At 41.9% G+C, this 72,089-nt stretch overlaps 1 protein-coding gene across 1 annotated transcript; it reads right to left on the bottom strand.

Moving 5' to 3' along the window:
* Positions 1-46,948: 46,948 nt before the first annotated feature.
* dbpa (D site albumin promoter binding protein a) lies at positions 46,949-71,718 on the bottom strand. Its single transcript, XM_026348020.1, has 5 exons — positions 70,837-71,718; positions 65,179-65,447; positions 64,628-64,847; positions 50,920-51,173; positions 46,949-48,951 (listed from the first exon to the last, which is right to left on the bottom strand). Exons 1-5 carry the CDS (start codon positions 71,030-71,032, stop codon positions 48,736-48,738), a joined length of 1,155 nt encoding a protein of 384 aa, XP_026203805.1. The 5' UTR covers positions 71,033-71,718; the 3' UTR covers positions 46,949-48,735.
* Between the last annotated feature and the right edge of the window lie 371 nt (positions 71,719-72,089).

The raw sequence follows: 72,089 nt of genomic DNA, 5'->3' as shown, positions 1-72,089 counted from the left end.
ATTTTCCAAACCTCCCAATTGCAGATCTGCTATCAGCCGGTGATAAGCTGGAAAGACGTTTTCTAGGATCCCCATTCAGGAGTAGAAGTTCTGGCTCCTGATTAATCGCTTTCTGCTTCCTCTCTCTCTCCCTCTCTCTCTCTCAGATGGCCTGTGATAAAAAAGCAAACAAATTAAATTCTTGGCCATGGAAAAACCCTGGAGTTTATGAATTAAATATGAACAAAACCTGCCATATAAACAGGCGGGTGGGCTGAGAAGAGGCCGACAAGCTGGAAATACAAGTAAAAATGGGAAACAGGCAGAGAGAGAGACACACAGCAGAGACAGGGGACATTAATGGGGTGAAAGGAAAACCAGCAGAGCGACACTCAGACGATGGAGCCACGAGGCAGACCGTTTGACAGACTCAAAGAGACGGACAGACAGACAGCTGCAAGGTCGACAGGTTCGCATACAGTGAGACTGTTACCCCGGCAACAGAGGGGCGATCGCTCATTTACTGCAGAGTAGAGTTCAGTCAATCTTTGTTGTCCCCAGGGGATAATTAGGAAGGGCAAACAGGCAGACAGAGGACATCAGGACAGACAGACATGCAAAGGTAGAGTGGCTCGATGCAACGCTGGAAACTCAGCCCACTCCTCCTGCTGCAGCACATACAGCACACCGAGCTGGTGTTGTCATAACAACTGAAATTCAAATCTGACTTCGTTATCACTTTGAGCGGCCGAAGAGAAACGTTAAGGTTAGAGAGGGGATCAGTGTCTGATTTGATCCGAGTTTAAACTGGAGTAGTTTTGAAAGGAAGGAGGCAAAAAGACAGCAGCAAGCGGTCCAGCAGACTCCTGCACCGGTCCAACGGGTCCAAGCTTGGTGCCGAACCCAAACCGCTGCCCACACTCATCTCTGTAAATGATCGAAGCGTTCACTAACTTCAGTTGAACACACACACACAGATCAGCCGCAGCAGTAACACGACTCAGGTCAGCACGGGCTGTGAGGAAGTTCAATAAAAACTGTGCCTAAATGCTACCGGCTCACATTCAGTGACCTGAATGACCCTTCACATTCACCATCGATTACCGGGGTACCCGACCCAGTGCAGCACTCTGCAGTATTTTTATGCTACAAACATCATAACCTTGATTGTTTTCAGGGATCATTTGTGTACATATTATATTTAACACTCAGTATTTTTGTGAATCCACATTTTATCCAGTTCTGTCTGCAGCTTCCTACATGTTGGTGCAGAAGTGTGAGGATGAAGTAAGATGAACTTCACTTGTTGAGGTTCAACGTGTTGCTGCAGTTTTTGCCTCAGTGTTCAATTGTTGTGCTGAGCTTTGGCATTTATCACCTTGAAAAGAGAGAATACGTGTATACGTGTACATCTAGGCCTGTGCAGTTTATTCAGCTTCACACTGTCATTCTTTTTGATTTTTATACTTGAAGTTACCAGAGAACAACTAAAGACAACATTTTTCTCCAGAACTTTGTGCTCCTGATGAAGAAGGAGCACAGGCTTCAATGGTTTTTTAGCCCTGACACTTCTATCAGTCCTGATTTTTGCAGTGAAGTTATCGGTTGTCTCTGAGCTTCTGGTGATAAAACTGTCTCTGAGCTGAGAGGTTGAGGTTCTGTTTTTGGAAAACAGATGTGTCAGTGGCCTGTGCAGCTTGTCAGAACTACTACCAAGACCCTTTCTCATATATTTACTGTACTCTGTAACAGAAGTCATTCTGACTGTGTTAATCCAGTCACTCCAAGTCACTCCATAGCTGCACTATGTAATCTTCACACTTTGTCAGCCGGAAATGGCAGCCAGAGGTAATTGGTAGAATCTAAAACGCCATGAATTCTGTAGAAATGACCTGCACACGCTCTTATTTACCAGCTCGGCTTCCTGTGGTGCTTCTACACATGAGACACCAAAGAGAAAAGAGGAAATATGTGTAAGTTAGTTCATTTTTGCAGCTCACTGCTGTTCAGCTTTGTATTTTGCTCTTAAATTTCAATCCATTACTTTCTGTGAGGGCCGAGCAGCTTTCCAGCCTGTGTCCATGACGTTCACCGGAGATGAATTTGAGCAACTTGGGCATTAATCCTCTCGTCTTATTTCAAGGGGATGTGACTCTCCTCTGGTGCAGTGTGAGGCTTGTTAAATGGGTCCTTTTTTTTTCTCCCACAAAGTCTCAAAAAGATTCAGATTCAATAAATGGATTCAATGCCCTGTGATTGCAAACACTCAAAAGAATTAGCAGCTCCTACGCTGTTTGAGAGAAGACAGATATTTTAAAAGGGGCTCATTGGTGATGCATTGCTGTTCCTCACTAAGTCTATATGTTTCATAATTGTCTGAGTTAAGGCAGAAAAAGGTGAACACACAGTGTTAGCAGATTATTGTCCAATGTAGTGTATTGTAAATGTAGGTCTGAAAAGTGGGAAAACAGAAGCAGAATGACATTCAAGATATGACGGTCAGAGGTAGGAAGAGTTGTTTTTATGTCAGGTCCTGGTTCAAAAATCTCCGTTTATAACCGATGAAGCAAAGATCAGCTGGAGACGATGTTCAGATGCAGCCATTTAGCCAAACACGAACACCAACTGCAGACAGACAGGTCTCATTCTGTCAGCTATAGGTCAGGGAATTAGTCAGTTAGTGAAAGTTAAAAGTTCACCAATGTAATTTTAATTGGAGGAGACTGAAGGAGGAAGGAGATGCTGGTGCTGGCTGTGGTAACATGAAAGCTGTGTCCAATAAAGCGAGACTGTGTTCTATATTCAGCCCAGTGAATAGACTGTTCTTCAGTTCAGCTCGTGACATCTCTACTACAGACACATCCAGGAGACTCAGACTAACGTTGGCACTCATTTCAACTTGTGTCTCTAAAGAACTGACAAATGCATTAAAGCTCTTTAGTCTCCAGCAACATCTGAAGAAAATACTGCATCAGGCGGTTTAGCTGCTGAATGCTTCACGTTGGATGTTTGTTTTATTTTTCTGCACTGTTTATTGATTAAGTCAAACAGCGGGGTAATGTGGAGTCTGTCAGATAAGACAGATGAAGTCGATGAAGGTTGTCGATCAACAGACCAACAGTAAAGCATTGGCTGACCTGTGAACTCGCCTGTCCTCGTGCAGCGTGGAAATGTAATCTAATCCCTCTCATTAGCATGCTGGCACACAAAGCTGAATATAAGTAGAAATGTGAAGTGTGACGCACAGTCACACATTGGAATATATGCACCTTCACAGTTGGAGGAAAAGCTCCCAGGTGGCTCAGTGAAAGACATAAGCACACGCTTACCTGCATGCTCACACACATACAAAAAGACACACTCTCCCAGTTGATTAGCATGAGCACCTGTCTCATTCGCCTACAGCACAACACGCTCCAGCATCCGTGTTTACTGCTGAAATACGGACAATACACGGAGCTATTATAGCAGCTCGCTGACAAGCAACAAGGTAATTTCCTCCTCCCTCGGGCCTCCTATGAAGAGAAGGATAAACAATGCATGGACACCTCTGGGAGTGTGATCTGCACAACAGAGCAGAAATATTGCCTCATTCCATTAGCAGTTTGTTTTTAACATGCAGTTGTTGAAGAGTTTGCAGAGTTTGTCTTCTCAAAACATCATCACTCTCTACTTCTTCTTTCTTTTCAATCAAGTGAATATCGGTTTCATGATCATTCAGAGACTCTGCTTTGTATCATTGCTGAGGATGAACGATGTTATCACTCTGTTTATTGATGCTCACTCTTCCTTAATATGCAGCAAAGTGGATATGTGCAGGTTTTACCAATGCAAACTGTGCATGCTTGTGTACGCAGCCACATTAAACAATATATGACACACAGCAACACCCTGCATCAGTGTCTCGTATTTTTTATGTCCACATGTTAGAATACTTGTAACTTTTAGTTTATATATTTTTATACACATATTTTAAATGAGGGTTTGCAACCAGAAGTCTCCCAAATGCTGTAATCTTTATAGTTTTAATGGTTCGATGCACTGAGAGCACATATTGTAAACGTAGCAGGAGTTAAACACTAAAGTATCTATGTACATTTGGTCACGTGTTGTAAATCAGTATAAATCTGACTCTCTGCACTTGTAGTATTTCAACTTCTTTGCGTACTGAAGTCTATGTACTATTGAGGCACATTCTTCTTATATTTTTTACTCTTCACAGTAGAATCAGTCGTACGTTATCCCATTCTTCATCTCATCCCATAACCTGAAGGCCACCTTATTGTGACCTCAGTTGGAAAACAGGTTCACAGTATATACGATTGTTGACATGCAGAGAGACGTCAACATGTCCATCCTTGGCAGGCTAAACTCCCCTTCCGTGCTGCTCTGTGTGGACTTTGTGCTGAGGCTGGGGTTTGCCACGCCTGCTCAGCTCGCACTTAGTCAGGCTCCGCTGCTTCCTGGCTGTTCTCACTCGTTAATCATGATTAACATTCTGCTGGAAGTCATTCATTACCAGTTACCTCCCTAACACCTGCGGTTCTGGACCCCCAACATATTTCCATCAATCCCCTCGGGCTAACAGAGAGGATGAAAGGGGTGAAAGGAGCAGAGAGCGAGTAGGAAAAGACGAGAGGTGGAGAAGTAATCACACATCTATTTAAGTGGACGTGAAGCCAAGATGAAAAAATATCTGGAAACAAAACAAAACACATTAGTGTTGTGCACGCTGTGATCTGCTGCTGTACTTTCTGTGGACCACGTAGGAAAACCAATACAACGGTGGAGGATGAATGCCATCAGGAGTGTTGTGCAGTGTTAAGCTTTTGCTGTTAGCCTCATCTTGAATGACTGATAATATGTTGAAATTGTTGAAGGGCCCTGAAGAAGGGGCAGAGGATTGGCTGAGGGTCGGGTAAACAGGACAATTATTTGGCAAAAATACACACGGGCAGTTTATCAAAGGACTCGACTGATATTTGCAGGAGTGGTTTGGCGGTGAGCAGTAATAAACTTCTTCAGACAGTTTTTGGTTCTTCCTGACTCCGAGCTCTTTGTCACTGCAGGAGCAAACAGCTCCACAGACACAGTGGACGTTACATCTGCCTAAAAGCTCAAAGAAAGAAAATTGAACTATTTTAGAAATGTTGAAGGTCGGAATCGTCTGAAACAGCAGCCTTGAAGAAGACTTGAAAACGTTTTATATTAATATTTTACAGAGTATTTATGCATTTTAATCTATTTGATCTCTTCGTTGATTTAAATCAATTTACTATTTATCTAAATATACATTTAGTTTCTTTCAGTAATGACTCAGGATGTTTAATTAGTGTGATTTGTAGAATTTAACTCATCAGATCATTAAATCCCTCACATCACAAACAGAGGCCTGGAGACACGTGGAGACGTGTTCAGACGAGATGCAGCTTTAGACGTGCAGGTAGCAGCATTTTAGTCCATCCCAGAGCTCCCAGCTTCCCCAGATGTGGTTAAGGAGACGAGGCTTGTAATTAATCAGACACCACAATCATCATCAGCCACTGTGACTCTGTTTGTGGTGGTTATAATTTGGTGGCATCATCATCATCATCATCATCATCATCATCATCATCATCAGGTGCAGCTAATTGGACTGATAAAGAAGACGGTGATTAGTGATCAGCTCCTGTGTGGGTGAATGTGAGATGAGGAAGAAATGATACAGACCGAGATAATATACATATATCTATAAATTTAAAAGGAAAGGAAACAGAGGAGAGACAGTGCAGCTCAGATCCAGTAATGAACTAAGGAATAACTCAGTAACACACACTCTCACACTTGGATCATTTAGTTCTCGTTATGTTTCTCTTCACTAATATCTTATCTTATCCACTCCCTCCTGACCTGCCCTGCATGTTTACTGGTCCTGCCTGAGCAGACACCTGGCGCCTCCCCTCCCTCCTGGTGCACCTGCTGCTCCTCGCTCCTGATTTAGCCGACTGTATTTTGTTCCTAGTGGTTTTTGACTTGGTTCCCTTTTTGGTTTGTTGTTTCTCTGTTAAGCCTGTTTGTACTTCAGTGCACTAAGCTGTTTCTGAACCCTGCCTGTTTCGTGGTCACGATTTTTCCTTTTTAGTGGAACAACGTCAAATAAAGGTGAATAGTTTTTTCTGCCTTCATTATCTTGGTAACTAATTAATCTCTCATCTTATTTGTTATATTAGAGATGAGAAGTATTTCTGGGGGACAGAAATGAGACTTGACATTAATGTCTCAGCTTGTCCCAGCTGGTGTATTAAGTTCCCGGGTATTTTATCCTGAAACGTCTGGTTATATTAAGAGGCTGTTGATGCTAATGGTTGCCTCCATCATCTTCCCCATTCGTTTGTGTGTCTCTGTAGAGCAGGCAGGAGACTGGTCCGACCACCTTTCACTCCACTCCACTTTGCCGTCTTACATACTGTATAAGCACAACAACACTTTACTCTCAGGACTTCTAGCATCGCTTCCTAGTACACTTGTACTTGTACACTTGAACTTGTACGGTGCTAAATATTCTTTATATGAAACAGAACCGGGTGCAGAGAGTGAGGTTACAACACACAGATGATTATTGGAAAAAAGAGAGATGACGAGTCTCGCTTGAGAAATACGGAATAGAGTGAGTCTTCTATTCTCTGTAACTAAAGGGGCCAGTCTCTCATGGGGAAGGCATTTTATTACAGTACACACACATGAAAGCTTCCATCCATCCATGCGTCTTTAATCCATTTTTAATGCTTCTTGTTTAGGCCACAGTCACAGTGACAGCAGCACAAGGAGAGCAGCAGGCGTCCCCTGCAGCCTCCACCCAATACATTATAGAGCACGTACTGTACAACAAACACAGGAACAGCATCCACAAACCGACAGCACCAGATATTTTGACTCCAGCAGGTTTGTGCAGATGCTTGCACTTCTCAGATGAAGAAAGAAACAAGAACTCTCCAACACGTTTCCAAAAGAAAAGCGCCACTCTTTTGTTCCTTTTCTTCTTTAAACCAGTTCAACACTCGCCTCGTGCGTTTCACAGGAGGATAAAAATCTCTCATTTGTGTTGCATCCAGAAGCCCATTATATGAGCTCTTCTGGGCAGAGGTAAACCAAATGAGACACATCTTGTACATATCCTCTGCTTCATCTGGAGAAAGAAACTAAAAGAAAGCGCTGATGCGGAGAACTAAGAGAATCCTACACATAACAGCTCTCCAGCCTCTGAATGGTGACTCGCTCTGTGCCAGGAATAATAAGTTCTCTGTACGACGTTTTCAAGGAAAAGAGCGACTGTGGAGAGTGCTGCCTGTTAACCTTTAGTTATAATTCATTAATGTGGTTGTTTTTAATGTCTAAAATCTTCAGAGTGTCATTAAAGCTCTGCTCGGACGTTTAAAGTAAAAAACAAACTTGTTGACTGTGCATCAGTGTCCATCACTGAAGCTTTTCTCTTTTACCAAGAAGTCATTTAAACAGAAATACAGAGAAATACGAAGAATGGTTTGTTTAGAACAGTTAGAAATAGACTCGGACAATTATTTTATACGTACGTACAATGACACAGTCATTAACCTCACAGAACAACCAGCATCTGTTTTAAAACAAGACGAGGATTTGAAGTACTTGTACTTTTGTTCTTTAAAAACATTTTAGAGTATGTAATTAGTTCTTCAACTTGAGTAAAGAAACCGGAAATAATTCATCTACTTTCTTGCAACTTGTGTTTTTCACAGTTTGAGATACGACTGCTGTTTTTTTTAATGACATAATAAGTCACGTGCTGATGTGTATTTCCTGTTACCTTCGCTTGCTGCCAAGCCTCCTGCTCCACTCCTAACACCCTCCTAATGTTAAACTGTAGTGAATGGAAACATGCATTTTCTGTTTTACTGAGACTTTGATTCACAACACTGAAAAACAACCTCCGCCCGTCCATTATTATACTGATTTTACACCACACACCAGAGTAATATAACTGCTTTGTCGACGTTTTTTCCACCTGAGTTGAACTTTCTTTAGCCTCAACAGCAGAAATCTCTTGGAGAATGTATATAATATATAAAGCACCTTGCAAAAAGAGAAGCATTCATCAATTAAAGTAAATGACAACTTACAAAAATCAGACAGTGAATCCAGATTAGTGCAGTAGTTAATATCTTTAAATTGAATGAAAAGAAAAAATAAACACTAGCTGAAGGGTTGGAGATCCCATCACAGTGTTTTTAGGTAGGGGACAGTTTAAATCTCATTTGTGGCAGGAAAAACTTTGTGGAGAAGTACATCTCTGTGTGGACTTTGTGCTGATCCTTTATCTGACCACCTGTACTCCTGACCCTGTTCTCTCGTTGACCCTCTGCCTCTGCTTGCCCCAGCTGGTCCATTAAGTTGTTTTCCGAGTTATTTTGTCCTGAGGATTGTGAAATTCAACTGTGTTTTAAACTGTAGATGCTAATGGATGCTTCCATTATCTTCCCTCTACTGTATGTGCGTATGTCTCTGTAGAAGAACAGGCAGGAGGCTGGTTCGACCATCTTATCCCTCCTCTCCACACACCGACCACTGATTCACCTCTATGGCCTCCTCAAGACAGAGAAAGTGAAAAAGCTAAAGTTCTTATACAACTGAACTGCAACTGGAATCACATGTTTGTAAGGAGTTCTCCATACAACGATTTCAAGGAAAAGAGCGACTGTGGAGAGTGCTGCCTGTTAACTTTAAGTTATAACTCATTAATGTGGTTGTTTTTAATGTCTAAAATCTTCAGAGTGTCATAAAAGTAAAAAACAAACTTGTTGACTGTATCAGTGTCCATCACTGAAGCTTCTCTCTTCTAACAAGAAGTCATTTAAACTCAGATTTTGTCTCATCGAGTAGAAATACAGAGAAATACAAAGAATGGTTTGTTCAGAACAGTTAGAAATAGACTCGGTCATTTATTTTATACGTACGTACAATGACACAGTCATTAACCTCACAGAACAACCAGCATCTGTTTTAAAACAAGACGAGGATTTGAAGTATTTGTACTTTTGTTCTTTAAATACATTTTAGAGTATGTAATTAGTTCTTCAACTTGAGTAAAGAAACCGGAAATAATTCATCTACTTTCTTGCAACTTGTGTTTTTCACAGTTTGAGATACGACTGCTGTTTTTAATGACATAATAAGTCACGTGCTGATGTGTATTTCCCGTTACCTTCGCTTGCTGCCGAGCCTCCTGCTCTACTCTCCTAAAGTTAAACTGTAGTAAATGGAAACGTGTCTGTCTGCATTCTATGTTTTACTGAACTGAGACTTTCATTCACAACAATGAAAAACAACTCCGCCCGTCCATAATTATACTGATTTTACTCCAGTCCACACACACTCCCTGAATACACACCCAAGGTGAAAAGAGAGCTTGCACAGAAGAAGTCTGTGAAATTGTGGTCTGATGAGGCCAGTGAGAGACTGAGAGACTGGGAAACACTCTGCAGCTGTCATGGAGAAGACAACAATGGCCATGACCCACTGCATCACAGACTACATCAGCTTCTGTGTGGAGAACACTGTGCGGTCTCTCTCTGCTTTGAGATGACTCAGGTTTTTCACTGACAATGAATGGCAGCCATCTCTGGGCTGCCTTCTTTTATACATACAGCATTTACTCATTTAGGCTCATTTCTATGTACATTTGTGAACCTGAATCTTTGTTTATGACTCTTTTCTTTCTATTTCTGTTCTGCACCACATTATTAAGACAAATCCCTCATGTGTGAAAACCCTCTTGACAATAAACCTATTTCTGATTCTGATAAAGTACAACCACAGACCCTTCACCACCTCCAGCTAGGAGCCAACTTTTAATTGATATAATCAATAAAGTCACATTTTCAATAGTACAGCTGTGAATTAGAACATCTAGTGAAGAGGTGATCTATCATTACACCACACACCAGAGTAATATAACTGCTTTGTCGACGTTTTTTCCACCTGAGTTGAACTTTCTTTAGCCTCAACAGCAGAAATCTCTTGGAGAATGTATATAATATATAAAGCACCTTGCAAAAAGAGAAGCATTCATCAATTAAAGTAAATGACAACTTACAAAAATCAGACAATGAATCCAGATTAGTGCAGTAGTTAATATCTTTAAATTGAATGAAAAGAAAACATAAACACTAGCTGAAGGGTTGGAGATCCCATCACAGTGTTTTTAGGTAGGGGACAGTTTAAATCTCATTTGTGGCAGGAAAAACTTTGTGGAGAAGTACATCTCTGTGTGGACTTTGTGCTGATCCTTTATCTGACCACCTGTACTCCTGACCCTGTTCTCTCGTTGACCCTCTGCCTCTGCTTGCCCCAGCTGGTCCATTAAGTTGTTTTCCGAGTTATTTTGTCCTGAGGATTGTGAAATTCAACTGTGTTTTAAACTGTAGATGCTAATGGATGCTTCCATTATCTTCCCTCTACTGTATGTGCGTGTGTCTCTGTAGAAGAACAGGCAGGAGGCTGGTTCGACCATCTTATCCCTCCTCTCCACACACCGACCACTGATTCACCTCTATGGCCTCCTCAAGACAGAGAAAGTGAAAAAGCCAAAGTTCTTATACAACTGAACTGCAACTGGAATCACATGTTTGTAAGGAGTTCTCCATACAACGATTTCAAGGAAAGAGCGACTGTGGAGAGTGCTGCCTGTTAGCTTTAAGTTATAACTCATTAATGTGGTTGTTTTTAATGTCTAAAATCTTCAGTGTCATAAAAGTAAAAAACAAACTTGTTGACTGTGCATCAGTGTCCATCACTGAAGCTTCTCTCTTCTAACAAAAAGTCATTTAAGCTCTGATTTTGTCTCATCGAGTAGAAATACAGAGAAATACAAAGAATGGTTTGTTCAGAACAGTTAGAAATAGACTCGGTCATTTATTTTATACGTACGTACAATGACACAGTCATTAACCTCACAGAACAACCAGCATCTGTTTTAAAACAAGACGAGGATTTGAAGTATTTGTACTTTTGTTCTTTAAATACATTTTAGAGTATGTAATTAGTTCTTCAACTTGAGTAAAGAAACCGGAAATAATTCATCTACTTTCTTGCAACTTGTGTTTTTCACAGTTTGAGATACGACTGCTGTTTTTAATGATATAATAAGTCACGTGCTGATGTGCAGTTCCTGTTACCTTCGCTTGCTGCCGAGCCTCCTGCTCTACTCTCCTAAAGTTAAACTGTAGTAAATGGAAACGTGTCTGTCTGCATTCTATGTTTTACTGAACTTAGACTTTCATTCACAACAATGAAAAACAACTCCGCCCGTCCATAATTATACTGATTTTACTCCAGTCCACACACACTCCCTGAATACACACCCAAGGTGAAAAGAGAGCTTGCACAGAAGAAGTCTGTGAAATTGTGGTCTGATGAGGCCAGTGAGAGACTAAGAGACTGGGAAACACTCTGCAGCTCTCATGGAGAAGACAACAATGGCCATGACCCACTGCATCACAGCCTACATCAGCTTCTGTGTGGAGAACACTGTGCGGTCTCTCTCTGCTTTGAGATGACTCAGGTTTTTCACTGACAATGAATGGCAGCCATCTCTGGGCTGCCTTCTTTTATACATTCAGCATTTACTCATTTAGGCTCATTTCTATGTACATTTGTGAACCTGAATCTTTGTTTATGACTCTTTTCTTTCTATTTCTGTTCTGCACCACATTATCAAGACAAATCCCTCATGTGTGAAAACCCTCTTGACAATAAACCTATTTCTGATTCTGATAAAGTACAACCACAGACCCTTCACCACCTCCAGCTAGGAGCCAACTTTTAATTGATATAATCAATAAAGTCACATTTTCAATAGTACAGCTGTGAATTAGAACATCTAGTGAAGAGGTGATCTATCATTACACCACACACCAGAGTAATATAACTGCTTTGTCGACGTTTTTTCCACCTGAGTTGAACTTTCTTTAGCCTCAACAGCAGAAATCTCTTGGAGAATGTATATAATATATAAAGCACCTTGCAAAAAGAGAAGCATTCATCAATTAAAGTAAATGACAACTTACAAAAATCAGACAATGAATCCAGATTAGTGCAGTAGTTAATATCTTTAAATTGAATGAAAAGAAAACATAAACACTAGCTGAAGGGTTGGAGATCCCATCACAGTGTTTTTAGGTAGGGGACAGTTTAAATCTCATTTGTGGCAGGAAAAACTTTGTGGAGAAGTACATCTCTGTGTGGACTTTGTGCTGATCCTTTATCTGACCACCTGTACTCCTGACCCTGTTCTCTCGTTGACCCTCTGCCTCTGCTTGCCCCAGCTGGTCCATTAAGTTGTTTTCCGAGTTATTTTGTCCTGAGGATTGTGAAATTCAACTGTGTTTTAAACTGTAGATGCTAATGGATGCTTCCATTATCTTCCCTCTACTGTATGTGCGTGTGTCTCTGTAGAAGAACAGGCAGGAGGCTGGTTCGACCATCTTATCCCTCCTCTCCACACACCGACCACTGATTCACCTCTATGGCCTCCTCAAGACAGAGAAAGTGAAAAAGCTAAAGTTCTTATACAACTGAACTGCAACTGGAATCACATGTTTGTAAGGAGTTCTCCATACAACGATTTCAAGGAAAGAGCGACTGTGGAGAGTGCTGCCTGTTAACTTTAAGTTATAACTCATTAATGTGGTTGTTTTTAATGTCTAAAATCTTCAGAGTGTCATAAAAGTAAAAAACAAACTTGTTGACTGTGCATCAGTGTCCATCACTGAAGCTTCTCTCTTCTAACAAGAAGTCATTTAAACTCTATAAATAGTCATTTGTCTCTTTGAGTAGAAATACAGAGAAATATAAAGAATGGTTTGTTCAGAACAGTTAGAAATAGACTCGGCTATTTATTTTATACGTAGGTACAATGACACAGTCATTAACCTCACAGAACAACCAGCATCTGTTTTAAAACTAAAATGACTGATGAGTATTTGGGACTTTTAATTCTCATTCACGTTCTTCAGACATTAAACATTTGAGGTTGAGCCCAGAAACTCACTCACACTCTGCACATTTGTGATGAAGGGGAAATGCCTGTGAGAGGACTTCCCCCGTTATAAACGGCGATTCCTGAAAAAGTGGAGAGGCGAGTGGGCAGGTGTGTGTGTGTGTGTGTGTGTGTGTGTGTGTGTGTGTGTTCACGAGTGCAGCTGCCCCGGGCCGTCGGCCCAGAAGAGCCAACAACACAGAATCAAAATCTCTTCAATCGACAAGCACAACTGATGAAGAGTTTCCCTGCAAATGAAGACATCTGCCGTTTGAATTGATGTCGGCGTCCTGCTCATTCTGCACACATTTGTAAATTTGTGTCAAACAAGCGTACGACTACAACATGGCACGCTTCATCTATTAAGCCACTTTGGGTTTTTTTTAAAGTGGAATCCAAACCTCAAACTGGAGGAAGTTCTTATTGAATCAAGTCGATATTCTCTCTTCTTTCCAGAGACAGATCAGAGGAAAAGGCTGTGACAGAGCCGATTTGGCACCGAACACTGAAACTTCACAAACAAAATCATTTCTGCCTTCATACCTTTTTAAATCCTGTTACAGAAATTGATTTCCTTCATCATATACTACACAGTGTCTGTAATACAAACCCCGACCAACATTTACCTGTGTCGCTGTTTCCTGACTGAACCTCAGGTGCTGCATTCAGGGCTTTTACTGATGCTCCTTCTTCATTTGAGAAGACGTTAATGGAAACCATTGCATTCACAAGCTATGCTAAGCTTCACAATTCTGAGCCATGTGGAAACAACTCTAAATAACATGATGTAAAGAAGCTGAATATCTTAATAAACCAGCACCTTGTTTCTTTAAAATCGGCCGTCCCCCTCTCCCTGCTGGATCTTCCTGAACACCTGTGGAAGCGAGTCCTTGTCCTACCTGCTGTATTTACCACCCATGTTGATTTACAAGGACATCGATACTCCACAGCATGCTAATGGTGTCAGCTGAGATTTACACTGATGTCAATACACAATGCTAATGAGGTCGGCTGATTGTTTGCCTTCACCACGTCACGATGGCTCGAGGGAGATTATTTCAAGGACGAGTTCTCAAGGTGTCTTCTGTAGCTGGAAAGGTGAATTAAACAATAACAGTTTGAGGTTTCCCTTCGTGTGCGGACAGGTCCGTGAGTCTGTGGAGGTTTCATTAAGCATTTCTTGCACATCTGAAAAAGCAAGTGAAATTAATTTCTAAAGGTCAGCTAATGGTTCTCATTTGCTGCTCCTGCAGCTACTTTTCAATTCAGCTGGACTGGAAGACTGATTTTCCCATTTCCCATTTTAAAGCTGCACCTGGAAACCCATCTTACTCTGCTTTCTCTAGTTAGAAAGTTTTCCATTACCATATATAGAAGCACCATGAAAAGGGTTTTTAAAAGACTTGGATTAGCTTCTTGAACATCTTCTGGCACCAGAAATATTTTTAATGAACCATATTTTGAGCGCAGGAGTTCTCAAACTATAATATGATGACATTTTTGGCCAATTTAGGCAAAGTACACGTAGCATCTGACAGGATGTCAGTCTGTGGAATGAGTTTAGTCCTTCTCTCCCATCTGCCGTCGATCTGTGTTGAAACCGAGGGCTGAGCAGACAGGCAGCCTCATTTGGCATGATTTGGTCTAACGTGGAAACCTTAACAGTGTCAGGACACATGCTCTAATTTACACATAGTAATTGGAAAATTACCTCCCAAGATGCAGAGTTGCTTGTCCTCCTACACAACAGTTAAGTCACAGAGCTAAAAGGACAGACGGGATATTTTTATACAGTGTTGAAATGTGAAAAATAAAATGATGCTGCATCTAAGTAAAGATTCCTGCTTGAAATTACTTTTGATTTATGTTATTTTAACAGGTACGGAGTTATTGGAAGCTGCTGTTTTCATCCTGAACTTTATAAATATCACTGATGAACCCAGTGATGATCCACATGATCAGAAAACCAACAATGACCTCAGTGTAACCTCAGTCTTCCATCAATGACCTTGTAATGTGAGCTACTACAAAATCATGACAGTAACAGGTTCGTCCTTAAGCTGATCTCAGCTAAGTTAGAACAACAGTTTTTATTTTGTTGAGGACTTTTGTGATTCCTCTTATTTAATTAAATGTATTATGAATGTGTTAGATTGTTAGACTCTCTTTATTACTTCCTGTTCTGACTGGTAGATGAGGCCTTAATCATTTAGACTAGACTCATCTCAGTGATGTACGTTTGCTGCTCTTTTCTTTGTGATCTCTATTTGACAATGCCAGACAGAAATCTTCAGATCGCACTGTTGCTTCATAATTAAACTTGCTGGGAGCCTGGAGTGCAGATCATTTGTTTTGATCATCATGTGCACTTGCACTTGATTGGGCATCATCTCTGTCTGAATGTGGCCTAAATGCATACGTGGCTGGTAAAATAGAAGAGTTTCTGTCCATCCCTAAATATACTGATTCAATCAAAAAAACAATAGAAATATGGTGCAAGCATTTCTGCCAATATAATTAAATGTTTGACCAAATACTAAAATGGACACGAGTAAAAAGAAAAACAAAAGGACTATATGATGACTTATTATCGAAGCAATTTCAAGGACAGGAAAATTAGAGGAAAAGCACAGGAAGTCTTAATTGACAATCAAACCCAGAGCTGTGATGTTTTTAAAGCTTGAGTACCCTCATCATTCCAAACAAGACATTAGTGTAATTTGCATGCAGCATACAGGGAGGATAATTATCTCAATCATTTGGTCTAAAAGTTACGTCCACCTCCATGCTCACAAGCAAGAAACACAAAATAAAACAACTACACACCAGCCTGTGGTGACAATCTAATTCAAAATAAACCCACTTACAAATATTACCCGACTGTGGTCCTCTGATGAACAAAGCCATCATCTGCCATTAGCATCCTGTTGACCTGTTCATATCTGATATTAATCAGCCGGTGATTATGTGATCAAGTGAAGAGCACTTTCCCAACAAAGAAAGAAAAAAAATGCTCATCACCTCTGGGTGCTTTCAAGGTTGCCTTTAAAATGTTATCTAATATTTCACTATTGATCATGCGTGTGATTTTTCCACCAATTTCCACCTTAAGGATACATCCTAGGTTTGCTGACTCAGCTGGTCGGTCGCACATAGAGGCGTCTTCCTGAAACCACAGTCTAGTTTAAAGATGATTTAATATGTACATATGTGCTGTTTCCTGTTATCTATCTATGCATATCACATTAGCAGCCATCAATTATTGTATATAAGATCGGATGGAGGATGTAAACATGTAATTATAAGGAGGGTAATGACCTGTGGAAAGACTGTAGTTGTGTCTGGCAGGTTTGGCACACTGTTCTCTGCTGGTGGGACAGTTCACGTGCTGCACAGTCTCCAAATGCTACGATTCAGAGAATCGTGATGTCAACTGCAGCTGGAACAAAGGGAGAGAACTGCGATTATGAACAGCTCTCAAGGTTCAGGATGAAGAACGTTGTCCAGGATAGATTCACTGAGCCAGGTTTCAGTGAGCGTTGGACCGAGGCAGCAGTCTACAGCATTAATACGGTTATAATCAATAAAAATGATCCAGTCAATCGTTTTCTGCTACCTCAGGTTAAAAAGCAACTCGGTGCAGGACGGGGTGCTGCCTGAGCCAACACACATTTCCAATGAAACCACCTCACGTTGGCAACTAGAGTCCAGCTCGTCTTGATAAGACAGCACATGAAACAGCCAAGCCCCTCCTGCTCCCTCATACTAGCGAGCACGCCATGCCAGCCAACGCTCAGCCTGAGCCACCAGACAATTTCACTGTTGATAACAATCCAATCCTCTGTGCTCATCTTAACGAGACGATCAACAACCTCTCCATCAGTGGAGCACTAACGTGTCGCTGCTACAGACATTCACTGGAACTGGCTGCACCGTGCACCATGTTTTCCTCTGCCTGCTTTAGGTTCGGCCCTTTTACGTCCAACTCAATCAAATGGTTTGCCAAAAAACAGAAAGATAAACCCTAGAGCCTACTGGGCGAACCTTAGCTTTCCAACCACAACTCTCTGCCTCTTGCCTCCAGCTCTGTAGATCTGTTTTTTGGTCCTCGTGGTCGTGTTGTGCAGCGTCCTTCAGTGGCACCGTCAGCTTCACTAAATGCACAACCCACCGACCAACAACACGATGTGATCCCCAACATGTTTGACTTGCAGCACCTTTTCAAGTTTTGGGTAAACACTAGAAAAAGAGCACTTTTACTTCTTTTCTCACCATTAACAATTTCAGGACCACATAGATTGACGTTGTGAGCCTTCTCTAATATTCAAATCTGTGTTTTCATCCTGATTTTCTACTTGTCTCCCCCCTCTGTTGCTCTTGCCCTGACGTTTCTTCCATTTTCTCTTAATCACGGAGTTATTTCATATCTGATTCAAAGACAGAGAGTGCTAAGCCCCTTGAGGCAGATTCCTGATTTGTGATTTTAGGCTGTATAAATAAAATTTGATTTAATTAAGATGAATAGTCAGGGATCACTCTAATTCTCTGTAATGTTCTGTAATTATTTATTATCTCAGTTAATAAAAATCTGTTCATTCAACCACTTAGCTTAAAATTTGGATAAATAATTAGAGAAGTATGAGTGGCTACACTGCATGCACGTTACATAAGTGCAAGTGTTATCAGTGAAAAAGAAACATTTGTTTATTCTTCAAAATGTTTTAAAATGCTGTAATCTAGCAAAGTTGTACATTATAAATATGGATAAATCTCTGGCTTGGCCTTTGCACGTTAAGCTATACAGAAAATAAACCTGTATTATCACTGTCTTTCTTATATTTCAGGTATATCTTCTTGCGAGCGCCTCGTTCTTGCAGTTGGCACTGTACTGCTGTGGGCCTCTTTGATTTGCAATAGCAAAAGAAAAAAAGCAGACGATCCCCTCATCTCCCCAAACTTTCCATTATTAATTCTGTCCTAGGTCTTTCCCTTGGCTGCAAAACCCGGTTCTCTTTGAAGCAGATTCTTGTTTCACCAGGGCACCTTTCTGTATGTGTAGCTGTTCCTTAGTGTATCACAGGCTAACTGTGCAGAATCCACGCCAGTCAGAGATGTATTTATAGAACAAAGTTGAAAAGAGGCCCAGGCAGGTGTTTTTTTTTGTTTGTTTTTTTTATTATTATTGTTACAGCGCACGTTTTGTTAGAAATCTTGAACTACCAACAAGAACTGTCCCTGGAAATGAGCCACAGTGGAGCTGCTGCTTAAATCTCTCCTCAGAGCTGCAGAATATTAGAATCTTTCATCACCGTTTCATCACCGAAACATTACTCTGGGATTGATACATGGTTGTTTTTCAAGATGGTCACGTTGGTAGTAAACATTCATGGATGTAACATTCCTGCTGTGATGTTCTCTGGGATGGAGGGAACAGACTCTGGGCATTCACTCTGTTATATGAATGCAGTATTTCAGGTGTCTAAGATGCTGAATCAGCAAGAAGCCAGAGAAGGAAAATGTATTTTGTTAAAGTCACAAAGACGTTTTGTTTGTTCTGATGTACTAGAGAACAGTGTGCAACATGTTCACTTTGATTGACTACACCTTACAACACTGAAGGTTAGATATTTAGAGAACAGGCAGCATGGTGGTGTAGTGGTGAACACTGTCACCTCACAGCAAAGAGGACCTGGGTTTGAATCCACGGGTCGGCAGAGTGCCTTTCTATGTTTAGTGTGCACGGCTTCCTCCATCTGTGCAAAGACGTGCATGACTCTAAATTGGTGAGAATTGTTGTCTGGGTGAACCTGGACAGGTGAACCTCGCCTCTCTCCCAGTGACAGCTGGGATAGACTCCAGCACTCCCATGATGTTGTTGCAGTGTTCTCCTGTGGCAAAGTGCTAATTTATTGTTTAAGTACATTAAAAATTGTAGTGTGATGTAAAAGATGTGGGCTGTGACTGAACATTCGATTTACTGGAGGGCTTCTGCAGTGTTGAGATGACACCAGAGGGTGGCAGCACTGTGCTAGGATCGATGGACTGCAGTGTGTGTGAGTAAGAGTCTGAGAGAGGCTCTTGAAAACATAAGTGCTAATGCTGAGTTGGTTTTCCATCCATACCTCTCTCCCCTGTGTGGGTCTGTCACGGACACACACACACACACACACACACTGACACCCTTGTATATTTATTTCTGTGTGTGTGTGGTGTGTTCTCGGTTTGGGCATGTGCACCTCCTGCAGCTCTGTGCATTCATTCCTGCACATTGGATCACATAGATGAATAAAGCACAAACGTGCAGCGACGCTCTCCTGCTGGATTGATATGTTACAGGCAGCCAGTCTCTTCACAGCATCTCGGTGTTTTTAAACTCCAACACGTTCACATCTATGTACTGTGGCAACCAACTGACAACAGCACACAACCCCACACCTCCCTCTCCCTCTCTGTTTGTCTGTCAGACACCTTCCCTCTAATAGATGGGATGATGAGATGGGGCCGATGCCAGAGTCGGCTCTCAGGCTGATGCCTGACAATCTGAGAGGTGACAAAGAGGAGAAGTGCGGTGAGAAGGGTGGTGAAGGACAAGAGAGAACGACAGAGGAGAGGAAACTGATAAGAGGAAGTTCAATGTAAGAGGAAAAGAAAAGGCTATTTAAAAATGATCGGCACTTTGTAGGCTGCTAAACCTGTTTGCTTCCCAACTCCTTCAGCTCACAGAGGTGTTGTGTGCAGCTCATTATCAGTCAAAGCACTTAGTCCTCATCCTTGAAGTCTTTTCTCTTGCACAATCAAAACATACGTTTATAAAACATTGAGCATCAAAATCTGTGGAGTAGTGAGAGCATGGTGGCTGGGGGTCATACTAGAACAGGAAACAGCCTTCACTTTTAGAATAGCACAACAGTGCATTGAATCCACAAGAGGGAAACCTGAATCCACACACTTTTAAAAACCCATTAAAAAGAAAAATACAGTTTAAACTCTTGCTGAACCATTTACATTATTTCATGTCACACATTTACAGTAGAAAACATTTAACAGCACCTTTACAAAGCAGGGTACTTTAGAATAAAAACAAACCTAATAGTGCAGAGAGAATCTAAAAAGGTAAAATCATGAATGATAATTGTGACCATTATGAAACATGACTTTTCACTGAGCTAACCTTATTAAACCTTTTATTTTTCACTTCCTGTTGGCAGATGTGCTGTAATTTCCCACCACACTTCATATTAGCTTTATTGGAGAAAATACTGGTGCGTCACAATAATTTAAAAAACATGATCCTTGTATATTATATAAATTCATTACACACACTCAGATATTCCAACCGTTTCTTTTAATTTTCCTGATTATGGCTTAAAGGTAATGAAATCCCAAAATTCACTATCTCGGAAAATTACATTAAATCAATTTAAAAAGGGATTTTTAATACAGAAATGTTGGCAGAACAGCCATGCACAGTATGGGCACTCAATATGAATTGCTGCGTGTATGCGGCACGTAGCCGATCAGCCCAGGTTGCTTCGATAACGGCCTTCATCTCGTCTACATTGTGCGTTCTGGTGTCTCATCTTTCTCCTGACAACACCCCATAGATTCTCATTGGCGTTTAGGACAGGTGAGTTTGCCAGCTATAAGCACAGCAACTCCATGGTCATTAACTCAGGTACTGGTACTTTTGGCAATGTGGGCCTCCACCTTTCCTCCAGACTCTGGAACATTGATTTCCAAATGAAATGCAAAATGTACTTTCATCTGAAGAGAGGTCGTTGGAGCACTGAGCACCAGTCAGGTCCTTTCAGCCCAGGTAAGACTCTTCTGACATTGTCAAGGAGATGGACAGCTTTAGTCCATCTCCTTGACACATCTTTGTGTGGTGGCTCTTGAAGCACCGACTTCACCTTCAGCCCACTGAATCTCCCCAAAATTATTGAATGGCCTTCACGTCACAATCCTCTGTAGACTCTCTCACTCTGAACAGCCAGCTTCTTTAGTAATGACCGTCTTCTGGACAACTGTCAAGGCAGCAGACCTATGATCATGTAGATTCCTGACAGACAGAGACCATTCAGGAAACCTTTGCAGGTGTGTGGAGTTAATAAGCTGATTAGTGTGTGACAACATGAGTTTACAACATTTAACTGTTGTATTATTTAAATTTTTTGAGAGTGAATTTGGGGTTTTCATTAGCTGTAAGCCATAATCATCAAAATTAAAAGAACTAAACAGTCAAACTATATCACTCTAGTAATAGAATATACAAATATCATGTTTTGAATTAAATTACTGAAATAAACCTTTTCATATTCTAATTTATTGAGATGCACCTGTGGAACACCTCTACAGTCTGAATTAAGAATAAACCATGTTTGCTGTTGAGACCAGAGTTTCTACAATGATGAGATGGGAACATCAATAAATGCACAGTGTATCTTGACTTATGCAGCTGAGGTTGGGCTGGAGAATAAGACGAGCATGTGGTGTTTGGTGTTTGCTGCTGGTGCTGAGAGTCTAAAAGGCCCCAGACGTAATATAGAGATGATGAAAAGCACCAAGAGGAGACAGAAGACAAACAGATGGAGGAGGTGGAGGAGGAAAAAGATCACATGCAAGAGGAAAATTTCAAAACCAGGAACAGAACAAAGTGTCCATGTGGCTTTGCAAAGTCAAAGGTAATGTTTGTCATGTGATTAATTAAATTCCTTATGTTATCTCATTGAACTGCTGTTAGTATGTTTGTCAACTGGAGCATAGATGTAGGTTCAGAGAGACCTGCTGCACCTCTCAGGCAGCTCAGTGGACTAAAATCTATTTAACTGGTAAGAACACCAACCTCCTCACACTTTTCCAACAGGCCTGCTGCTGACTCTAAGTAGTGTTACTTAACATAAAATCTGCACACGAACGCAAAGTATAGCTGCACTTATGACCAGCTGAATAGAAAAGGTCCAGGATACTGTTCATGTTGTGGTGCTGTGTAAAACTCTGCTGCTGTATCGAGATGTATTGAAAGAATCAAGGTGAGTTGGATTTGATGAGCATGTCAGTGGTTACAGTAGAGTAGTCAGTCACAAAGTGGTGAAGGGATTCATTTCTAGTGTGCATGTGTGTGTTGATTTGCTAAAAATATGTTAAATAGCTGACAAATGTGTTTTTGCTGTGTAAGATGATTTATATTCACTCAAATGTTAGCAAAAACAAAACATGCTTGATCTTAATTCACCGAAAGAGGAGACAAACTGAAGAGGGACTGACACAGGGACGGTTGGACAGTTCAGCAGAGGACAGGAGGGAGGCTGAAGCACCTCCATCTCCCTTTCAATCAGCGTATTAGCGGCTGTCTAATGGCTTTGAAATGACAACCTCACCGACATGCTCATCACATTTACTCAGTCACAGTTAGCAATGCAAATAAGGAGGGTAACCAAGGGGACTGAGAGACAGAAGAGGGGGATCATTTACATGCTAAAACCTTCCCAGTCGCTGACGTGTCGAATATTTCACCACACTGAAACATGAAATCTCTAAAGACAGAGGCACTCCAGTGAAGGAAAGATGATAGGCAGCTTAGCTTCTGAAAAGTCTAAACGAGCACAATTATGCACAGACTGGTGCTGCACATTAGCAAGCAAATGGAAGAGACAGAATTTATGCAAAGAGGCATCTGAGCAATGATGGTTGTAGCAGAAGAAATACACAGCGAAGATTGTGTTGACTGTAAGTCAGAAGGAAAAGAGGGAGAGGTGGAGGACCCAGCAGTGCAATCAAATCAGGCTCATCACAATCTAATCATCGAGGCCCTTCAGAACAATGTGGGACAAAGTGCTGCGATATGAAGACAGTTTAATTGCGTTAACGAAATTCTCATTTAAAAAGGGAAAAAAAGTCAAATGATGCAGAAACAGTCGTGAAAGATGCAAAAACCAAAACAGGCAACAAATACACAAACGGTCTTAAGACACCTACTGCGTTGTTTTCAGCCAGTCAGCGTGTTCAGGTCAACACAGCAGCCTCTTTACTTCTGGTAATCATACAGACTTTCTGTAATAATGGACCCAAGAAGACTCTACACACAAGCAGGTATGTTTTAAAGTGGCGTATTGTGCTTAAGGGAAGTAGCAGGAAGCACAGAGTATGATGAAGCTGTGAGACAGATAGGATGTGTAGGATAGGGTCTGTGTAGGGTTTTGAGAATAGTCCAGAAGGAGTGCAATTGGAAACAAACAGCCCAACACAAAACACTCCTACACAGCAGAGAAGCTGCTTCAAGAAACACGATATCCTTAATCTAAAAGTCCAAAACACAGATAGTCACGAGTCCAAATCTACAAACAGCAGAGTTCAGGGGCCCAAAGCCAGACAGAGAACCAGAATCTCACTTTAAGTTGGGTCCAGGTGGACAACCGGCAAAAGAGGGTGAAGAGTGAGAGGTGCTGCTTAAATAGGAGGAGGCCCAGGTGAAAACAATGAGACTGATTAGGGTGTAAACCTGAGGGGAACAAGACGGGAAGTAGTGAATGTTTCAGAGTAAAAGTGTATAAAAGGAGGACAGCATCATGACTCCTAAAAGTGGAGTTCATTTTTAAAGATTAACCAGGGTGATGTTAACATCTGTCTATTTAAAAATATCATCACTGTTAAGATTTCATATCTACTTTATTTATTCCATACAAAAGCTAAAAACACAACATTTTTAATTAATAAATAAACTTTGTAAGTAGTATTATGTGTATGATACTGAGGAATTTATGGAAAATATTGTGTGACAGGTTCTTTTCTATGTGTTTACTTTTGTACCCAACATGGCATTAACACTTCCTAATATTTCTTACACCTAACCTGTGAGACACAGCTGCCTTTTTTTTAACTGTTCTTTCAGTGTATTCTTATATATGTTATATTGTTCAAAATTAACGCAGTAGTTATGAGGAAATGCCAGTTACAGTTAATAGGAATCAATAAGCTGATAGGAATATTAGCTGGCACAGAACATGATCTTCTTCCTGTCTTTACCCCACATCCAGAAGAAGACTATTCTTGTGTTACTTGTAATGAAGCATTTTGATTTGCTCATATTCATCTATGTGTAAAAACAAACTGATCAGTTTAAAGTTTACAAAGTGGCCGAAGTTCAGATTAGAGTAAATGAACTGATTGAAAATCAAAACCGTCTCCATGTGAACTTCACGCTTCCTTTAAGCTCCCTATTTCCATTCTTTCCACGATGATGTGCCTTTGAGAGGAGACTGGGAGTCACCGTGACCTGGTCAGTTATGGCCGACAGGTATTGACTTTCCTGTTAAGCGTTAGATTCAAAGGACAATACCATTTGTGTGTGTGTTCACTATACAGCTGGAGCCAAGAGATCATGAGTATGGCTTCAAATAAAGATTGGAAACGGGAGGCGACAGCTGGTCTGGGATCAAATCTGTCAAATGTTGACATTTCTAGTTTTAAGGGAAATGTCTCAAAAGAAATTGGTCAGATTGCCACAAAAACCTTAACAGTTGAACTCAGGATCAAATGTAGTAACTTTGGTAATGCCTTATCCCTTCATCCAAATATCATGAATTTTGATATTGAGTGAAGTATTTAAATTTACATTCAGCATATTTTCAGCCTAGTCAGTATAGGTGTGATGGCACTGTGAGCAATAACACAGATGTTTGTGCATCTTTGCGTGTGTGAGCGAGAGAAATTAAACTGCCCAGTTGTGGGTAATGAGCATCTGAAATGTGTTTGGCATCTGGCAACGATGGGCAAAACCCTTCAAACTGTAGCCCACCTCCCCTCCTCTTCTCGTCTGGTGCTGGATGTCTTCTGTGAAACCTCTGCTCTCCGCTCTGCCACCACTCCTGCCTTTATGTTGGCATGCCCACATCTGAAATCCTCCAGTGGACAGATGGAAGCAGAGGGGAATGACACAGCCAGAGGGATGATGGTGAAAAAGACAAAGTGGAAGAAGAAGAGGCAGATGCTGAGCTGAGGAGGTGAAAGAAAGGAACGTGGGTTGAAAGATGAAGGCTAATGAGGGAAATGGGAAGAGAGGCGACTCATCACAAGTGGGGAGTGAATGTAAGATGAAGGTAGAATCATGAGGGGAAATGGAAGCCACTGAAAGATGGATGACAACAGGAGGAAAGTGGTGGTAAGATGGAGTAAAAGCTGAGAGACAACCACACACACACACCCACACACACCTCCTGCCTGCTCCCTGAAAGCGTGCAGACCTGTAAATCCCCTCTGAAGCCAACAGCAACGCAGCTCAGCTCCAAGCCACTGTATCCTCTCTCCATATTCCAAATCCCATGATGGTCTTATTAGCATAATCGCCTCTGAACGAAATACAACAAGAACGCATGCAGCCAGTCATACAGTCAGTCAGTCAGTCTACCAGCCATCCATGCTCCTCATATTTTAAGATGCCCTCACAAACCCCAGTCTCCCAAGACGTCACAGCCATGTTGAACATTTCTGTATTTGCAAGCGTGCAGGGAAAAGTGTCTGCACTGACTGAAACCCACACATTACCTCTCCTCCTCTTTAGCCATCCTACCTGTCTTCTGAACCCCACCCCTCCACTATCGTTGTTGCACACACACTAACCTCAGCAATTACAACATCAATAGATCTCTTACAACTGGCATCTTCCCCATCACATTTAGGCAGGCCCTAGTTACCCTGCTGTTGCTGGCTAAAACCCTTGAACAAGAGGTCTTCAAACAAATGTTCTGTCTCTGAATAATCTTCTTGATGTCCTTTCACAATGATCTGTCTGAACCCTTGGACACTTTAAATCGCTAGATCATTCTGTCTTAATTGGGGCCCTGTGGTACAGCTCTCAGCTGGCTTGACTCCTGCGTATCTGGGAGAATCTTTAATGGATCTTGGCAGAAGCAGGTATCAACTCTCAATGCCTCTCCACAGGTGTACCACAGGGCTCTGTTCTTGGCCTTCTTTTCTTCACTATCTATACCACATCCCTGGGCTCCCACACCTGCAGAGGAGATGGGATCAACCCATTACTGTGATGATTTGTCACTGATCTTAGCTCTTTCATTTGACTAACCAAGAAGACCAGATAAGCATTTGCTGTAAAAAAAACAATTGTCAACCTTGAAACCCCTCCAATTTAAAAACCTTTAGAAGCATAAATGTCACCTTTGTGCAGCCTAGGAAGTTTTACAGTGCGACTTTGTAGGGGCAGGAGTAGCTCAGGTGGTGGGCTAGTAGTTTGATTCCTGGTCTGGTCCTGGTCCTAGATACTTGTCGATGTGTCGTTGTTCACAATGCAATGTCCCCACTGTGGGACTAATAAAGATGTCTACCCCATTCGGCTACACCAAGTAGTGATCGACTTATTATTGTAACCAAAGATTGATGCAATGCATTGCTGCAGTGGATGTTTCCTGTCTTTGTTTTTCAATGAAGGCCAACCACAAGGTTTGTCAAACATGCACTTGGAGAGAGGATTACACAGATGCTCCCAAACGTTTTTATCAGAAGCATCTAGGACTGTGGCACACACTGAAGAGAAAGAATTGGAATTTAACTAAATGACACTAATTAAACCTGGTTAATTTAGAGAGGTTTCCCACAATCCAGTTTACGTTGAGGTAAACTCTGTCAGCTTGAAGCATGTGAACGGGTTTGGACATGGCCACACCAAATTAGTAGTACACCTTTCTGCCGTGTTTTCTCGAATCATCCATGTGAGTCTGCAGCCATGTAGTCCATTAGCTTGTTAGTCACCAGCCAGTTAGAATGCCAAACTTTGTTCTGGCAGCCCTTGTCACAGCTAACCTTATTACAGCATCGCCTCTGTGACCAAACACACTGACACAAACATAACCACACAGCCTCAACAAGATAATAAAGCCTGCAAATGAGGCTAACCTCATGTAGCAGAGCAGCCAATTAAACCACAGCAGCATTGTGCTACACCGCTGCTGTTCATAATAATGATGATGACGGCGATGATGGTGCCTGCACTGGTGAGACCAAACAGGACGTGAATCATGGACTCCCTCTAATCACTCTTTGATTCTTCACAGAGAGAAAAACAAGAGGAAAGTAGAAGGGGGGTTGGTGGAGTGAAGACAGAAGAGTTGAAAAGGATCACTGAGGCTTAGTGTAAAATATGCCTTTTTTCCTTTCCATGAACTAATTTTAGATGCACACAGAGCAGTCTGGCACTTAACACAGCCGGTTAATGAAGCATGCAACCCTCTCTTCCCCTCCACTAACAGCTCTCCACCCCCAACCAAGCAGTTGTGAGAAAAAGTAGTAGTGTCGCAGATGTGCAAAACAGATATTTGTTAGCTCTGGATAAGTTCACAGACCAGGTGATACTAGAAAAGAGGTTAGTTTGATGTTTGAAGAGGATTTAGGTGGTGTATTTTTGAAGTTTGAACAGAATCAGGATAGCTGTGTCCACATGGTTCCAACCTTCAAGTTAACCTACAGGATAAACACATTAAAGTTCCAAAGGTTTGAAATAGAAGTAAAAATGATTTATTCCTTTGTCCTCATGCATTACATGCGTGTTTGAACTGTGACAAAGGCCGAGCCTACACTGAAGAAACGAATTATTTTTTGTTGTTGAAGCTAAAATTAGACATCATGCTGCATGTAAACAAATGAACATAGGGGACATCTGTGCTTTTCCTTTATACCTACAAGTGGAGGAAGCCCTTAGTGTGTCCACTAGGGACAGTAAACCACAATGTACAGAAGATGTCAGGAGTAGATCTCAACCAGTCCCATTCCAGTTGTTCTGCTCCTAAATATGTCCAGTTCCTCAAATCACATATATATTTTATGCCTCTTTGTTCAAGATGTCAATCCATCCATTCATATGGATTCATCACCCATTCTGTTTGCTTGAGGTTTTGGAGATGTGCACATCAGCTCCTCCTCCTGCAGGTGTTTTCTACAGTTACCCATAACTCCTTTCTCTGTGTAGGTACTGTACCTGAATACGTTCCCATTTATCATCAGAGAAGCGTACTGCACACATCAGGTAAACACAGGTGTTCCACGCTGAAGGACTAAAGGATTAACACTTTAAATCCTGCTTCTGTTGCCTGGACTAAATGAGGCTTGGTCTAAACTTTACCTCCAGGTCTCCGGTTCTGTTCTTAAAGATATCTCTTCTCTCTGTGTTATCATTTGCATAATGTTTCCTCTTATTGAGTTTCCACCTGTTTATGTATATTGCAAACTTGCACCAATTAATTCTTAGTATTTACTTTTAATCCAGCTGTTGTGCCGTCATGCTCTCTTTAATTCTTTACAATGCTTCTTCACCCAGATTAGCATTTTCTACCAATTGCAATTTTTCTCATACTGTCACCCCATTCTTTCTCTATCCCCTCTTTGGCAGCTAAGGGCATGGTTACACACATGCACACAGCTTCAGCTCAGCTGCTTCTTGAAGTGGAGAAGAAGCTTAAGTGTGTGTGTGTGTGTGTGTGTATGAGCTCATCCTGCCTTAAGCTACTGCCTCCCACACGTACATGGACACACAAGCACGTATGGGCATGCAGAAAGTATGATTAGGTGGAAATTTAAAATTGTGCTGCACTGTCTCTGACAAACACCAACAAGAGCCCTCTGGAGCGGCCGTTTCTATGACAACGTCCAATCGGCAGCCGAGGAAGGAGAAACAGTCGGTCACCTTTTGAGCACAGCGAGGGTGATGAATTCCAATGTACAGAGGAGGAGATGTCAGGAAGTAGAGAAGAGTAGAAGGAGAGAGGAGAGTCAGGTGATTCGACAACAGGAGGAAAGGAAGAATAGAGGCGTGGATAGAGGAAGAAGAGAAGGGATGAGAAGAAATCAGGAGGGGAGTCTGAGACGTCCAGAAGAAACTAGACCGTTAGTTTCAATATGGAAATCTGTCGCACTGGAAAAGAGCAGTAAGTCTAGTAAGTAACAGGGATTCAGGTGTCCTCTGCAGACATGTAGCAGGCGGCCGGTCAGGTGACCATCCAGGTAGAACTTAAATGAATGTTTAAGTTCTACCTGAGACCTGAGACTGTGGCAACGGTTCATCTTTTACCACGATAATAAACCAAAGCAAACAGCCAAGGTGTAAATAATATAACAACAACCATTTATTACTACATATGAAATCATACAATAAGAAGAGTCCTGATCTGTTATTTCTAAGAATTGTATTCATTTGAACGATGATCAGGTCAGAATTCATTGTTTGTTTTTCACTTTTCTCCAAACTGACTCAAAATCTGAACGTGAACTGACTCCAACTGAGTTTTATTAGACATTTAGAAATGATCTCTGGCTTCAGCTCTGTGTTTCTTAGTGAAATGCTTCTTGGGAGTTGATGAGAGGTGAAATAAAAGATGGGTAAAGAAAAAACTGATAAAAGCTGGTTTAAACCAGATTTAGTCTTGATAACAGATTTTCAGTATGTGAGGAAAGTTTGCAGACTTTATTTCACCACGTGTTAGATTCAGATTTAAAATGAGGATGAAGTCAAATAACAGATCTCGTACTTTGACAGAATGACAAAGAAACCTGAACCGACATGGCTCTAATCAGCAGAACTAATCTCTATAAGGTTTCATTTGGTCTGGACTGGTTTACGTTTTATTATCCACAATTAGACATAGAAAACATGGTTAGAACTAATCCAGATCACCCATTAGAGTGAATTTTATCAATTAAATTAACATCTTCTCTTTACTTTTACCTTAAATCTCCAGCCTTGATCATTTCCAGGTTTTCCACTGAAGACTTTCGTGCTCCTTTCTAGTCACTTTATCTCATGGAACCTTTTAAAATAACATCCATTAAATCAAATGCAATAAAACACTCAAACTCAAACTGCTTGTATCCTCACTCTGATAAGAGTTAACATTTTTTGGCTATCACATATTTTCATCCTGCAGTGGCAACAACGTGCAAATTAGATTTTGAGATCTTAGTAACAACAAAGTCTTGACCTGCATCACTCCTCATTTATATCTCCGAGCCATGACAGAGCTGTAATTAGCCAAAGAGCACGTAGTGGTGATGTAGAGGCAAACAACTCTCTCAGAGGCAACACATGGTAATTAGAGTGTGTGGGGAGAAAAAAAACAGAACAATACACAACGAGATATGGTTCAGTGAGCAAATGAGACGGCAAATGGGGCGTACCAAACTGGATGAAGTATACTGAGCATCTGTGTGTGTGTGTGTGTGTCGCCCAAGGGTTGATTTAAATGTACATGTGTGCATTCTGTGTTATACATGAGTGTGACCGAATGTGTATGTGTGAATGTGTCATGAATATGCAAATAATCTGCATGTGAGCAAAAGCCCAAACCTGGGCTCTTGTGAGAAAGCCATCTTGTTTGTAGGAGGCAACAGCTTCTTGAAAAAGCTTTTCCCAGAAAGTCATTAACATTCATTCACACAGTCAGCCTTCCATAAACAGTCATTAGAGGAGGAACACTTACTGTAACGCCGGATCACTGAGCCTCTTCACACTTCAAATCACGGCCTTACTCCTAAGTCACCAATTTAATTGGAAAATCTATCAAACGCCGTATGAAATAAATACTTTCAGTCTGTGGCAGCACTCGAGTCTGCAAACTTTTTTCCTCCTCATGAGAACTCCTGGATGGAGACATTTTATGGTGCAATCACAGACTTTGTTGTCTTTATTTTGCGGAGAGGAGACATTTATTTAGTTGCCTTTCTGTTTTTGCCTCATTAGCTAAATTGCTGCCTAATTTAAAATGAATCAGAGCTTTGTAAACAGAGCTTTGCTAGTCTGTCATCATGTTATAGTGGATTCAAACTCTACATTCAGTGCGAATGATGGGTCTTTTCATCTCAAGTGTTTAAAGTCGGATTAGGACTGAACCAACCAATTCCACAGTAAGACCAGAAATGACAATGAATGTAGTCGAACAGGGTGTCGAACGGCTGCTGGATGCTCAGTGGACTGAAAAATGCAAACAAGCAAAAAAACGTCACACGTAGAGAAAACACTAAATACAGAAACTCACCACAAACAGGAAAACTGTAGCAAATGTTATAGACAGAAATGTTTCTGGGGAGAAAATACATCATGTGAATAACTTAAATTCCCTTAAAGCCTTTTAAATAAATGAAACTTTATACATAGCTTTCTTCTGCAGGAACTTCTGGACTTAAAGCTGAGAGGCACAGACAGGGTAGAGCAGTCAGAAAGGACGGGGGGATGGACTGACACACTGTTGGTTTCAGTCTTTTCAAAGCACTGACTCTATTCTCTCCAAACACTGAGTCAGGTGTCAGTAATCCATCTTTCGCTTCCTTAAACTGGGTAATTTCCTGCAAGTGGTCTGGATTACAACCTCATACATTACAAACTCCAATGTAGCTTTTTAGGAAGCGTTCTGAGAATCACATTTTGGGGGATTTTGATGTTCAACAGCAGTTAATTTCTCTTTTTCTGGCTAAATAAACCTCACGGTTAGCAGTCAAACACTATTTACCCAAAAGGTTAAAGGCGAGAGCTGGCCTTCTTTTAGTCTGCAACCAATTCAGTTAAAGTAATTGCAAATCACTCAAATAAATACATCTACTTCTCTTATTTCCAGTCCAGACTACACAATAACTCGTTCATAAACTCTTGCTGTGACTTGACTGAAACATGTGACAACCAATCCCATCTCTCCATACTTTAAAGTGCATAATAATTAGGGATTTATTAGCTTAATGCTAACAGCTGTGCTCATATTGTGCCGTCTGAACATGAAGTGCCACCAGTGAGTGAACGTTTCCACATGTCCACAGTAAAGTAATTGTTACAAGAACCAGCGCAATGGTGACTGATTAATGCTGATAGTCTACATTACCACAGTTACACAGTGCTGTATGTAACCCCTGCCCATTCCCCTGTAACTTCTCAGGTTGGTCTGATTCAACAGACAGCTGTGTACAGAACGACTGACATGTAGAGAGAAAACTGTTGAACCATTGAATCAGTGACTGACGCAATCAGAGCCTAATTTCAAGTAAAATTATTTTTAGGAAAATATTCAAATTTGAAGCTTGGCCCCGTTATTACAGATGTAAATGTGTTCTCATTCATTCATTTGTGCAGTTTTCCTCCATTAATTCTCCAGTAATTAGCATTACTACACGTCAGATACAGAAACACTGATAACGTGAGAAATAATGAAGCACAGATGTTTGTTTTGCTCATATACATTTGTACAAATGACGTAGTAACAAACGAGTCACGAGTGTGGAGTCATTTTGACATTAGTGTGATGCTGCACAGATTTTTATTTTAAATCAGAATGGCTTTTCTGACATGCTGATCATATGGTGCCACCTTAAAGAGGCACTAACTTATTTATCTTGTTAGTTTATTTATATTTCTGTTGAACTTTTCCAACACGAAAAGTGTGAAAAATGTGTAAAATGGTACTTTTAATTGTAACAGTACATTATGTTCTGGTTTTGCATACCAATTACTGCAGATAAAAATAAGTTAGTTCTGCTGCTACGCGATGAGGTGAAAGCAGCATCTGTGTTCTTGTCCTTTGTATATCTACTGTGTGAGGAGCTGTAATGAGCATCACAACATTTGAACAACAAATGTCAAACAAAAAGATTTTACTCAAATTTTAGTTTCAAGCGTTCCTGAGGTTTTGACGAGTCTGTTTACATCTGTTTTAAAAGTGAATAATGGACAAAACACCAGCACTGATTCATATCACAATGCACATGTATTTCCCTTTACTGAAGCAGATTATTACTGTCATACAGTGACCTTTAACTCACAAAACTTTCACCTCATTGAGTTTCATTCTATTCATACTATTCAAACTGCCCCCATGCTTCTTCTACTACTACTTCTAAAAGTTAGTAGTTCAGTTAAATGAGGGAAAATGATCCCAGAGTAGAAATTACAAAAAACTAATTTTAAAAATTACCAAAATGACAAAAAACAGAACCACAAACATTTAAAAAATAGAAACAAAATAAACAATAAATAAATAAACAACACAGCTACCAAACACTGGGCACCCACAGCTGAACAGATGGACAACCACCTCTGGTTTCAGTTCTTTTTAATGAAACTATGACTCAAAGACTGTCTGAATAAGCTGAATCCAATTGTGTTCTGCAGCTGCAGAGATTTCTGTCTACATTTTCGGGCCCACACTTTCTAGTTGTCAAGAGAATAAAAATGAATGGCTTACGGTGCTGTATTTTTAAAGCACTGACAGCCCTCCAATCTTCTGCTGCATAACAGTCAGACTGCAGCTGAGGATCCAAATCCAGATTCCCACCAGACACAGAAACAATGTTATACAGCACAATAGCGAGTGCAAAACTGCATCTGCCTTTAACTCTGCTACACACAGGATCAAACAGTGGTTGTGTTTAGCTCACAGCATTTGATTGAGGAGAGATGGGTGCTTAATGGACAAAAATGTACCACACACACACACAACCATCATCTTTCTCTAACTTTAACCGCTGCAACCATTAAAATTAAAGTAGAATCATCAAGTGTGGTTGTTCTGAAATGTAAATGTTGCAGGGTAGGACTTCTTATTTCAAAGCAGCTTCAGTGGAAACCAGTGAGTCACATAAAACAACATTATGTCCATTTTACATCTTCTATATCTTATCTTGTCAACATCATAACTGGCAAAAACAACTTGCTTCATATAAACCTAATTTCTGGGAAAATGAAGTTACAGCTTCAGTCATTATCTGGTTTATATACCTAGATATACTGTGCTTTAAACTCTTTGATTGAGTGTAGGTCGCAGCCTCCAGCCACAAGTGAGGCTAAAAAGTCCACATTAAACATGAACATGTGTTGGAGCTTTGGCTGCTGAGGCCAAACAAACCATACAGATCACATCTGTGTCTCCTCTGCACTGATGCCCTGCTGTTTCAGAGCCCTCTCCCCAGCAGCCTCATCTCGTCTCCCACCTCTGCTGTCTTCCCACATCCATCTTCCCATTAATCATGATGCTTCACTCTCCTGTTAACTCCCAGCCCTCCACAGAAACCACACAATGTCAGCAGGCCCTAACAAGGCCACATCAGCTCAGTGGAAAGGGGCTAGTGGAACCGAGAAGACATTTCTGTTTTTTAAAAGTAAAGATTTTACTCTGACAAGTTGTTTATGAGGCTTTGACATTTAGATCTTTCCACACTGTTTAGTGCACTTTGGTAGTTTTGTGTATAGATTTTATGTTTAACGATAGAATCACCTTGTTAGAAAAAGATTGATGGGCCAAAAACACAAGTCAGCTTGTAAACTTACCTAGAGTGTAGTGAAACGTATTTTAAAAATAAAGGTGCAGTCAAATTATTTCCCAGTACTCACTGTGTAGCAGCGCTACAGGCCCACAGCACCAGCCTAAGTTGGTCTGTATAAGTATAACAGTATTGAATAAGTGTCTAACTTCAGGCAAGCTTCAAATTGTGTATGCACGTCTCATACAGTCTGCCAGTCCATAACTTGTGGTCTATATTTTAAAGAAAATCAAGCATTAGATGTGTTTAACAACAGAATATCATCTGCATAAAAACCCATTTCAATTAGCATCACCTTGAGCAGCTGATACATTAAGCTCCTGAAATACCTTTATGATAACAGGTGTGCAGGGCTGTCAACTTGTGTGGATGTGGTGCACCAGTTTCTATTAAAGCTGCTACCTTACTCCTCTATGTGAGGCTTGGGCCTTTTATTCCATTTTTTTTTCTTACAGGTTTCTCCATCTTATCTTTTTTGCAGTTTACTTTATGTTTTGTAAATCAATTTGTTAATTTGAATTCAATTTCTCTCTTTTTGCATGTCATGGCTTTTCAGGTGAGTTAAGATCCATTATCCCCAAAAAGAGTTATTCTGCATAATTCTGGTACTTAAGTAAAAGATCAGATTACTTTTTCCACTAGTGATTCCACTGATTTTATGCTAGGACTGTTTTCATGATGATCATTAAAGTAGAATACTGTTTCATATTATATTGTTTTAGTAGAAGTAGATATAAATCACTCCTTTGTAATATATTTTGCAGCATGCTGCTAGTACAGCACATCAAAACATGTTGTCAGTGCTGTGATTTTGAACAATTCTTACATGCAAACAGTTTTCATGTTCTGTGATGATTCACAGATGCTCAGTTTTAGTTTTACCTCCAAATAAGTGGTTTAGAAAATCTGATTAAACTCTGAAAGCATCATTACTTGTGCTTCTCACCTCACTTTCCCCAGATGTCAGAAATAATTGATGGATTCTAGCACAAACAGGACATAAATAGTAATTAACCTGAATTGTGCCTAAACAAAGTGTTTTGTTTTTCCATACTGTCTGTTTGTGGGCAATAAAGTTTAAAATTTATAACATTAACATCTACAACATTAAAAGCAATAATACAAAAACAAAATACTGAATGAATTGTCACTCATTGATTTTATAAACTTAAATTTTAGACATCATAACCCTAAACATACCCCCACAGCTCTTCACAGGGGGGAATTCGAAGTTTCTCCCCATGTGAGAATGCATCTGATTTTGTCTCCCACATGTGTTAAAAGACATTTTGTTCTTTTAACTTAGCGTTCATGGAAGGAAAAAAACACAGCTAACAAAAGCTTTATTATTTTGAAAAGATGGCAACAAGAACATTTCCAGACATAGTGTGGGAAATGAAAAGGCGAATGCACAGTCATGACTTCACATTGATTTTTCTACTTTATCTACATTTTATTCTGCTCACAACTTATACACTTGATCTGCAGTCAAATACAGATCTCATTAGAATCAGAAAAGCTGTAATGTTACAGTGACAACGTCATGTGAAAACAAACATAGTCCAAAACACTGTCTTAAAAATAATTGTGGACAAAAATAAAAACACTACATTAGCCAGCTTGAAGCATTCTTCAGTGAGCTGTTATTGTGAAAACCTGAAGACTGATGCATTTCTGCCTGTTTGAACACACAGAAGGCTGAGAGCAGCAGGCTGCAGACAATTAGATCAAACTGCCTGATTCTGTCATCAGTATGCTGCCAGTGACATTTCACTGCCCACTTAATCGTCACACACAAACACAGACCTGTCAGCAGTGTGTGTGGGTTAAATACACTTTGCTGTCTGTGTTTTCAGTATTTACTATTTTCACTGGAGGGATTTTTCTTTTCTTCTTCCCCTTATTCTCAACGTTTTTGTCTCTTTAACAGCACAAGAATAAGGGTTACCTTATTGTTGTTATTGAAATGCGGGTCAGTGTCTGTGTTTCAGCTGTTTCCAAAGCTGTTGGATGAGGTTAAGAACATAGTTCCACAGCAAATCTGAGCCTGGAACAACAAAACAAGTAGATATATAAAAATACCTCCTGTTCTCTGACCTGTGAAATTGTCATCGTTTGCAGATTTCAGCAATAATATACAGTCCTGTCCAAAAGTATTGGAATGGCACAGACAATTCATTTGTGTTTGTTATGCACTGATAACATTTGGGTTTATGGTGGTTTTCTTTTTTTTTTATTTCCCACATCAAACAACACAAAGCATTTTTTATCAGATGACTCAAACTTTTAGTGAACAAAAGTCCTGGAGCAGGATTTTGAAGTAAATAAAACTTGTTTGAGGGCATTAATGCTGCAACTCACTGACAAATGTTGTCATGCTGTTTCTTTTTCTTTGGCCGACCTGTCCTGTGTGTTGCTCAGTGCACCGGTGGTTTACGTCTTTTTTTAAGACATTCCAAATTGTTGTGTTGACTTTTTTTGGTTTGTTCAATGTCTTAAAATATCTTTTCTCCTGGTTTTCATGTTGATTTTAACAACTTTAACAACATATGTAGTCTTCACTGGTAATACCCTAGGCTAAAACAAAGCCAATTGGGTCCATTTATTATTTGGACAACACACAAACACCTGGGTAACAAGTAGTTCCTGTCACATGTGCCAGTGCTTTTGCTCTGTCATCTGGGATACAGATCTTCTGCCTCCTAAAAATTAAGGTTCTATATAACTAAAGTGTTATCACAAATCCATTTTTATGGGGAAGTCAATCTGCAGTTTTCCAGCTTTGCACATTTTACACCCACCCTCCATCCTTTGCAACTCATTACTCTTGATGAATTCTTCATTTAATGAAAATTCATTGCATCTCAACATGATGATTGTGTCCGATATGAAAACAGTTTAGCGCTTTTGTTGCACAAGAACATAATTTTTGTCTGTGTTTAATATGTTTGTATTCAAATATCAAATAAAAGCTGCAATTATCAAATTCTTCTCTTCAGATCAAATGTCGTCAGAATACAGGAAAAACTAATTGGTTTGTGATTCTACTATTTTTGAGAGGACTGTATAATTTTTAATTTGGCCAAATAAGGCACAAATAGAACGTTTTTTATTTATTTAGAAACAGTCACTGTAGTTATTTTGTTGGCTTCCCTTACAGTTTCATCCTGCTGTTTGAACAGCGTCGTTTGTTTTCGGCCACACACACCTGCCTGTGTGTGTGCGGACTTCATGGGGCCAGAGGAGGTGGTACGTGATTGACAACTGGGTGGGATCAGGTGGAGCTGCTGCTGAAGGGTTTTTGAGGGCAAACGGAGCCTCAGAGAGATGGAGTGATGCCCTCACAGCAAGACGGAGAGCGACAGATGTGACCGGTGGACTGTCAGTCTGACCGTCTGTCTGCTCCCACACATTCAGGTAAGGTCAACAAAGTGATGATGGTATTTTTGATAATATGCATGAATGATTCAAGAGTCTCACCTTAAATTGCTCCTTGTGTCAGAGAGATAAACACAGACGCTGTAGCTAAAAGTGGGATCACACAGCAGCTCTGCAACATTTGCAAGTGTAGAAAAAATTAAATAAACCTGATTATTTTGTTTTTTAATGAAAAGCTGCTCTTGAATGTGTTGTCTCACCATTGAAGAAGATAATAACGTCGGACTAATTTCAGCCTGTCTAATTTTAGAAATGTAAACAGAATTTTTATATTTTTGTTGCTCTCTTTTCTTTTATTCTTTTCCTGGAATAAAAATAGTCCTCCCATTAACTACAATAATTTACCAGAAATTTTGCAAATGCTAAAAGGCCACAAAATACAGAAATAACAATAGTGAAGAACATCTGAAACCACATGTAATTCACAACGATCAGTAGTTTATGCTAGCAATGGATGCGTCATTAAATCAAAGTGTAAAGTAAAAACGTGCAGAATATAACCAGACTCTGCATCTGTTCATTGTTTCAGCATCTTTAAGCTCATTGTTTCAGCTTTGTTTTTTACGGTTCATTCTCACTTTTTATTTCAACCTTTTTTTTCAGACACCTGGTTTGAATGAGTTATGATGAATTGTCGGTACAGTACCTGCCTAGCATGAGAAAACACAGACAGAATTAGCTGCTGACCATGGGAGTGGAGCATTTAGCAGCTAAACAGACAGATACTCCCATAGGGGTTGATGGAAAAACAAAACAGAGCTAAAATAAAAAATGATATTGGCCTTAGTTTTGTCACTGCAAAATGACTCCAAGTGAATGCCAATGTTGCTCTGACTGTTCCCAGACACGTTCCTAAGGAAACTTTAGATGATGATGCCTGCATAATGATTGTGTGTCTGCTGCCACACGCGTCCAAAATCCATTACTGGCTAATGCACCTGTAGAAGTAAGTATTAAACAAGTATCTCTGGGTTTTTAGGCTAGACTTTTATCACTTATGGAGAATTTTTTATTATATTTATATACAGTATATATACAATTTACTTACTGCTGCTAAAATGCTGCTAACACACTTATTTGCTTTAAAGTCATTTTTCATTATCTAAACGAGTTGACATCTTAAACTTTTGTTTTTTGGTTTAAATGTAAACAGAACATTCAACCAATCACCAAATTCAAACCAGAATAAAAAGACACTGGACCTTTTCTCTGTTGATTTTCTGTTTTGTTCCCTGCAGCTTTCTACTATCAGCTTCTACCCTGACTATATTTCTGCACCGTGATGTTTAGAGTTTCATCAAATTTCATCATCGTGTGGATTTTGTTTAGTTTCTATTAAAAGCAGGAGGCACTAGAATTACACTGAGGCTGTGCAATGATAGGAAACTGTCCTAATAAAGTTTCAGATCATTCTTCAAACAGGATAAGAGAACGAATGTGTGTCTTAAATAAGTGACTGAAGTTATTACTGAGATAAACATTTTACATTGTAATTAAATTCTGTGTGAGATTTGCTCCTTATTCATGTTAAGTATAACAGTATAACAGTAATAAAAGCCAATCTACCTTATTTAAACTGAGTGAAGTCTGCAGCCATCTGGCTCCAAACAGAGACTTGAGGTGAAGCATTGAACTCACCTCTAATCCAGCTCTGAAGAAGAGACACACAAAATGGGAGCATAAACTCTACACAAAATGAATGAATATTTGTATTCTAACAACACAGATCATTTATACTTTAATATATGAATAATATTATGCTACTTTAAATTGCTATTGGGAGGTTTATGCAAGTTGCCTGAGCAACAGATTTAGCAGAGCAAATTATAAATCCTGTCGAAGTCAAAATTCTCTCACTTTTGTCTGGTGTTCATTTTTAGTCAAAATTATAAGAAATATTGTCCAAATTTTCATTTAATTTCAGAAATATAATTAGACAATATGCAGCAATAGACTTTGATACGTCGCCCGGATTGGCGTCACCGGGGCCCCACCCTGGAGCCAGGCCTGGGGTTGGGGCACGTAGACGAGCGCCTGGTGGCTGGGATCTCTCCCACGGGACCCGGCCGGGCGCAGCCCGAAGGAGCGACGTGGGACCGCCTTCCCGTAGGCCCACCACCCGCAGGAAGGCGCATAAGGGGTCGGTGCAGTGTGGATTGGGTGGCAGCCGTGTGGAGGTGCCTCGACAACCCAATCCCTGGACAAAGAATCTGGCAATTGGGACATGGAATGTCACCTCACTGGGTGGAAAGGAGCCTGAACTTGTGTTGGAGGTTGAGCGGTACCGGCTAGAGATAGTCGGGCTCACTTCCACACACAGTCTGGGCTCTGGAACACAACTCCTTGAGAGAGGTTGGACTCTCTTCTACTCTGGAGTTGCCCATGGTGAGAGGCGGCGGGCAGGGGTGGGCTTGCTTATAGCCCCCCAGCTCAGCTGCCATGTGTTGGAGTTTTCCCCGGTGGACGAGAGAGTTGTTTCCCTGCGCCTTCGGGTAGGGGATAGGTCTCTCACCGTTGTTTGTGCCTACGGGCCAAATAGCGGTGTAGAGTACCCAGCTTTCATAGGGTCTCTGGAAGGGGTACTGGAAGGTGCTCCGACTGGGGACTCTGTCGTCCTACTGGGGGATTTCAACGCCCACGTGGGCAATGACAGTGATACCTGGAGGGGCGTGATTGGGAGGAACGGCCTCCCTGATCTGAACCCGAGTGGTGTTTTGTTATTGGACTTCTGTGCTAGTCACAGTTTGTCCATAACGAACACCATGTTCAAGCATAAGGGTGTCCATCAGTGCACGTGGCACCAGGACACCCTAGGTCGGAGGTCTATGATCGACTTTGTGGTTGTGTCATCTGACCTCCGACCATATGTCTTGGACACTCGGGTGAAGAGAGGGGCTGAGCTGTCAACTGATCACCACCTGGTGGTAAGTTGGATCCGATGGCGGAGGAGGGAGCGGGATAGACCTGGCAGACCCAAACGTATTGTGAGGGTCTGTTGGGAACGTCTGGTGGAACCCTCTGTCAGAGAGGTCTTCAACTCCCACCTCCGGGAGAGCTACAATCAGGTCCCGAGGGAGTCTGGAGACATTGAGTCCGAGTGGACCATGTTTTCCACCTCCATTGTCAATGCGGCTGTTCGGAGCTGTGGCCGTAGGGTCTCTGGTGCCTGTCGTGGCGGCAATCCCCGAACCCGGTGGTGGACACCGGAAGTAAGGGAAGCCGTCAAGCTGAAGAAGGAGTCTTATCAGGCCTGGTTGGCCTGTGGGACTCCTGATGCAGCTGATGGGTATCGGCAGGCCAAACGTGCCGCAGCCCGCGCGGTCGCAGAGGCAAAAACTCGGACCTGGGAAAAGTTCGGCGAGGCCATGGAGGAGGACTATCGGTCTGCCTCAAGGAAATTCTGGCAAACCGTCCGGCGCCTCAGAAGGGGAAAGCAGTTTCCCGCCAACACTGTTTACAGTGGAGGTGGGGAGTTGCTGACTTCGACTGGGGACGTTGTAGGACGGTGGAAGGAATACTTTGAGGATCTCCTCAACCCCGTTGACACGGCTTCTGTTGAGGAAGCAGAGGCTGGGGACTCGGAGGTTGATTCGTCCATTTCCCTGGTCGAAGTCACCGAGGTAGTCAGTAAGCTCCTCGGTGGCAAGGCACCAGGGGTGGATGAAATTCGCCCCGAGTACCTTAAGTCTCTGGATGTTGTAGGGCTGTCTTGGCTGACACGCCTTTGCAGCATCGCGTGGAGATCGGGGACAGTACCTCTGGACTGGCAGACCGGGGTGGTGGTTCCTCTTTTTAAAAAGGGGGACCGGAGGGTGTGTTCCAACTATAGGGGGATCACACTCCTCAGCCTCCCTGGGAAAGTCTATTCCAGAGTGCTGGAGAGGAGAGTTAGGCCGCTAGTCGAACCTCGGATCCAGGAGGAACAATGCGGTTTTCGTCCTGGCCGTGGAACACTGGACCAGCTCCATACTCTCGCTAGGGTGCTCGAGGGTTCATGGGAGTTCGCCCATCCAGTCTACATGTGTTTTGTAGACTTGGAGAAGGCGTTTGACCGTGTCCCTCGTGGCATCCTGTGGGGGGTACTCCGGGAATACGGGATTCGGGACCCTTTGTTAAGGGCCATTCGGTCCTTGTATGACCGGAGTAGGAGCTTGGTTCGCATTGCCGGTAGTAAGTCAGACTTGTTCCCGGTGCATGTTGGACTCCGACAGGGCTGCCCTTTGTCACCGATCCTGTTCATTACCTTTATGGACAGGATTTCTAGGCGCAGCCAGGGGTCGGAGGGAATCCGGTTTGGGAATCACAGGATTTCATCTCTGCTTTTTGCAGATGATGTTGTCCTGTTGGCTTCATCAGACCGGGACCTCCAGCAGGCACTGGGGCGGTTTGCAGCCGAGTGTGAAGGGGCTGGGATGAGAATCAGCACCTCCAAGTCCGAGGCCATGGTTCTCAACCGGAAAAAGGTGGCTTGCACCCTCCAGGTTGGGGGGGAGATCCTCCCTCAAGTGGAGGAGTTTAAGTATCTTGGGGTCTTGTTCACGAGTGAGGGAAATAGGGAGCGTGAGATTGACAGACGGATTGGTGCATCGGCAGCAGTAATGCGGTCGGTGTACCGGTCCGTCATGGTGAAAAAGGAGCTGAGCCGAAAGGCAAAGCTCTCGATTTACCGGTCAGTCTACGTTCCTACCCTCACCTATGGTCATGAGCTTTGGGTCATGACCGAAAGGACAAGGTCGCGGATACAAGCGGCCGAAATGAGTTTCCTCCGCAGAGTGGCTGGGCGCACCCTTAGAGATAGGGTGAGGAGCTCAGTCACCCGGGAGGAGCTCGGAGTAGAGCCGCTGCTCCTCTGCATCGAGAGGGGCCAGTTGAGGTGGCTTGGGCATCTGTTTCGGATGCCCCCGGGACGCCTCGTAGGGGAGGTTTTCCGGTCCTGTCCCACCGGGAGGAGGCCCCGGGGAAGACCCAGGACACGCTGGAGGGACTATGTCTCTCGGCTGGCCTGGGAACGCCTCGGTGTCCCCCCGGAAGAGCTGGAGGAGGTGTCTAGGGAGAGGGAAGTCTGGGCATCTCTGCTAAAGCTGCTCCCCCCGCGACCCGGCCCCGGATAAGCGGAAGAAAATGGATGGATGGATGGACTTTCTATTTGTTTCTTACATGTGGCGTAATATTTCCATGTGATTTCATATGACATAAAAATTCTTCTCACATGAAAAACTTGCATAATTTGCCAATTAGGCCCAAATTTTATCACAAAATACATGTAAGCCATGTTTCCATCCAGTTCCCAGCCTCCAAAAGTTCAGTAAAGTTACACGTCAGTTACAGCTGTTCCTCCAAAAGATCGTTTCTATACAACTAATCACAAATAGGTTTTCGACATAAACATCAGAAGGTGTCACCATTAACTTTGTTAATACTGAACATATTTATAAAATGTTACCAGACAATGTTTTTGATACCACCCTCGACATCATTATAGGTGTGTTTAGGCATTTAGAGCACTTCACCAAGCTGGTTGGTTGGAAAACGTGCATGTAGACGTTATTTTTAGGATATTTATATAATCTAAAATATATATATTTATATTATAAATAGAATCTGTGACATAATGTAAACCACTCCTCTGCTGAGCTGTTAAATATTGGTGAAACACATCAATTATTTAAAAACTCAAACACTTGGTTTGTAAAAGGAGAAATATCTTATTACTGCACAGGTTTGCAGTTGAGATGACACTGCAGCAAAGTCAAGTTATAATATAATAATATAATAACAACCTTTAAGAAACATCATAACATAAAAGACAACAGCAGTTTCTCACCTTTCCGCTCGGTGACTCCCACAAATTCAAGGAACATGTCAGGAAATTCATTTTCAATTCCTGTTCTTTGGGACTTCATGGTCCGATTTTGTAAATAAATTCAGCAGCAGGGTTCCAGAGCCTGGCACCACCTGGCTCAGCTCAGCACAGCATGGCTCCAACCAGGCCAACGTAGCACGCTTTGGCTCGGACGATCAGCGCCAGCTTGGGCAGATGGTCAGCAGAGCGACAAAGGAGAGCAGGTGACGCAAACATCACCAAACAGCTGAAACAACCCACCAGATACAGGTGGTGAGGTGATGCACACACACACACACACACACACACACACACAGAGGGTGTGTGTTACATAACTGAGGTCGAAGGGATTCACTGTCCAAACAGGAAACAGAGAATTCATAACAGTAGCCATGGAAATACACACACACACGTTAGAAAACATACTGTAGCTGCACAAAGAAATAATGAGATGTACAAACACACACACTCCTTGTCTGTAGATCTGATGTCTGAGCTGAGCTGTCAGAAGGGTCTGAGTGCCTCCCAATGGTCTGCTGTTGCACTTTCTGTGTCGTTTATTATTCAGTATTTTAGAAATGAGGCAGAATTAGAACATGACACACGTTACTGCAGTGCTGCAATTAAAACTGAGATAATGTGGAAGAATTTGACTTAAAAACACAAAACTGTCAGTGAGAATAAAACATGTGTCATGTCTGGTGAGTTCGTAAATAACGTGATGAATGGTCTTGTTTTACATCATTATACACATTCAATTTATCTTGTTCATACAGTGGAAATGTACATTCTTTCAAGTGTTGTGTCACCCAGTCAACAGATGTAACCTGCACCCTAATCACATTGATTAAAAACCCATGTGCCACTTGAATAAGCAAAACTGTCCAGAACAAGAAGGCATCCAGTACGCCGTGTTGTGTGCTGCGCTGCCGGACAGGACATGGTAAAAAAAAACATAAAGAAAGAAAAATAAAGAAATAAAGTGACCGTGGCTTCTTACGGGTTAAGTTTTAACTTTTTCTTTGAATATTCTTCCACCTGTGACCATTAAAACTCCAGCAGGTAACGACATCACCTTGACCAGTAGCTGTGATGGTTGCCATCGGGTCTGCACACACAAGAAACCAGAAAAGCTTTGTTGGTGAGTAAGGAGAAGCATTTATTGGTGTTTGGAGGGAAAAAAGCCACATACACCATCATCCCTGTGGACAGCACACACTACTGGTGAGGACACAGGGTGGTGTTGAGCTCATGGGACTTGTAGTTCATAACAGTCAGTCACAACAAGGAGAAGTTAGCCGAGAATCCACAAAAGTCAAAGAGAAATAACAAGGTTGTGTACATTATTGTTATGATCATTATTACTGTTGTCATTATTACCCGCAATCCCATTCTATCATACAACAGCAAACTGTCACTATACCAAGAGTGGGCCTCAAACATCCGCCGGAAAAAACACGCTCAACAACACAGTTACATAGAAAAATAGCACTGTCGAAAAGTTTCTGAAATGTCTGAAGAAATCCCAAAGTCCCACATATCAAAAAGGAATAAATACACATGGCTTCTTACTTCAACAGATGGAAGTCTACGAAGCTGTGAGATTTCTCTTCCAGGGATTTGAATTCAAAGTTTTCTGTCTGTGTATCAGGTTGAAACATATTCCCAAAGAAAGAACAAGAAAAAAGGAAGTGTCTCTACACCGGGCCAACATAACATGTTTAATGCACCTGGGGCGCGAAGAAGTCCCTGTGGACGGTGCCAACAGCAAACAGGCTTATGGGAAATCAAGGAAACACCATTATTGGGAATCAAACATGGATTTACATGTATGTGAGAATCAAATCACGGTTAGGAGATGTGTTAATATCCTCTTTACAGGGGGATGCAACTGTAGTCAGCTAGAGGACGTGTGATTCCACCAATGATGCTAACTAACTTTGAGTCACTTTTTGCATCCTCACACTGGACTGAATTTTCATGATTCAGTTCATCATGTATATGGCCATAAAATGCACATTTAAGATGCTTGTTTTGAAAGCATAATCGTAATTCAAATACAAATTCTGTATGCGAATTGTATCATAATAATAATTATTATAATTATTACTGTCATGTGACCCCGTACACTGAGAGAAAAAAAAAGCACAGAAAAGTGGGAACAGCATCAAATTATTTATCCAAACCTATTAAACTAACAGTTTTGCTGACATCTTTGAACTAACCACGACCCCACAGCTTAATAATGGTCTTTAGAATAGGTTTTATGGAAAATGCCGGCTATAGAACTGAAGTGTGGTGCAGCTCTAAATAAATACAATAAAGATTTTGAGTGATGTTCAGGTTTCAGCTCTCCATAAACTAAAAAACTGAGTGGTTGTTGTGTAATCGTGTTAATTAGCTCACTGCTGCTATTAAAACCTGACAGTTGTAATGTCAGCCCTTAAAATGGATGGTTACTAAAAATAAGACTCTACCTCTGAAAAACATAGAATAATCTTGAGGGTTAAATTTGCCGTTTTTACGTATGTGTGGCTAACTGAGCAGACGTTTAGTAATAAACAGATAAAAGAAGCAATAAAACAATAAAACTGAACAGAAAAAAACAAAAAACTAAATTAAACAGCATAAAATTAAAGAATCGCACACATTTTGTTCCGCAACATAAATAAACACCACTTTTATTATGTTGTTATTTTTAAATACAATCACCAGAAGTAAATAACTATTGTTAGATAATAATCAACACACGACACCTGGTCGCATGATTTTAGTGTTAATTTGGTTTAGCTCTTAGCTAAGCTTTAGCTCTTAGCATGACCTGCTGGTCAATGTAGTTTCATTTAGCCACTGTTAGCATCAAGCTGTTACAGCTTCGAAGGAAAGTGGGATTTTTTTTACTGATGTATTTTATGTCACAGAATAAAAAGTGAAAATCTTTTAACCTTGTGTTAAACACAGACTTTATTTCAGGCATCTAACCTATTTAAAAAATTGACACCGGGCTGAAGGAACTGTAAATGCTAAAATGATTTCCAGGTTTTAGGACGTTCCACTACGGCACTCTATAGCAAGTTAGTAAAAAACAAAAGGTATCAAATCAGTTAAACCCACTAGGAAAAATAAAATATAAATCTCTCCAAAAAGAAATAAAAGCACAAAATGTGTGATCAAACCAAGAGCTTTATATTGTTTCTTTTTTAATATGTATATTTAATACCTCAGACAAAAACACCTGAGAAAAAACGGACAAAATGGTTCCATTGGGTTCTTCTGTAATATATTCAATTATGTATATTACAACTATAATCACATATTTCAAGCATATATCATATACACATATATCTAGTGAGAGAATAGTTTAATATTCAATAGTACAGTTGTATGGTACAGTAGCAGTAGGGTGCATTTCTTGTTTCTCATTGGGTAAAGTTTGAAGGAGAGGTATAGACAAGTGTTTGTGTGTAAATCTACATATATACGATTTATCCATACAATATACAACAAAAATAAGGAAAAGAAACTAAAAAGAAGGAATAAAGACAAAGAAAAATTATAGGCAGTTCAGTATTGTGTTGAGATGGTGCGTGCATGTGGTGTGCGTGTGATTTTTGTGTTTGTGTGCATCAGGTGAAGGATCAGATTAGATCAGCACCATAGAAGTCCATAACAACATCAAGAACAACACTGAAGGTTCAAACCCGGGTGAGGACTGTGCATGTTCGTGTGTGTGTTTGTTGTGTGTCTGCATGCGGAAGGTTTCAGTCACTGGGCAAAATCAGCCTTAAACCAATCATCATTTCATTTTTGCACGTCCTGGACAATCGAGGAGCAAATCCAGAGAGAGAGAGACTGCAGCTATGTGGCGTTATCATTAACAAATTGTGTTAACATTTATGTGCGAGCAAGATACTTTCTCGAAAGTACGTGCAAACCTGGCTGCAAAACTCTCCACCTTATTTATTCGCAGACATCTGCTCACATCCAGCTGTTCTGACAGGTAATTGCTTTTTTTTCCTCTTTTCCTTCTTCACCATCACCTTCAAAAATAAATGCCCTGCTATCGTTTCAAAATTAGACAAGGAATCAAATAGAAGGTAACAAATCAAGCATTTGAACGAGCCCACAAAGAAAACAAACACAAAAAATTCTTAAAACTATACAATTTTTTGTTTCACTGTCTTTCTCCTTACACCTCGACCGCGCCAGAAACAATCATTACTAAGATACTTCGCCTCGTCACGCACCATGTGAAATACCTGAATCATCCTTGATACATTCTCTGTTTTGCCTCCGGCTCCGACCAACCAACCAACCAACCAACCAATCGACCGACCAACTCCACAAAATCGAAAATAGATTGTTGTTTAGCAATAAACAGTTGGGAGGAAAAGCGCTTTGTGTGGCCCCATGACTGTCCAGCTAACAGCCCAACCCCAACCCATATATAAAATATACAAAAGATTATCTCCAAATCCTCCTCTTGAGTATCTCTGCTAATAGAAAAATATACAATAATCCTATGTCAAAATCTCTTTGCGTTATGGACGAAAACCCTGCACCTCTTCCTTGACCTCCTACTCTTTGCTGGACTAGTCTTGCCTTCCTGCCCAGTTCAAAAATATACATGTCCTATTTATAGAAAAAAATTACACGTTTGACCTCTCCTGGCTTGTGTCCATGCCTTTAGCTTAAAAAGTGACATTTCACTGGCATAATGTGAATTCAACACCCTGTTTGAACTGGCCAGAGCAGCGGCCGGGACGCACTACCTGCAAAAACGCCGTGCGACACCGGGCGTAAGCACAGCACCGAGGGTGACGTAAGCTGCCGAGGTGACACAAGGTTGTGATACAGTACGTTGTGTGGATTCAGCAAAGCAGCAGGTACAAAGAGTCAAACTGGGGGGGAAATGCCATCGCTGTGCTTTCATGACATCCTGAAGCACAGAACTCGTGCTAAAACGCATCTTTTTGTGTTTACGCCCGGTGTCGCATGGCGCTTACTGCAGATCTACGCCAGCCTTCCCCCTCGCCACTTCAACTAAAGTGCTGCTGTTGATGGGTTGCCTTGTACCCTCTCCTCATCCCCTTCCACCCTTCCTTCTTCGTCATCTTCTTCTTCCTCTGCCTCACAAGTCTCCGTGCCGGCTCTCGTACTTGTTGATGATGTTCCTGCAGCGGCCCAGCTCCTTCCTCATGTCGGCCACCTCCTGGCGAAGCGCGGCGTTCTCTCGCTCCAGGAAGGCGGCGCGCACCGAGATCTGGTTCTCCTTCAGCCGCCGGGCGTCCCGAGAGCGCTTCGCAGCCTCGTTGTTCTTGATGCGCCGGCTCCAGTACTTGTCGTCCTGTCATTGGGCGGCGGTGGTGGCATGTTGGGGTGTGTGGGGAGGAAGGAAAGAGGGAGGAGAGAAGGGGAGAAGAAGAGGAAAGAGTGGGACATGAAGGGTCAGTTATGTGATGTGAGAGGAAATATGGTAGGAAAGAAGGAAAAGTGGCAACAGCTGAATATTCTCAACTACATGACACAAAAATCAGCCACACTGTGTCACAGTTAGGGGGTGTGGGATGTTTTTACAGCAAAATAAAAGTTTCTTTTACAGATGTGATACTTGTTGTGTAATATTTCTTTAAACTGCAATTAGAAATACAACACTTCCTCTTCATGGCCATTATATGGCTGCATTAGAATACTTCTAAATGTTTCAGTATAGTAAATAACTCGGGGTGTACCGGCTCAGAAACTGAGGCTGTGATTGTGACTTAACACAACCGTACAATTTCCAGGAGGTCTGCTAATTAAATATAGGCTTCACACTAATAAGTCTTATTATGTCCAGTGTAGCTTCTCTGCATTCAGGGACAGCACAAAGTGTAGGTTATCTGTGTTTTGAGAGGCTCCAACCCCAAAGCAAATTAAAAACAAAATAACAAACAAACCGGAAGCACGGATTTTGAGAATTGTTACACCCCTAAAAATAATTAACTCTACATCCTCTGTTACTTCCTTATATTGGAACACCTTATCTCACCCGGAGAGACAGACACTGCTGTTTTCTATCAAATAGTCTTCATGTGCTCTGTACAAATACTTATACATCAGTTTGAAAGTAGATGAAAGTTTGCTAAACTCCATTTTATTCAATATTTGCAAAGTGTAGAATCAATGTGAGATGGAAAAACATTAACAATGACTGAAGTGAGAACGGTTTTAATAAATGTTCTTGTTTCTTCGTGAGGCAGCTGTACAGCCGTGAATGAATGAATTCACTGCAGCCTCACAAAAGTCTGCAGTGTTGTTTTCTCAGGAATAAAAGACATTTGTTGGCTGGTCAGGGTCTCATGAGAGGAAGATTGGAAATAACCAAGACGCTGTGTTTAACTTTTGGACTTTGAGAGCAAAGCACAAATGGAAAGTAAACCTTTGTAGAGATGTGTATCTGAAAGGTTTGTTCCAGGGGAATTTCTGCAGAACCTAAACGCTTCACAGTGTTTGAGCCTTTTACTCAAAGTGTTTACATTTAGCAAAGTTAACATCGCTCCAAAATGAAACTCATCAGCAAAATCATCATGCCCTTGTAACTCGGATTAGGAGAATGTTATTGCTTTTAAATTATTTTCACACACTGATTGGTTTATTGAAATATCATGAAGTGTCTTTGTTTTAATCTCAGCCAGATTTTCGTCTCTTCGTCTGTCAGAGCTGAACGTTTGAGCTCCATTTGTGTGGAGCTGCTGACTAATCCAAGCTTCGTCTTTCCACACGCTGAATACAAATGATTATCAAACCGTCCGCGACTGAACGCACAAGGTGAACGTCTTCATCTATCTATGAATTACAAACGCCTCTGTGCTGAACGATCAAAGTGTGAGCCATTGATCAGAGCTTTTTCTTATTGTTCAATGATCCGAGTACGAAATATTTTAGGACTCATCGACGCCAGTGGGCGTAAAGCTGCTTCTGTTTTTTGCCACAATATTAAAGGAGCTAAACTGAATCTTATTAAACATCTGATTTGATGAATGATTCTCACTTTGTTTTTCAATTTACTTTAGGTGCGACTGAAAATCATCTCATCAGTTAATTTCTGTTTGTATCTGAATCACAAAATCCAGCAGTGCTGTAAAAACATGTCACACGTTCGAGGCTGTTCAGCACCTTTCTGGATGTGCTGTATCTAGTGAAAATGTAGGAACAGCTAATAATAATCAACACATATCCAGACTTAGACTAAAATCTGTGTGAGACCTTTTTAGACCGTGGATAACTAACGAGACAGAGGTTAAGAAACAGAGAATTGTGGGAGATGTAGTACCTTCTGCTCGTTAGGGACCAGCATCTTTCGGGCCTTCTTGATCATCGGCTGCGGTTTCAGCTCCTCCTCAGTGAAGCGGTGCCGCCTCGGGTCAAATGCCTCCTGGCCCGGCACGCTGGACAACGCCAGGTCTGCTGGGTCAGGGTCAAAGTTCACCAGGATGTCGCTGCTGCCGTTGGCGACCGCCGGCGGCCCAGGCGGTCCCGGAGGACAGGAAGAGGACGGTGACGGTTCCTGAGGCACCACCTGACCCCCTGGGAGGAAAAATGAGAGACGGTAAAACGAGCGTCCTGTTTCCTCCATCTAGTGATGGACAGTTTTAAAACACATGACGAGCTACTGACACTCGTCAGTAAAGTATTTGAAGATCAACAGACATCCTCCCAGTTACCTTGTTAAAACTGTTATGCATCCTGACTAAGACATGAACCAGGACTCAAACAGAGGAGACAGCAGAGTGTTCAGGAACAGGCAGGTAGGTAATAAGGAAGGAAGGGGAGTAAACACTGATCAGAGTTTGGTTGTTTCCCTCGTCGAGTGCACCTGAGCAGCTCAGTGATCACCTGTTCACAGGTGATGAGCAGGTAGCTGCAGCTTCGTCGTTTTATTCTCAACCACTAAGAGAAACCAAAGTCACAAACTACTACAGCCAACAGTCTGTAGAGGAGCTTTGAGTTGTGCATGACACGGCCAGATGTGGGTGTCTGCTGAAGGTCACAGGTTGAGCTCAGATGCTGCTGCTCAGGAGATTTACTTTAGTCACATGTCCTAATGATTCTGAGGTAATACTGTTAATATTGACAATTTGTGTCACTCAAAGAGAAGAGATAGAGTAACTGTTATTTGTGTATTTCTAGTGAAGTATATTCTGTCCATTCAGACACAAGTCAGTAAAAACAGAATCCGCAGGACTGGTTTAATTATTCGTTTAGTTGTCCGATCATCGTCTAGTGTTAGTTGTGCCGGTGGATTAGAGCCCATCTGCCTTCAGAGACTCACATGTCGGAGGGTAAGAAGACGATAAGACTCAAATCTCCAACAGAGATTTGATCTCCTCCAACAACTCAAATATTTTACTGCAGCACATGATACTTCACCCAGTGTACATGTAAACATGCACGAAGCTGCATTTGTAATCGTCATTTCTTTTTGTGTGTGCTACCAAGTTTAATTTAATTTGGTAGCACTGTTAATAACTGTTTTATTTAAAGTTTACTGTCTTATATATTGAGAAAGTGAATAAAACCATAATGTGAACAGATTTGCTGACAGTTATTATGAAGCAGCAGTGTGACGCATACGTCCACAGACCGAAGTGACTCTACACTGTCTCAGGCACAATACAGAGACTGAGTAGGGCAACTGTGCTGTGAGGCCTTCAAGGACAGTAAGGAGAGTAGGTCATCAGTGATTTAAAAGACCCCGAGCTCAAGAAGAACCCAAGAGGCCATCGACTCCTGGCAAGAGTACATCTTAGAAATTAATTTTATTTAAATGATCTTATTACTCGTACATTTCTTATTTTTATTTATATTTCTATATAAAACCATATGATGACACTTTAACTGATCTACAAATAGAAAATCTTATTATTCACTTAGCAGTGAAGCAGACCTCCAGGAACAGGATCTGTTTAACTATTTTCTATATTTCCACTGAAGTTAAAAGAAAAAGTCATTTACCAGCAAGTTTCACTGATTTTGATGTTTAATACTCGGGTTTGACCTGTGTGGGATTTCAAAGTGCTCTTCATCTATCTAGAGGCCTCTGGCTGCAGAGTCACATGTGCTGCACACTCAATCTCTCTCCTGCTTCATCCGGAGAGCAGCAGGCCAAGAACGAGGCCCACTCAGATGAGCACAGCATAAAGAGGATTAGTCTATAGACAGTGGGCAATATGGTTCAATTTAATTCTGATGGGGGCAGAAGGGGGACGCAAGTATGTTTGTTTTTCCATTAAATCCACCCGTGTTCGATGGAGAGTGGACGCTGTAACCCTTCATTCACCTTTTAAGTCTCTACAAACACACCACACCATCCAAACAGTTGTTGCACTGATGCTGATTCACCACCGAGTGTCAGTATCGAGCCAGAAACAGACGGGAGGGCAGCGAGTTCACATCATGCTGAATTTACAACAAGCAGGAAAGATCAGGGTTTCTGTTTAACCCTTTGTGGTGATGACGTGCGAAAGCACAAAGCCAGGATCATCACATCTGAAGCGCTGTGGGGACATTTAGAGAATCTGACCCGAAATCTAGTTATTCGTACTTGTTTAAGATGCTGCTTTTTGTTTTTTCTTTAAATACATTTTAAATACAACAATGATGTAAGAAAACTAATAGCAGCTTGGGTGGTGGGAGTTATTGCAGCTAACTGCATTGGCTTTTCAAAACAAACCAGAATAGAACTAAGAATAGTGGATCTATTTTCAGTGCCGTCTCTACACCAGCTGGTTATTAGATATTCATTTCCATAATTGAAAAACAACAACTACACTCGATTTTCCAAATATTTCCTCCTTGGAATAGCAGTGTGAGTTGAGCAATCATCCAGCACCAGTCAAACCTCTATTGTGGCACCATTTGTAAGACACTTCTCTGGGAGCTCTAGGCTCCGAGCCACAGATTATAAATAACTGCAGAGCTGGTGACAAATATCGACTGAAACAGTAGTGGAAAAATTTCAGATGCTTAAGCAAATTAAACAGAGAAGGGACATGTTTACAGGAAGTCATTTCACTTATTTTTACTGCAGAGAGAGCACTGATTAGTCTGATTAGGGGGAATTAGTGTACGTCTCATTTTTTAATAGATTTGTCCAAAATCCCTGTTGTTCATGACAGATTTACCCAAATAAACACATTTTGTCGCCACTTATCAAATCATAGAAACACTCATGAAAGAGAAATGTCCTCAGCCATCAGAGCTGGGGCTTTGTGCACCCAGAGTGTTTTGTAAACCGGGAAATGTCAGTCAGAGCAGCACGGCTGACAATCATTTGTGACTTGACTGCTGCTGTGAGCTGTCAGTCAATTTATTACATGCATCAAGCACAATACTCCAACCAAAACCTTTATGGACTCTGAGAAATCAGGCTGACACTCCATGGCAGGCGGTTGGGATGTTTGAGGGAGTAGAGATGATTGCAACACCTTCGCGCTCCCTCCAAAAGCGACTACACACTGAGCGACCATTCTAGTACGCTGGCTGTATAAACTCGAAAAGTTGAAACTCATGATGATAATCTGAGATAAAATCTTCCCGTCACTGTGTTTACAGACTCCTCAGTGATTTTCATCTGCCTTTGATGACTGACATTCACCTGCACTAACACATAATGTTTGACAATGAAGGACTGTGACGAAGTAAAAATAGCAAGTTTGTTACTTGAATCAACCAAAAAGAGGCAGTTTTTCCAGATTATTTACAGAAATGATGACATTATCCCGTTCGGTCCTCCAGGACAGTGATTATCCTTTATAGATGGTTCTATTTTGCCTAAATCAGTGGAGATGTTGACTCCTAGTGTGTTTGGTTATTTTGGGTTCCCAGCGCCCGACTGCAATCAAACCAGGGCCTGTAAACAAAAGTCGCATGGACTCAGCAGGTTGTTTACTGACCAGGGTCTTGGTGAAGATAGTTTAGCTGAGTAGCCAAAATCATTTCTGAACATCTTGTACTTGCCGTACATCCACTCTGTTAAAATCTGAATCTTAATGGTGCTAAACTAGCAACAGCACATCACAGTTCATCCGTTATTGTTGCGTCATAAGTCACATCGCTCATACCGAGATGCTTCAGCTCCATGCACCTGTACCTTCCTCACAGTAGCTTGGGTTTCATGTAGCATGCTCCACTGGGTGGTTAGGGTTAGGGAAGGTTGGGTTCAGGTTCAGGTAAGGGATGTTATTCTTGACAGGCACACAGAACTGGCAAAACCAGTGGTTCCTATATAAAATGAACACATGGGCAGATGCATCTTTAAGATGTTTTACACCGATATATTAAGATTTCTGTTATGAGCTGTTATCTGGTGCCACCAGTGTTCAACTGAATGACTAAACTCAGCAACCTGAAAACAAACTGCTCAATCAGACTGGAGCATTTAGCAGCAGGAGGAGGTGGAGGCTAAAACAGAGCTAATATAGATTCAAGTAGGACTCGTGGCACGAACATGACTCCCTACATCGAGTCCTCGTAGTCGCAGCCCTACATTTATCTCTGCACACCACACATGAACTACATGCATGTTCATGCACACGTCTCAACAGTGTAAATCATGATGCGATGAACCGTATATCCTCCTCTTTATCCACCTATATACATCTATGTACATCCTCTGTTCCATCTGTTTGCCCATGAAGCAGCGACTCCATCAGATCAACTGACGCTGGCTTGATCTGATTCTCTGGCAGCAGCTGCAGGGGACTGATCCTGGTTAAGTCCGCCCAAAGCTGCGTCCTAATAACAACCATTTTGGGCAAAAAGTTGAAACTGATCCAAGAACACGGCTCCCGCTGCTGCTGCCGTGTAAACAGCCGCCAAGCTCGGCTTCACCGGGATTCATTTCCTGTCTGTGAGGAAGCAGCCGCCGACGCTCGGATTCTGTCTGCTTCCATTCATTTAGCCGAGATTATGTGTTTTTCTCTTTCCGCCTGTCAGTCTCTGCCCGTCTCCCTCTCGATCTACAGTCAAACACTTTAAACACTAATGCTGCTTTTGGATTGAAGCCTATAATTTCCTAAAAACAGAGCTAGCAGTTAGCAGGACTGAAGAACACCAGAGTCTTTACTGTCGGCTCAAACGTGACGTGACAAAGCTTCTAATTCTTTCCAATCTGTTTATGAACTATTTTTCACCTACTCAGACAAAATTTCCATCTTAACATCACAAATATATCAAGTGCTGCTATAATGTGGTCCAGTACAAATGCTAAATGCTAATCAACGGTGACGCTGAGACAAAACACAGATGAATAATAATAATAATAAAACTTGAAATGGAACCATTTACTTCATTATCTGACAGTGAATATTAAACTCAACACTAACTGAACTTTTTTTGTTACTAGCACCAAACTATGTTTTTATCCAACCTTTAAAAAAGCTTCAACTTCAACTAACTGGAGCTTCACTTTGTTCATTTCCTTCATTAGTTTGAGTTCCAGTAGCAATAATTCAATTCACTCGTTCGTGCTAAAACCACCACTTCATCCAGCGTTTGTACCAGAATTAGGTTTGAACCAGTTTCTATGTTAGTTTCAAGGTCTGGTTTGGTGAAATTCAAGGACGTTATGGTTTAGAAGTAGAGCCTCTATTTCTTTTTCATATTCTTATCAAGTCACAAGAATCCTGGCTGAAATCCTTCATTTTGAAACAGCTGCTGTCTCATCTAAAGTCTCCATCATGGGATTTGCCTCAGGATGTGAAGTGTTGATCCTCGGATGGGGCGACCACAGGCATACTGATGACTGCTTAGTAACTTTCAAACTATCTAAAGTCATTTTCTCTCTCTCTCTCTGAGGTGCAGCATCGTTTGACCGGAAGAAAATGTTTTAGGTTTCTGCAGGTTTTGTCCTGCAGAAGCGGCTTCGGCTCCAGTGTTCTCGAAACAAGCCTGGAGAGATCAGCTGCAGTGGGCTGAGACGCCCACAGAGGCAGAAAATAGACAGGTTGAGGTTTGAGAGTCAGGTGAGCAACTCTTCCTCCTGACTAAACGCTTGCTTGATCTAACTATACTTCCACTTGAGCCGCCCACACAGAGAAACAGCAGCTGAATGCAACACACACACACCGCTGCTCTCCAGGGCTCGCAGAAAGGCATTCTGGGAAATGTAGGAAGGCAAAGACTGACGTTGAGTGGGTGAATAGTGTAAAATAAAAGACAGAATCATGGCACAAATGACTTCTCAGTGTGTTCCTGTCTTCTTTCAATTAGTTCTTATGTAATAAAGAGAAACAAAACATTAAGAGGAGCAAGCTGATTATGTTAATTATACAAGAATGAAGGTAACAATTAATGTAATGGAGCTTTATGTGCAGTGAACTAGCGCTTTTCATCTGTTTCATTCTTTAATTCCTTTTCTTTTCAGTTAAGTACATCAACACATTTAGACTGAAATGATAAACAAACCTTTTCATGACATTTGGCACCAAAACTATTTGTAATTGTTCAGCAGTAGTACTAACAACAGCAGTTTGAGTGTGAGCCGTAGTATTTGTAGGCAGCAGCTATATGAACATCAGCATTTGCAGTACCAGCAATAATAGCTGCAGTAGTAGTCTCAGTATTAGTAGTACGCTCAGCAGCAGTAATCAGATCAAGACTCGGAGCAGCGTTTCATTTCCTGCTCAGTTTGTTTCTGCTGCCGGCTCTGACCGAACTACAGGGAGATTAACTGTGAGCAGCTGTTTGAGCCAAACAGCAAAACATGAGCTGGAAACACGACACGAACGTGGAATGTGATATAGGAAGTGTGTTACATAAAGAGGACTCCCCTCCCTGACACCGTTTCAAAACAGTGAGGCGGCCCCTTGAAATCCTCCTCCGAACATCCAGTCCTCCTTTTAAAAGCGCCTCGACGGAGCCACGGGAAAACTCTGCCTTTAGTTATAAGGATTCATTCCATTATTGATTCATGTGTCAGTCAAGTTTTTATTAATTCATGAATGTGTTGGAGGCTCTATAAAATATAAATATAAAGAAATAAGAAGATAACTTCACAGCTTCCAGAGGTGGTTGGTTTGAATATTACAGAAACTATTTGTATTACTAAATATTTGTTAATTTACCACCAGTACTGGTACTTTTACTCCTTTACAAGTAAAAGTCCTGCACTCATCATCCTCCGTATATGAATGTTCTTTCTCACAGCCTTTATCAAGTACCTTTTCTAGAGTTAACATTGTTTGTGTGTTGCCTGTTGCTTCAATTGATCTGAATCATGAGTTCAAGCGTCACTTTATCACTGATGTGAAGTAAAAATACTTTTTCTTTGTTCGTGTACACACCCAGTCAGAGTTTAGTTCACTCTGCACACAAACAAACACACGGTCGGGCACGTGCACGTTCACATGTGCGTCCAGGACACACACACACACACTACACAGACAACTGGGTCCAGGTGACACACCCCAGGAGTTCCTTCTGTCAATAAACACACTGAGTTATGTCACCACAGCGTGGAGGTAGTAGTAACCTCCTCCACCTCCCTCGGCTTCCACCACTCCCCCTGTAGCAGCAGTAACATCCCATTATGATCCACTGGGCTCCTGACACAACCATTCCCCCACGTAGTCGGAGGTTTTGCAGGTTAGCTGTACGTGCTGCAGTCGACCTTCAATATTTGGTTCATTATTTTACACCTTTTGATTTCAGCCTTTAAAATTCTTTGTGTTTCTTGTTTAAAAGACCTTTTATTGAATGAAACTATGCTTCTGCACAACCAAGAGTCTTTCTAGGAACATTCAAAGTTTGTTTATCAAATCATTTCCAGCCACTTCCTGCATAGTTTCATATTTAATTCAGAAATGTGTTATTTACCATTTTTTCCATGTCTCTCACAATAATCATACAAATAATCAACAACTGAGGGTCGTATCTCAAAAACACAGCTCTGACCTCAGATTTCTGTTTATTCTGACATAGGAAATGTGTAAATCTGTGAATTTATTAGAAAATAATTCAACATTGTGTGTTTTTAATAAACTCATATTAGAAATCTGCTCTGAAATTCTCTCGGCCGTCCTCTAATCCTGCCTCTCTCTCTCTTTTTATCCGTTCTCTAATCTTCACTGCTTCCCTCCTTGTTCTCTCCTTCCTCCTCCTCCCGCCCTTCCCTTCCCTTCCCCTCCTCTCCTGCATGCTGGCGCTCTCACTCCGATGCTTTCTGCAGAGGCACGTGACGTGGCGGCCGCACATGGCCCGAGCGTGTGAGAGAGAAAGAGAGAGAGACTTCAAATCATGCAAAGCGAACACTCCTGACTGGGCTCCTGCTCTCTCCCCCTCCAGCATTACTCTCTCCCTCGCTCTCTCTGTGCAGAGTCAGTGTCTTGTTTAACCCTTCGCTCACTGGGATTAATCAGCCCTGAACGTTAAATCACTAACAGCCTCAGTGTGGTATCATCCTGCACTCTCCTGTTTCATAAAGACAGAACATCAGCTCCGTTCTTCCACAGATTTAACTGTGTCCCACGTTTAACACCTGTTTGTTTATTAAAGTACAGTTTATTTGGGCTTTTTTCCTCTGGTTTAAATCCGATTACAACTCTGCTGGAGAACTGACATGCGCGGTTCCTCAGGCCTCAGACGATCTAATCAGTGCTAAGATTGTTCATCTGCATGAGAGACTCGCTGCAGTGGCAGGAAAACAGAACTGCAACGTCGGTAGTGCTGGTTTTTAATTCCTGTACAATTTATTTTATAGCAAAGTCATAATGAAGCCAAGCGACTGCAGCGTTCTTTCTACTGCACGAATAGTCAACAAAATCTAAAATAGTTGATACTTGAATAAAATACCTTTTAAATAGAACTCAGTCTTGTTTCCACTGCTCCAAATACTGATCAGATACTTCAGCTTACTTCATCATTTGCTCGGTGATTTCTTTACTCTGCTATTTGGAGACATTTTCCTTGCAGATTTGAATCTTGCTGCTTTGTGGATGTTCACAGAAAACGTAGAGGCTGAAGATCCAACTTTAGCTGAAGCATAATTAAATAATGAGGCCTGAAATCTACAGTACTCGAGTCGATAAATAAGTTAAACCATATCAGATGCAAATGTGAGTTAGGTTTTTAAATCAGCTTCTGTGTCTGAACGTCGTTTGTTGGCCTGTTACAGAGGCTATAAATGCATAACAGAAGCCCTAATGTCATATTAGTTTGTTTTTATCTGTACTTCCCACTGAAGCTCCACCACTTCTGCTTTTACTCTCAGTCTCTTCATGTCTGTCAGCAGGATAGAAAAACTGAACAGATTCCCATGAAGTCTGGTGGAAAGAGCAGCCTCAGGCTAAAGAACAACTGATTAAATTTAGGGGCTTTGCCAGATTGGAGACGTCTCTGCAGGTGCCTCATGTCAAACTGTCTGTGTGAGCATCAGACCTTGTGTTTCTTCATCCAATTCTTTGTTTGTCTGTGTTTTAAGTTCAGCTTTTGTTCAGTTTAATGATCGAACACCATTAAAAACCACCTTTGTGACAGCTGCGAAAGAATTCTGCAGCAGATGGTTTCAGTTCGATGAGTTCACGCATCCTCTAGCATGCACGGACTCATGGAAATGTGAGAGTAAGAATCTGCTTTTGGTTAACAAACTCTGACTAAGTGAACTGACCTGAAAGTGTTGAAGCTGCAATTAAAGGTGATTCACGATGACTGAAGAGAGACCCTGCAAACACTCTCATAGACAATCACGTAGTGCTGCTTATAAATGTTCGATGGTGGTCATAAATCATAAGAACGCTGTTTGAGGAGCAGAGTTTTAAATAAATCTGTTTCATTTTAAAGATGGGAGTCAATCACAACACTCAGCAATGATTAACTCTCTTCTTCTGCAACTTTATCTGGATTAACACACATGCACATGGAGATGTAAGACAGTATATGGTGGGTTCACGAACTGGAGTCTGATGCTGAATGTGAAGATGAAAAACCAGTTTGAGACCATGGACCACGTCTAAATTTGCAGACTACAGCCTCATCATCTGTGACCGTGGTGAGATCACGACAAGGAAACAACAACAGCTAGCTGTGGAAAAGCTAACAGACTGCTGTTAGTTAGCAGTTTGTTGTATTAAGCCCCACCTGTTACAGCATTCTTCAACTTCAAATCAACACAGGTGCACCACACCTCCAACCAATCCTTAATCTGGCTGCACCGCAAACTGACCACAAAGTGCAGCGCTGGGTGGGGGTGGGGGGTTATCTTTATGTGTCTTATGTCACATTGTTAAATCTGCATCTCTTAAAATACACAAACTCTTGCATGCATACATATTACATTTCATAATTAGGGACTCGATCGAAGGCTTTTGTGTCTTTTAGTGGTTTCTGTAACTTTAGAGTCTGTGAGGATCAAAAATAACTAGTTTAAAATAAAGCTCTGTTGTAGAATACATGTTTTTCTTATTAATAATGATGAAAATGAGCTTTTGTTTAATAATTCCAGGACAGTTAAGTCGTGCTTCTAGGCTGAGCTGATTTTATGAACACGTTTGAGGCTAAAACTACAAAGCAGAAACTCAGCTGGGTTATAGACATAGATACAGATATAAATATAATATATAGATATAAATATAAATATAATATATATATATAAATATAATATATAGATATAGATATAAATATAATATATAGATATAAATATAATATATTGATATAAATATAATATATAGATATAGATATAAATAATATATATAGATATATAGATATAAATATAATATATAGATATGTGTAATTTACTACACTACTACAAAATGTTATCAAAACTCCTTATTCATCCACAGCAGCGTTCATATCCATATCCGTGTGTTTTCCCTCCTCCTGAGCTGCTCTACAACATGTGCATGTGGATCAGATTATTATTTCCAGTCTATTTTCCATCTCTCTCTCTCTGGTTGATTCTCTCTGCAGCTCTGTAGTAACACTTCAGCTCCACAACGACCTGAGGGATTTCTGGCTGGATGCATCATGCTCAACCCAGTCACGTGTTTATAATTCAGAATAAAAAGCACACACACACACACACACACACACACACACACACACACACACACACACACACACACACACACACACACACACACACAGATGAAAGCGTGTTCATATTAAAGCCAACACAGTTGCATGCAAATGCCAAAACAAAGAGGACACTCTCATATGCTTGTTCGAAGTTCAGCGTAGTGCACACACAAACACAAATATGTGCACAAATAGAGGCGTGCACTCCAATACACACTGCCGCTGTGTATTCATAGACACTCACAGAAGCACTCAGGGCAGATACAAAGACTCACACACTCAGAGCCTTGCAGCAGTATCCAGTGGTATTCTCTCCTGTGCAGCAGCTCTCTCCTGGCTGAAGCTCTGCTGCTTTCTTTCATCCATCTCTCTTTGGATTTAATTCTGCATTCAAGCTGCTCTGCAGCTCTTTTTCCACCGTAAAGCATGTCCTCACTTATTGTTTATGCCTCTTAATAAGAAAAAGACAAGCACAATGTCAGATTTCTCCGAATCGGATCCTGTTGGACAGTTTGTCTCTTTCTCCCTCATACACTTTCTTTTTCTTCTCTGCTTCCAGCTGGGAATAGTGTGTTCTCATTGTGTTCCACTGTTGTGAGGCTTGAACACACCAGAGGAAATAATGTGGTGTGTGGTGCTGATGATCTCTCCATGATAACGTCCCTTCAAATGACCCAGTCTGGCAACGTTTTCCAAACAATATGTCGATCGACAGAATGAGAGGAGCCGCAGCAAATTCACAATTAACCTTTTAAATTAAATCAAGTGTCCACAGGTGTCTTCATTTTTACATATTTATGTCGTGCAGCCAAATGTATTCAAACCTGCAGAACTGTTTTACATCACACACAGATTCAGAGGATGCCAAATAGATGGAATGGAACTTGTTGAGAATTACTGACCGCCTCTGCAGCTCCACTCAGCTCTGCAGAACATTTCAGCATCCTTCAACTCATTATTGTGGTTTACTCCTTAATTAAAGTAAATGTAATGCTGTGGGACATCACATCACGGTTTGCAATGGAGCTGAAAGCTGCTACTTAATGAACTAAGAAACACACAAGTGATTCCATCAACTCGCTAAATATTAAAAAATACCTGTGAACATATCCACTGTAGTTAGTGTGTTCACTCTAGGTCAGAACACACTTAAGGATATTTCTGCATGGCCTCAAATTGTGTTCTAACAGTCAGTGTTATGGTCCAACTTCTGTTTTGGTTTCTGTCCACATAGAGTAGACAGCTTCATTACACAAGCTCTCAGACACACACTGTCCACTACCTGCCCAGCAGCAAACTGGAGACATAGTTAACCTGTTTTCAGACATGCACTGTAACCCTGAACTCATCCAGACATTACCCAGAGGGGCTGTACATGACTGTCTGAAGCAGTTGGCCTGGACTTTACACAGACCAGCACCTGACAACGACCTGTAACAGGTAACAGGACAAACCCAGATTCTCCAGAATCAACATGGAGCATCCAGAGATTTCCCTCAGCAGTTGGTGAAGAGCTATAGTAGTAACATGTGAGCCATACCTGGATCCAAAACCGGAATAATAAACGGGTTTTCATGTTTTCCAGATTGTAGCCACGCTGTGATCAGATCTCAACGTTTAAACACAACACATCTGAGCTCACAGGAGGCGGTTGCTTACTAACTACTGCTACTGCATGTGATGTGTTGGGTGTAGTCTAAAGAATACAATCTGTCTGAAACCAGATGACAGCTCACCATCTCTAAATCCCAATGTGCTCTGCATGCATTCACATCTAGCCTAGCATTAACGTGCATGTTTTGTTTTCAAATTTACATATGTAAATAGGATAAATAGCGGATGCTGGGGTTGTGGCCACAGAACCTTGCGCTCCCCTCAAACGGGCTAAAGATCAATTCATTCATTACATTCCTCTCTGCAAAGCCTGTAGGTCATTTAGCAGCAGCGAGGAAGTCAACGTCTGTTACGTAAGTTTAAGTTAATCAAGTGTTTGTCTTCGGGCTTAGTGTGTAAGTTTGCCAAAGAACTGAATTAAAGCCTAACGTCAAGAAACAACTTCACATACACATGAAAGGATGCAGCATGACTGGCTGCAGCCTTGCAGACGTATTTTTATAAACACAAATCTCCCTCTACTGTGAAGGACAGGGGGAATGTACCTTCACTTAAATATGTAAAAAGGAAAAAAAGTTTGCTCTCCATCTCTGAGTCTGATCAACAATGTTACTCACTCATTGTCTCATCCTTAAACGTCTATATAACCACTGAATATTCACAAAGATGTTGCATCTGTCATCAATAAATCATCATGAAATTAGCTGTGATGATTCATTGGATGGCTCACACGATGAAAAACAAAAGCCTCGGCTCTGTAAGAATGGCGTCGTGGTTTCAATTCGTGCGAATTGGAAGTTGTCTGACTTGTGAAATCACCCAAAGATTAAAAAAAAAAACGATAAAAGAATGAGAGAGAAAGGTTTTGCTGGTGCTCTGGCAGTTCTGGTTCACATCAGAAGCAGCAAAGAGAGGAAACAATAAATTATGAATTTATAAAGGATGAGAACAGGGTGTTGGAGAGAGTCGAGGAGAACAGGGTGTCAGCCATTTATCACACAGAGATATAATTAGAGAAAATCCCACTCTGCTTAATGTTACGTCAAACTGTTGAACTGGGTTTAATGTATCTGGGGTCTGTGTCCTCGCTGGTGCCGGATCACATTAAGGCCTGTGCATGTGCAGCTTCATCTACGTCGGCCCGACAGCAGTGATGCCGTCTTCTCAGGCAACGATGGCGCTTTGAATCTCGCCTCAGTAAGAATTTCTAACAACATCAGTCCCTCTGCTGAACAGTAGCTGATCGATTGAATTATTGATGGACAGTGTGGTAACTTGTCAAACATCCAATTAAAATGGAATGAACGCTCCATAGCGCCCCCATCAGCTCACTCCAGTGATGACTTTAAACTCACCGTGCAGACACTCAGGCCCTCCCATCATTCCCTGCTGCTGCTGGGTTGGTGGCGGCGGCGGCGGCGGCGGCGGCTGCTGCGGCGGCGGCTGCACGGTCTCCAGTCCCAGCAGCGAGGAAGAGGAGGATGAAGAGGACATCGAGGAGGAAGAGGAGGAGCAGGGCGGAGGAGATGAGGGGGGGCACTGGGAGCTCTGGTTGGGCACGGCCGACTGAGGACTCTGGGAGTAAAGGAGATCAGAGAGTCACTAGATGTAACTCGTTCCTATCGAATCATGAACAGACATTAGTCAAACTACAAGAGAACAAGATGGTGGGTTAACGCTGCTCTGATGTGTGGTAGCTTAACAGGAAAGAAGGGAAACGGTTAGTGAGCTGACTAGGTAGTTAGCAGTCCAGCTAGTTTGTGAGTGACAGTTTTATTTTTATTGCACATGTTGTTTTTACCACAGCCTGATAACAGTCTGACGCAATGACTGCAAACTGTTTATTATGTTCTGGGTTCTCGGGTTCTGGTTTCTCCTTTACTTGTATTGAAAACCTTTCATTTACCTGTGAGGGGATCTGGGCGCTGGTGGAGCTCGGTCCATTGCTGTGCATCCCCATCCCGTTCTCAGTCAAAAACTCCTCCAGGTCCATGTACTGGAGCTGGAACAGGCCTCCATCACACGGCAGGGTCCTCTCCCACAGCAGCGGGCCCAGGAAGGCTGACTGGGAGTTGGGCCGCAGGGCACCAGAGCCGGGGGCTCCTCCGACCCCACCGGGCCCTCCAGCACTGACCCCCAGTGAGTCTTCATCAGAGTCCAGGGGCTTGTCTTTGTCTGGAGAGATGGAAGAACAAGTAGTGGGTTATTATGGGCTGTTGGGTTTTGAAAAACTCCTTCAAACACAGAAGCGTTTTCGTGTTTGGTAACTTTAGCGACGCAGTGAAAGGTTCAAAATCTCCACGATGGATTCATTAGTTCAGTGTAATTAAACTGTCCCAACTAATGTGACAGTGATTTTCTTTCCAACACGTTCTTCTTTAGTGCCAAAACAATTCAAAATCATACCCTTAACTTACAAATCTCCGAGCTTCTAAGAGGTTTTTTAATAATTAACTCTGATCTTAAGCACGTAAACTGATGAAATTGATGATGAAGCTGATTTTGCATCCTCTGAATTTCCCCGGCTGAGGTGAGATACTGTCCAAGTACACGTGTATTAAACACTCTGTACTGTATCTTGACGACTACTTCATCTGAGCAGTGTTAAAGGACATCATGAGAAGTTCAAATGAATGATTTTCATTTATAAATAAAAGGTTGAATCCATAAGCAATAAAGCACAACCCTTCTTCAATTAATTATCCTCTAAGTATTTGTTTTTTAAGCCTCATGGTGACTGATGTTAGCAAACTTTAGATATTACTCATCATTAGTGAGTCTGTTTGATCACATTAGGACTTGATTATTACACAATGTAGAATTATTCTTTACTATTACAGTCGAGTCCAAATGTCTGATACCACATGGAGGAAAATCCATTAGATTTCTAAGTCTGTAAATGACTGACAAGTGTCAACTGATGCAAGACTATGCAACTTAACCAGCGTGCAGCACGGACAGACGCCAAAGACCTTGTAAAACGTTTCTGAATTATTGTACTTTTATGGAAACATACATTCAATACGAGTTCCTAACGCACTATGAATTTCAGTGAGGTGATAAAGTTTAAAGCAGACACATGTGAATGACACAGTATTTCTTGCAGGACACTGTGCGTTTAGCGTGTTCACACCTAGATTTAACGATGGCACAAAAGATGAAGCGACGGCTCTGAGCACAAACTACTTGTGATGCTACTTTTGATGATGAGGTAACGTACACACGATGGATGTGTTGATTGTGATACGTCTGAACGTGTTATACACTTTATCTACTGCACGTTTAACTTTGTTTACTTTAAATCACCAGTAAAACTCCATACAGATTTGTTTTCAGAGCAACAGAGTCGGTCTCATGAGTCTAAACATGACATGTGATCGGATCATTAATCCAGGTTCAGTTTTCCACAACACGCTATTGACATAATGAGCGAACACTGAATAACGACGCTGCTTCTAAACCGGCTCTGCAGCCTTTCACCAGCATGTATCAAGCCGATCAAACATCACACGGAGACCTAAAGTACTGTACACTTGGCTGAAACTGTCGTTCAACGAGGCACAAAATGGCCGTTTGTTTGGTTCACGTTGACGAAATGATTCATTTCGGGTAAAAGCTCATGAACAGATGATTCACTCTGTTGTGGATGCAGATCTGTGAGGTCTTTCTGCATTTATCTGCTGACAACAATGTCTGACTGATGAGTCTTCTGCTAAAATGACACAGCGAGATGCGCTGCATTGTCAGAAAGTCATTTAAGCAACACAAACAACAAGCAGCTCCAGAGGCTGCGCTGTTGTTTGATGAACACCGGCTGAGGTTAGCTCTCCTCTCTAGCTTCGCTCGTGTCCTTTGCACTCTGTAAAGCACTTAGTTGCAATCATTAAAAGGCTTCTATAAATAAAATTAACTTGACTGACCCCGCACTCTGACCTCTCTGTGAGAGATGAGAGCGAGCCTGATGGAAAGATAGATACACACTTCAGACATCAATAAACCAAATAAATCAGCAGATATAAAAAAGAAAATCCTGCAAATGCTAACGCTGGCTAAGGACAGCGACTGTTTTATAATATTACTCTGCAAACTGAATATGTAATATGGCACAGTGGATAATAAAAGGCAATAAAACAGTAATAAAAGAACAAATCTACCTAGATGACAGAGAAGAGAGAGTAATGAGGAAGAGAGTCAGAGAGGGAACATCGATAACAGGCACAATAATAGATTTAAAGAGATTAAATAACATAAAGACAAGAAATTAAAGCAGAGAAGAGAAAGAGGTGGAGGAATGGACAAAGAGAGAGAGAGAGGAGTGGAGCAGAGTCAAGGCCACGGTATTCATGTCTCTCATCATCATCATCATCTTCCTCGATCTGTGGATCCACTGTTCAGTTCATTACATAAGCCAGATATTAACAGAACATACGAAGAGAAAGGTGAAGTTTACCTGAGCCACCAGCATGTAAATAATAATAATAATAAATAAAAACCAGGTGAGATGAGATTTAATAATGAACAGTGGGGGAAAAGTACCAAAGTACATTTACAAGTACTGTACCTCAGTGCAATTTGAAGTACTTTACTGCAGTATTTCTATTTAATGCTACTTTACACGTCATAACATTGAACTTTAACTCCTTTATATTCACGTGACAGCTGTGATTTCACAACGTCAAGTAATATTATGATGGGTGTAGAGTATATAATGCAATTCAAAACAGGTCTCACAGTAAATCCACCCTGTGCTGTTACAACAACAAACAAACCAACAGAACTGAACCATTTACCAACAAGTCAGGCGCTGTTAACAAACTCATGTTGTCTCTTAAATTCTGGTCTTGGTTAAGTAAACGAAGGCTCTGACAGGATGTACAACATGTTCCCAAACCAGAATATGACATGTGCAATAAAAAGATGCACTGGAACTGTTCAGATCCGTCAACTTTGAGAAGAAATAATGTCAAATCAGTAGATTTTTAATGTGAACTGCTCCCAGTGTTCACTCAGCAACTAGCTGTTGTTGTGCCGGCTACAATTTTTGATGACGCTTCTGTTATGTCAGTCACTACAAGCTAGCTGAGGCCAACCAGTCCCTCACAGCAACATTTTTATTAGGACTTCATTAGTCTGTCTTAGCTGCAGCTGCAGAGGTGCATGGAGAAGAACAAACAACCTGGAAAGGTCGTAAATAAAGACCAACATGATGAGCTGACACACTCATTTAGGTTTGAAGTAACAATAACAGATTAAAGGAAAATGACAATCAAAGAGAGAGAAGGCTTCAAAAGAAACAGGGAAATCCCTTTGTTGAGAAGCAGCAGGAGAAGTTAAAGTACGAAAGAGAGAGAGGCCGAACGGACGAGGTGAAGTGAAGTGACACGGCTTAATTAGAGTGATGGTGACAGTTTGAGCTGAAGTGGACAAATCATTAAACTGACCACAGACGAGAGGACAGAAAAGAGGAGAGGAAAGAAAAGAGGAGAGGACAGAAAAGAGGAGAGGACAGAAAAGAGGAGAGGACAGAAAAGACGAGAGGACAGAAAAGACGAGAGGACAGAAAAGAGGAGAGGACAGAAAAGAGGAGAGGACAGAAAAGAGGAGAGGACAGAAAAGAGGAGAGGACAGAAAAGAGGAGAGGACAGAAAAGACGAGAGGACAGAAAAGACGAGAGGACAGAAAAGAGGAGAGGACAGAAAAGAGGAGAGGACAGAAAAGACGAGAGGACAGAAAAGACGAGAGGACAGAAAAGAAGAGAGGACAGAAAAGAGGAGAGGACAGAAAAGAGGAGAGGACAGAAAAGAGGAGAGGACAGAAAAGAGGAGAGGACAGAAAAGAGGAGAGGACAGAAAAGAGGAGAGGACAGAAAAGAGGAGAGGACAGAAAAGAGGAGAGAGTGTCTGCAAAGTGGACAGAGATGTGAGAGGAAAAAGGGTCGAGAGAGGGAGAGAAAGAGATGAATGCAAACAAAATGGGTCTGGAAAAAAGAGACTGGAGAGAGGAGAGTGTGCTGCAAAGGAATGAAGGCAGCCTGTGAAAATGCAAATGAGCCGTGGAAGAGAGTGGAAGACGGAGTGATCTGATAAGAAGAGAGCAAGACAGAAAAGTGTGAGAGGAAAAAAAAAAAAAACTAACTCAAAGACGTGAGAGAGAACGACAGAGATGCAATAGATAGGAGTGGGCGTTTGTGAAGGCGTCAAACAAAGCTAGCCAGGGAGAGAGAGGCAGGAGGGTGAAGGAGTGAAACTCTGGATCGTGGAAGACGAAACAGCAACAAGAGCCACGGGCGATGCAAAAAACATCACACACCAACAGGCTCTTTGCGCCCCTGAATGCATCACCTATCGTTAGCAGGATGTGTGCACTCTGGGCGCTGACAATGGGCCTGTAGCGGGGGCCCCCGAGCTGCTCTCTGACTGCATGGAGAGCCTGTCAGCCAGGCTCACCATCACCTCCTCCTCCTCGTGCAAAGGAACAAAAAAGAAAAAGGAGAGAACGGAGGTGCAGTTGCACCAAGAGGCCACCGGGGGGCCACCAACTAGCAGGGCCCAGCAGGACGGCCCTTTGAGTTCCCCCCTTCTCCCCTGTGGATGTGTCCGGGGACAGTTTACGCTGGACTTATGAGGACGGGGGGGGGGGGGTCCTGCATGTCTCTGGTTTGATGTTCAAAATAGCAAATGTGTGTAAAATAACAGAAGAGCAACCCTCAGCGCAGAGTCCTCACAAGCCCACCACAACCAGCGTGTGTGAGAGACAGCAGCTGACTGGGAGTTATGACATCCCCACAGTGGGGGGGGGGGGGGGGGGGGGGGGGGCAGCCTGGTTAGTATTTGTCATGGCAGCTGGTGGATGGGAAACAATTCAATCCCACTTTTTTTTTTTTTAAGCAGCAAATCTGATTCAACGCTGCTCCGGCTGTATTTTGATGATATGCACTCCAGATTGTGTTGCTTTTTTTAATTCCCTCATGCACCAGCAGCACCACCTCCTCCTCCAACTCCACCTCCTCCAACTCCACCTCCTCCTCCACCTCTGAACATTTCATTTCACCAACAAATGCAAAAAGGAAACGATTAATAAAAAATAAAAAATAATAATAATCAAGCCAGAAGGAGGAAGAAACTAGAGTGAGTGTTGGATGAGGAGGGCCTCTGCTTTTTAGAATCACACCTACCCACTCAGTCACATGCACACACACACACACACACACACACACACACACACAGTGTATACACATATGAATAATCACTGTGATGTTTCTGCAGATTTATATTCAGTGGAGGTCTTTAATGAATAATTCACTCTCTGTATCATATTTAATAAAGAAAACGCTGCTGCTACTTCATTACTAGATAAAGTAGTTAAAGCTCTGCTTTCACAATAAAACTACCATAGGCAGGTTGGATTTTCACAATAAAACCCCCTCATCATCAATAACTTCCACGCACTCTGTGTCTTATCGCCTCGTTTCCGTGCACGCACCTGTTGGAGGACGCGTTTCCTCCGCTCTGTTCTTATGGGATCACGCTCATCTGCACACACGCGCGCACACACGTGCACTCACCTTTCATCTCGCAGCACTCCTTCGTCACTCTCTGGTCGGCTTTGATTGGCAGCTGGAGCAGAGACTTCAGGTTTGTCATGGAGGTCAGGTGTCCGCCTTGGGGGCCACTTCCAGCCGGGTTGCTGGCCCCGAACTGGGGGCTGGTGGCCCCGGCAGGGAGATCCGGCGGTAGGAGCTGAGTAAGAGGTCTTGACATTACGTCTAGGGGGAGGAAGGGGGAGGTGAGGGGAGGCGACCTGCAGACCGTGGAGTGCGGATCCGAGTAATCCACTTAGTGACGCTGATTGACAGGCGCCGTCGAAAGGTGCGCGGACAGGTGAGGCTCAGGCTCTCCACGCGCTGTTCCGCTTTCCCGCTCGTCCCATGAAGAGAAACGTTAAAGAAGAGAAGACGGGGATTTAACTCCGAAACCGAACCGAGCTCCCCGGGTCTGGTTCATCCTCTCAGACTGGCTGAGCCTTCTGTCACCCCCTGTCCCCCCTGATGAGCGCGCACAGGAGGACGAACTGGATCCTGGAGGCGCAGGAGGACTGAAGTCCAGCACGAGTCTGGATCACGGCTCTCAGGGTCCGGTTGACGTTTGGTCGATCGCACGGGAAATGTACAGTCCGTGGATGGTGGGGGGGCTGGGGGGGCTGGTGGGGGGGGGGGTAACAAAACACAGAAAGAAGCGCGCGTCTGTGGTCCGTGAGATGGAAGAGGATCAGAAACAGAAGAAGAAGAAGAAGAGTCGAGAAAACAGAGCGAAACAAACGGAGGAAGATGGAGGAAATAAAGAGTCCCAGCTCCAAATTAAACGAACATCAGCGTGTGGGAGTCGGAGCACGGTGACGGTCCTGGTCCCCTCCCTCCTCGGTCAGCTGGAACCAACACGGGCCGCGCGGGTGACGTCACCGCTCACGGGGGAAAGGACCCGGGGGGCGTGGCTCGTTTGTAGCCGCGCGCCACGCCCACTCCCACCCTCCGCCCTTCAGCGACGCCCCCTTTCCGCGGTGCTGTGTTCAATGTGCACGAGAAAACTGGAAAATTCCAAGTCCCCCATGGAAAATACATTAAGCAAATGGCTAGACAGACGGAGTGGGTTATTAATTCTAAAGGAGATTAATGTCACACAATTGTACAATTAAAAACTAAATTATACACAGAAATAGACTTAAATCAGAATCAGCTTTATTGGCCAAGTTTGCACAGGACAAGCAAGGATTTGGATGTGGTCTGACTCCGTCTTTCGTACCTTCTGATTGCATAAAACA

This window comes from Anabas testudineus, chromosome 11 (assembly GCF_900324465.2).
Source record: "Anabas testudineus chromosome 11, fAnaTes1.2, whole genome shotgun sequence".
Taxonomy (NCBI): domain Eukaryota; kingdom Metazoa; phylum Chordata; class Actinopteri; order Anabantiformes; family Anabantidae; genus Anabas; species Anabas testudineus.
This window is presented reverse-complemented; position numbering and strand designations above follow the sequence as displayed.

Coding starts and splice junctions, on each gene's coding strand:
- dbpa (XM_026348020.1), bottom strand. CDS start 71,032: ATGTCAAGACCTCTTACTCAGCTCCTACCGCCGGATCTCCCTGCCGGG. Junction 51,174..64,627: donor AGGGCCTGAGTGTCTGCACG/GTGAGTTTAAAG, acceptor TTTTCCTCCCAG/GGGGTCAGGTGGTGCCTCAG. Junction 48,952..50,919: donor TGGTCCCTAACGAGCAGAAG/GTACTACATCTC, acceptor GCCCAATGACAG/GACGACAAGTACTGGAGCCG.